Source organism: Chiloscyllium plagiosum, unplaced genomic scaffold (genome assembly GCF_037043375.1).
Source record: "Chiloscyllium plagiosum isolate Xiang-an unplaced genomic scaffold, Cpla_swu_hap1 HiC_scaffold_27, whole genome shotgun sequence".
NCBI lineage: Eukaryota > Metazoa > Chordata > Chondrichthyes > Orectolobiformes > Hemiscylliidae > Chiloscyllium > Chiloscyllium plagiosum.
The window spans coordinates 28,898,637-28,963,241 of record NW_028270165.1 but is presented as its reverse complement, the minus strand read 5'-3'; the positions used below and the strand labels follow the sequence as shown (position 1 = coordinate 28,963,241).

General features: G+C 48.5%; 3 protein-coding genes across 6 annotated transcripts; 1 reads left to right on the top strand and 2 right to left on the bottom strand.

Moving 5' to 3' along the window:
• The first annotated feature begins 4,823 nt into the window (after positions 1-4,823).
• LOC122543466 (uncharacterized) lies at positions 4,824-50,548 on the top strand. Its single transcript, XM_087974249.1, is given in 3 exon segments — positions 4,824-6,069; positions 16,311-17,211; positions 49,760-50,548. Coding segments are annotated over 2 exon segments (1,401 nt in total). The 5' UTR covers positions 4,824-6,069; positions 16,311-16,599.
• LOC148143497 (uncharacterized) lies at positions 37,575-48,829 on the bottom strand. Its single transcript, XM_043682178.2, has 2 exons — positions 48,385-48,829; positions 37,575-46,866 (listed from the first exon to the last, which is right to left on the bottom strand). The coding sequence occupies exon 2, from the start codon at positions 46,531-46,533 to the stop codon at positions 45,607-45,609; it is 927 nt and encodes a 308-aa protein (XP_043538113.1). The 5' UTR covers positions 46,534-46,866; positions 48,385-48,829; the 3' UTR covers positions 37,575-45,606.
• Positions 50,549-60,313: 9,765 nt separating the features above from the next.
• On the bottom strand, positions 60,314-64,502 carry LOC122543464 (uncharacterized). Of its 4 annotated transcripts, none has more exons than XM_087974228.1 (3): positions 64,376-64,502; positions 62,744-62,891; positions 60,314-61,376 (listed from the first exon to the last, which is right to left on the bottom strand). In XM_087974228.1, exon 3 carries the CDS (start codon positions 61,273-61,275, stop codon positions 60,490-60,492), a length of 786 nt encoding a protein of 261 aa, XP_087830354.1. In that variant the 5' UTR covers positions 61,276-61,376; positions 62,744-62,891; positions 64,376-64,502; the 3' UTR covers positions 60,314-60,489. The 4 variants fall into 4 exon arrangements, with proteins under 4 accessions (XP_087830354.1, XP_087830353.1, XP_087830355.1 ...); XM_087974227.1 differs by lacking the exon at positions 64,376-64,502 and adding an exon at positions 64,030-64,228; XM_087974229.1 differs by lacking the exons at positions 62,744-62,891; positions 64,376-64,502 and adding an exon at positions 64,030-64,229.
• Between the last annotated feature and the right edge of the window lie 103 nt (positions 64,503-64,605).

Below are 64,605 nucleotides of genomic sequence, written 5' to 3'. Positions count from 1 at the left end.
AGACCTGATGGTCTGGTCGTCAGCAGATCCCTAACTGCATGATCTCGCTCTGCGAGAATCGACTTGCACATCTCCTGAAGATGTCTACAATTCGCAAAGTTCCTTACCGGCAGCGTTAATACAGCCCGAGATGGCTACTGTATAAATACAAATTTATTTTGCGATCGACCGATGTTTCAGCTGGAGCACATGCCGGCTGACGGTGGGACCAGACCTCCCAGGATGAACCAAGGGCACCTCCCTTTAGAGGCCACTCAATGAATTGTGGCAAGTGACCATTTATAGGACTCAAGGAATCAGCCCTTCTCCCTCCTCCTGAGTCATGCAGGCTGAGAACAGACCGTGGAGCTAGCCAATGGACTGAAAGTTACTTCTCCCACCAACCGGGAAGGGTAACATTTTCAACCCCAATCGTTCTGTCTTTTGTCAAACTCTCTCACGAGATTGCAACAGTGCGTTTATTTCAGAAGCCCAGCATTGCTTCAAAGTTTGAATTTGTTCTGAGGGGGCTGAAAGGTTCTACTTAAGTATCTTTCCTCCGGCCTGTCAATCTAGGTTAACAATCATGTCGAGTGGTCCAAGTAGATTGTTCCTTTCAGTGTCCACCCAACTCTGTCACTCTCAAGGACGTTTAATTGGAAGCACTAGCTTTCGGAGCGCTGCTCCTTCATCAGGTGGTTGTGATGCTCCGAAAGCTAGTGCTTCCAGTTAAACCTGTCAGACTATAACCTGGTGTTGTGTGATTTTTAACTTTATACGCCCCAGTCCAACACCAGCATCTCCAAATCTTGACTCTCCAAGACTGTTTCCTTGTTTCTCTCAAACTGAACAAGTTCCTCAATGTTGGGAAAACAGGCCCTTCAGCCTAACTCATCCATGCTGATCACGTTCCTAAACTGAACTAATTTCATTTGCCTGTGTTTGGCCCATATCCCTCTAAACCTTTCCTGTTCATGTACCTATCCGAATGTCTTTTGATGTTGTAATTGTACCCATCGCTACTACTTCCTCTGGCAACTTGTTCAAATTCCACGTCACCCTCTGTCTGGAAAACGTTGTCCCTCCCCGGTCTGTTTTACCCTCTTACCTTCAACCTACACCCTCCCAGTCACCCCCTCGCCCTCCTATGTTCCAGGCATAAAGTGCCAGCCTTCATAAGCCTCTCCTAAAGTCTTCCAGTCTCAGTAGCATCCTGTAAATATTTTCTTGCACACTTGCCAGTTTAATAACGTCCTTCCTGTCGCAGGGTGACCAGAATTGTACGCAGGACTCCAGTATCTCATACAGGTGTAACATGATGTCCTAACCGCTGCTCTGATCAATGAAGGAAAGCATGCCAAATATGTTCTTTGCCACCCTGTGATGCCACTTTCAAGGAACGATGTGCCCGCACCCCAAGGTCTGACTGTTCGACACTCCCCATTCCCCTGCTGTTCCCATCTCTAACCAATGACTATTTTTATTTTTATTGAGTGTCGTCGATTATCCTGCACAGTTAAACACCGCCGAATCCCCACATGAACCCCCCAAACTGCCACTTATTCCTCCAGAGGTGTTTTCTGACATGTTATGAAGGCGAACTAACTGGAAATGCAGCTGCTGTGGGATTTAAAAACTCACTGCAGCTAGTCGAGTCTTTAGGAAGCATCTGCTAGCACGGTGACAGATTCTGCAATTTCCAACTCCCAATACTGAGATGCACAAACGTAAAACACCAGATTCATATTTTATGCGACTGATACATCCTCAACCACATATTTGAAGTCACGAACAAAGACTGAAAAATAAGAATTCCCACGGGGTGAATATTACATCCATTTCCTGAACCACATGACCATATTCATGTTGCCGTTGGTCATGTGAAATCACAGTATCGGGGAACAGGAGACCATGAGGGTGTTGTACTTAAATGTACACAGTATGCAAAACAATGTAACTGAGCTTGTAGTGCACATTGAAGTTGGTGGGTCCAATGTTCTGGGCGTTATAGAGCTGTGGCTGCAAAGACATCAGGACTGTTAACTAAAGACACAAGGATGTACGTCCTATACTCCCATGTACATAGATCCCTGAAAGTTGCCACCCAGGTTGATAGGGTTGTTAAGAAGGCATACGGTATGTTAGCTTTTATTGGGAGAGGGATTGAGTTTCGGAGCCACAAGGTCATGCTGTAGCTGTACAAAACTCTGGTGTGGCTTCACTTGGAGTATTGCGTACAGTTCTGGTCACTGCATTATAGGAAGGATGTGAAAGCTTTGGGAAGGGTGCAAGGAGATTTACCAGGATGTTGCCTGGTATATAGGACTGTTTTTGTTAGAGAGAAGAGGGTTGAGAGATGACTTAATTGAGACATACAAGATAATCATAGGGTTAGATTGGATAGCGAGAGCCTTTTTCCTTGGATTGTGAAGGCTAGCACGAGTAACATAGCTTTAAATTGAGGGGTGCTAGATATAGGACAGATGTCAGAGGTAGTTTCTTTACTCAGAGAGAAGTAGGGGTGCGGAATGTACTACCTGCAACAGTAGGAGACTCGCCAACGTTAAGGGCATTTAAATGGGCATTGGATAAACATATGGATGTAAATGGAATACTATAGGTTAGATGGGCTTCAGATTGGTTTCACAGGTCGGTGCAACATCGAGGGCCGAAGGGCGCTGGAATGTTCTGTGTTCTAAAAGACAGGCAGAAGGGTTGGAGTGGCCTTGCTCTTAAAAAAAAAATTGAATCTACAGCGAAAGTATAGGTATATATAGGTAGAGTTTTTTTAGAGAATGCAAAAGAGAAAAGATGCTCCTGCGAGTTATGCACAGGCCCCCTAGCAGTAATAAGGGTGTGTGACAGGAAACAAACCCGCTATTACAGAACACATGTAAGAAGCTTGGGAGGACTTCAACAGGTGGCCTCGGAAAGTTGGGTTGGTAACCGATCTCAAGAAAAGAAATTCATGGAATGTCTACGAGATTTTAATTGTTGTTTCGGAACAGGGTGGCACGGTGACTCAGTGGTTAGCACTGCTGCCTCACAGCACCAGGGGCTCAGGTTCGATTCCAGCCTCAGGGCAACTCTCTGTGTGGAGTTTGCACATTCTCCCTGTGTCTGTGTGGGTTTGCTCCGGTTGGCTCCCACAGTCCAACGATGTGCAGGGGTTAGGGTGATTTGGCCATGCTAAATTGCCCCATCGTGTTAGGTGCATTAGTCAGAGGGAAATGGGTCCCGGTGGGTTACTCTTCGGAGGGTGGGTGTGGACTGGTTGGGCTGAAGGGTCTGTTTCCACACTGGAGGGAATCTAATCTAATCTAACAGCTTGTGGTAGAGCCCATGAGCGAATGGCGAGTTCTGGGATTTGGTGATGTGAAATGAAGCAGACTTGATGAGGGAGCTCATGGGGGAACAGAGCCCTCAGGGATAGTGACCAAAATTATGAGAGGGAGAAGCTGGACTCGGGTGTGATGGTACGGGTGCACAATCCTTTATCCGAAATGCTCGGGAGCAGCTGGCTTTCGGAATTCAGGATTTTCCGAATTTCAGAGTCAGTGAAGGTTTGATGGTGAAGGTTTTCAAAACAGCTTCCCTAACAGCAGACTCACTGAGAGTAAAACAGGCCTGGCAGTGCTGGGCCACACCCCTCCCCCCCCCCCCCCCCCATCCCACCACCCCCTCCCACGTCGCATCTGAGTGACACCTTTCGAGCGGGTGTGGGTGTGTTCGCACGTCCAACAATTTTGTTAATGAGGGAAAAGAAAGTCACGAGAAACCTTTGGATTTTGGAGGTTTACAGATTTCGGATAAAGGGTTGTCTACCTGTATTATGAATGAGTGAAGCTCACTAAACGACCCGTGAGGGAGGAGCTGCCCAGAATTGATTGGAAGGGGAGCCGAGTAGAGAAGGTGGAGGGACAACAACGGCTGGAGCGTCTGGTGGGGGGTCGTTCAAGAGACAGAGCAGAAATTGATCCCAACGAGGAATAAGGGGAGGATGAAGCAACCGTGGCTGATGAGTGAAGTCAGGAACTGCAGAAGAGCAAAATAAAATGCGTGTAATGTGGTGAAGATGAATGGGGAGCCTTTGAAAGACAGCGTAAGACCCGGTAAAAAGCAGGAAGGGTGGGGGAACGATGAAATAGGATAAGCTAGCTAGTACAGCAAACTTTATTTGAACCAGGACCCTAATGAACGGGCACTCAATAAACCAGCAAAAGTTATGTCAGTTAAGTACTGGATGTTGACTGTATTATCGCGATCTCTGTAACGCCCAAGTAGTCAGTTGAGGACGCGAGTGATAAAGTTGTCTGTGGGTAAGTTTTGGTTAAGGCGAAGTTGCATTATTATGTAAGTGATTTATGCTGTAAATAAAGTATAACAGGGAGATGTGTACACTGTGTTACGTTTCCATTATTTGGACCAATAGGCACACTTATGGTCCTGTATAAAAGAAGATTCTGAGAGTTTTCTTTTAGGTTTGTAAAAAGCAAGAGTGGACGTTAGACCGCTGGAAATGAGATGAGGGAAGAAGTAATGGGGAGGAAAGAAATCCCAAAAGAACTCCTCAGTGGTTAGCACTGCTGCCTCACTGCGCCAGGGACCCGGGTTCGATTCCAGCCTCGGGGTGACTGAGTGTGGGGAGTTTGCACATTCTCCCCGTGTCTGCGTGGGTTTCCTCCGGGTGCTCCGGTTTCCTCCCACAGTCCAAAGATGTGCAGGTTTAGGTGAATCGGCCAATGTAAAGTGTCCCATGGTGTTCAGGGATGTGTAGGTTAGGGTGGATTGGCCATGCTAAAGTGCACCAGAGTGTTCAGGGATGTGTAGGTTAGGTGCTTTAGGGGTAAATGTAGGGGAATGGGTCGAGGTGGATTACTCTTCAGAGGGTCAGTGTGGACTTGTTGGCCTGTTTCAACACTAGGGAATCTTGAAAACAAAACGGACTAACTACTTTGCATCGGTTTCCACAATGGAAGCCACCAGCTACAGACCAGAACCTGAAAGAGAGTCAGGGGCAGAGGTGATTGACATGTTTATCATTAAGGAGAAGCTGCTGGGGAAGGGTCTGAAGGTGGATCAATCACTCAGCCTGATGGACAACACCCCAGCTTTCTACGGACGATAGCTGAGGCGAACGTGGAAGCGTTTTTTGGCAATCTGTCGGGATCGGTGGAGGACTGGAAAATGGCTTATGTAACACCCTGTTTCAGGAGGGAGGGGGCAGAAGATAGGAAATTATTGGCAGGTTCACTAAACTCCAATAGCTCCTGACCTCGTTACAGTCTCGATACAAACATGGACCCCAAAAAAATTCTAAATTCCAGAGACAATCTGAGAGTGACTGAACTTGACCATCAAGACCACGTTTGACCAAGTGTGGTATCCAGAACCTCCAGTAAAACTTGGGTATCGTGGTTTTTATTGTTGGATTGTTAATCCAGACACCCAGGTAATGTTCTCGGATCAAAGCCTGTCAGATGGTGGAATTTGAATTCAGTGAAGATCTGGAATTAAGAACCCAGCAATAACCATGAATCATTGTTGATTGTCTAAAAGAAAATCCCATCTGGTTCACTAATGCACCTTGGAGTCAAATTGCCATCCTTACCTGGTGTGGCCTACATGTGACTTCAGACCCACGGCAATGTGGTTGACGTTTGGCAATGTGGTTGATGTTTGACTCTCTGGGTCACTTGGGATGGGTAATAAATACTGGCCCAAACCAGTGTTGCTCACGTCCTATTAATGACTGTTTTAAAAATGCTCCAACATCACACAAGAAGCTTGACGTCATCCAAACCAAAGTTGCCCACTTGATTGGCACCACATTCCCTCCCTCCGTCACCGACACTCAGTAGCAGCAACGTGTACTGTCTAGAAGATGCACTGCAGACATTCTCCAGAGATCCTGAGACAGCGTCTTCCAAACCACGACCACTTCCACCTAGAAGGACGAGGGCACCAGGTACATGGGAACACGACCCCCTGCAAGTTCATCCTCAAATCACCCACCATCCTGTTCTGTTTTGGGGCCACTGCTGTTAGTCATTTTTTATAAACGATCTGGACGTGGGCGTAGAAAGATGGGTGAGTAAATTTGCCAATTACTCTAAGGTAGGCAGAGTTGTAGATAGTGCCAAAGGATGCTGTGCGTGACAGAGGGACATAGCTAAGATGCAGAGCTGGGCTGAGAACTGGCAAATGGAGTTTAATGTGGAAAAAGTGTGAGGTAGTTCACTTTGGAAGAAGTAACAGGAATGCAGAGTACTGGGTAAAATACTTGGCAGTGCAGATGAACAGAAAGATCTCTCACCAGATGCATAAATCCTTGAAAGTTGCCACCCAGGTTGATAGGCAAAAGTGAGGATTGCAGATGCTGGAAATCAAAGTTTAGATCAGAGTGGTGCTGGAAAAGCACAGCAGGTCAGGCAGCATCCGAGGAGCAGGAAAATCGACATTTCAGACAAAAGCCCTTCTGGAATAGAGGCAGGAGAGCGAAATGGGGGGGGGGGGGGGGGGAGGTAGGGGCAGGGGAGAAGGTAGCAAAGAGTACAGTAGGTGAATGGGGATGGGGATGGAGGTGATAGGTCAGAGGGGAGGGTGGAGCGCATAGGTGGGAAGGGAGATTGGCAGGTAGGCCAGGTCATGAGGGCGGTGCTGAGCTGGAAGATTGGAACTGGGGTGAGGTGGGGGGAGGGGAAATGAGGAAACTGTTGAAATCCACATTGATGCCCTGGAGTTGAAGTGTTCCGAGGCGGAAGATGAGGCGTTCTTCCTCCAGGCGTCTGGTGGTGAGGGAGCGGCGGTGGAGGAGGCCCAGGACCTGCATGTCCTCGGCAGAGTGGGAGGGGGAGTTGAAATGTTGGGCCAAGGGGCGGTGGGGTTGATTGGTGTGGGTGTCTCTGAGATGTTCCCTAAAGCGCTCTGCTAGGAGGCGCCCAGTCTCCCCAATGTAGAGGAGACCGCATCGGGAGCAACAGATACAATAAATGATATTAGTGGATGTGCAGGTAAAACTTTGATGGATGTGGAAGGCTCCTTTGGGGCCTTGGATGGTGGTGAGGGAGGAGGTTGATAGGGTTGTTAAGAAGGCACGTTTCAGACAAAAGCCCTTCTTCTGGAATAGAGGCAGGAGAGAGAAATGGGGGGTGGGGGGGGGGGGGGGGGAGAGGTAGGGGCTGGGGAGAAGGTAGCAAAGAATATAATAGGTGATGGGGGTGGGGATGGAGGTGATAGGTCAGAAGGGCTTTTGTGAGTTTGTTGCCGTTTATTGGTAGGGGAATTGAGTTTCAGAGCCACGAGGTCATGCTTCAGCTGTACAAGACACTGGTGCAGCCGCACTTGGGAGTATTGCGTACAGTTCTGGTCACCACATTATAGGAAGGATGTGGAATCTTTGGAAAGGGTTCAGAGGAGATTTACCAGGATGTTGCCTGGTCTGGAGGGAAGGTCTTATGAGGAAAGGCTGAGGGACTTAAGACTATTTTCGTTGGACAGAAGAAGGTTGAGAGGTGACTTTATCGAGACGCATACGATAATCAGAGGGTTAGATAGGGAAGACAGTTGGAGCCTTTTTCCTTTAAATTGAGGGGTGATAGGTTTAGGACAGATAGCAGGGGTAGTTTCTTTACTCAGAGAGTAGTCAGGGCGTGGAACGGCCTGCCTGCAACAGTAGTAGACTTGCCAACGTTAAGGGTATTTAAATGGGCATTGGACGGATGTATGGATAATAATGGAACAGTGTAGGTTAGCTGGGCATCAGATTAATTTCACAGGTCGGCGCAACATTGAGGGCTGAAGGGTCTGTACTGCGCTGGAATGTTCTATATTCGATGAAGGTGTGGTGTGTACTGAACCTTTACGGGAGACAGGAAGCTGATTAGATTAGATTAGATTCCCTACAGTGTGGAAACAGGCCCTATGGCCCAACCAGTCCACACCAACCCTCCGAAGAGTAATCCACCCAGACCCAGTCCCCTCTGACTAATGTACCTAACACTCTGGGCAATTTAGCGTGGCCAATTCACCTAACCTACACATCTTTGGACTGTGGGAGGAAACTGGAGCACCCGGAGGAAGCCCACACAGACATGTGTGCAAACTCCGCACAGACAGTCGCCCCGAGGCTGGTCAGGGGGAAGCTATTTCCACTGGTAGGACAGACTCAGAGCCAGAGACACGACCCTTTGGAACGGAGATGAGGAGGAATTTCTTCAGACAGAGGGTGGTTGAACTGTGGATGTCATTGCCGCAGAAGGCAGTGGAAACTGCGTCCTTGCACGTCCTCAAGGCAGAGTAGGTAGGCTCCTGATTAGTCAGGGGATCAAGGGTTATGGGGAGAAGGCAAGAGAATGGGGTGGAGAAACATATCAGCCATGATCGAAGGCTAGAACAGACTCCTTGGGCCGAACAGGCTAACTCTATTCGTGTATCGTTACGCATCCCAAAGATGGAGGACAATTGGAAGGTGCCCCTGCCAACTCTCTGGTGAGTTATTCACCTGGGCCCACTATTCAGTTGACACAAGAAGGTATTACCCTACCACAATCCAGAGGGAACCCAGTGAGGGGCTCGATGGAGGGTATTACCCACCCACAACCCAGTGAGGGGCCAAACTGAGAGTATTACCCACCCACAACCCAGTGAGAGGCCCGATGGAGGGTATTACCCACCCACAACCCAGTGAGAGGCCAAACTGAGAGGATTACCCACCCACAACCCAATGAGATGCCCGACGGAGAGTATTACCCACTCACAACCCAGTGAGAGGCCCGATGGAGGGTATTATCCACCCACAACCCAGTGAGAGGCCCGATGGAGGGTATTACCCACCCACAACCCAGTGAGAGGCCCGACGGAGGGTATTACCCACCCACAACCCAGTGAGAGGCCCGATGGAGAGTATTACCCACCCACAAACCAGAGAGAGGCCCGATGGAGAGTATTACCCACCCACAACCCAGAGAGAGGCCCTACGGTGAGTATTACCCACCCACAACCCAGAGAGAGGCCCGACGGAGAGTATTACCCACCCACAACCCAGTGAGAGGCCCGAGTAAGAGTTTTACTCATCCACAACCCAGTGAGAGGCCCGACAGAGAGTATTACCCACCCACAACCCAGAGAGAGGCCCGACGGAGGGTATTACCCTCCCACAACCCAGTGAGAGGCCCGACAGAGAGTATTACCCACCCACAACCCAGAGAGAGGCCTGACGGAGAGTATTACCCACCCACAACCCAGTGAGAGGCCCTACGGTGAGTATTACCCACCCACAACCCAGAGAGAGGCCCGACGGAGAGTATTACCCACCCACAACCCAGAGAGAGGCCCGACGGGGAGTATTACCCATCCACAACCCAGTGAGAGGCCCGACAGAGAGTATTACCCACCCACAACCCAGAGAGAGGCCCGACGGAGGGTATTACCCTCCCACAACCCAGTGAGAGGCCAGACAGAGTATTACCCACCCACAACCCAGTGAGAGGCCAGACAGAGAGTATTACCCACCCACAACCCAGTGAGAGGCCAGACAGAGAGTATTACCCACCCACAACCCAGTGAGAGGCCAGACAGAGTATTACCCACCCACAACCCTGTGAGAGGCCCGAGGGTGAGTATTACCCACCCACAACCCAGTGAGAGGCCCCAGGGTGAGTATTACCCACCCACAACCCAGTGAGAGGTCCGACAGAGAGTATTACCCAGCCACAACCCAGTGAGAGGCCCCAGGGTGAGTATTACCCACCCACAACCCAGTGAGAGACCCGACGGAGAGTATTACCCACCCACAACCCAGTGAGAGGCCCGACGGAGGGTATTACCCACCCACAACCCAGTGAGGGGCCCGACGGAGGGTATTACCCACCCACAACCCAGTGAGAGGCCCGACGGAGAGTATTACCCACCCACAACCCAGTGAGAGGCCCGAGGGTGAGTATTACCCACCCACAACCCAGTGAGAGGCCCGACGGAGAGTATTACCCACCCACAACCCAGTGAGAGGCCCGACGGAGGGTATTACCCACCCACAACCCAGTGAGATGCCTGACGGAGGGTATTACCCACCCACAACCCAGTGAGAGGCCCTGCGGTGAGTATTACCCACCCACAACCCAGTGAGAGGCCCGAGGGTGAGTATTACCCACCCACAACCCAGTGAGGAGCCTGACGGAGAGTATTACCCACCCACAACCCAGTGAGAGGCCTGACGGAGGGTATTACCCACCCACAACCCAGTGAGAGGCCCGACGGAGGGTATTACCCACCCACAAACCAGAGAGAGGCCCGAGGGTGAGTATTACCCACCCACAACCCAGTGAGAGGCCCGACGGAGAGTATTACCCACCCAAAACCAAGTGAGAGGCCCGACGGAGGGTATTACCCACCCACAACCCAGTGAGAGGCCCGACGGAGAGTATTACCCACCCACAACCCAGTGAGAGGCCCGACGGAGAGTATTACCCACCCACAACCCAGTGAGAGGCCCGAGGGTGAGTATTACCCACTCACAACCCAGTGAGAGGCCCGATGGAGGGTATTACCCACCCACAACCCAGTGAGAGGCCCGACGGGGAGTATTACCCACCCACAACCCAGTGAGAGGCCCGACGGGGAGTATTACCCACCCACAACCCAGTGAGAGGCCCGACGGAGAGTATTACCCACCCACAACCCAGTGAGAGGCCCGACGGGGAGTATTACCCACCCACAACCCAGTGAGAGGCCCGACGGGGAGTATTACCCACCCACAACCCAGTGAGAGGCCCGACGGAGAGTATTACCCACCCACAACCCAGTGAGAGGCCCGAGGGTGAGTATTACCCACCCACAACCCAGTGAGAGGCCCGACGGTAAGTATTACCCACCCACAACCCAGTGAGGGGCCCGACGGAGAGTATTACAACGTCAATCAGTAAGTTTAAATTTGTAAGGGGCTCCACCAATTCACAAATTGAAAACAAAACAAAGAACTACGGATGCTGGAAATCTGAAACGAAACCAGAAATCGCTGGGAGAAACTCCACGGCAGGTCTGGCTGCACGTGCAGGTAGACGGCCCATTCTGAAGATGTGTCACGGGGACTCTGCTTTCTCTCCCCTCAGCTGCTGCCGGAGCTGCTGAATTTGTAGAGTCATGGACTCTCCTGCAGCATGGAGAATGGCCTTTTGGCCCAAACTGGTCCATGTTCATCCTTGCTAACCCCATTTCCCTGCACTTGGCCCATATCCTTCTAAACCTTTCCTCTCTGTGTATTTGTCCAAATGCCTTTTAAATGTTGTTATTGTACCCGCCTCCACCGCATCCGCTGGCAGCTCATTCCATATGCGTACCACCCTCTGTGTAAAAAAAGTTGCCCCTCAGGTTCCCTTTTATTCTTTCCCCTCTAACGATGCCCTCTCGTCCTCAATTCCCTCACCCTGAGAAAAGAGACTGAGAGCCCTCACCCGAGCCACACCTCTCATGACCACGTACTTTTCTATAAGATTCCCCCCCTCAGTCTCCTACACTTGAAAGAAAATAGTCCTAGCTGTCTAACGTCTTCCTATCAAGTTAAAAATCACACAATACTGTATCAGGTTGTAGCCCAACAGGTTTAGAACAAAGAAGAAGGAAAATTACAGCACAGGAACAGACCCAAGCCTGTGTCGATCCAGATCCTCTATCTAAACCTGTCCCCTATTTTCTAAGGATCTGTATCCCTCTGCTCCCTGCCCATTCATATCTGTCTAGATTCATCTTAAATGATGCTATCGCTCCCTCCCCTACCACCCCCTACCCCTGCATTGCAGGCCCCCACCACTCTCAGCATAAAGAACTTTCCACGTATATCTCCCTTAAACTTTTCCCCTCTCACTTTGGACCCTTGACCCCTCGTAATTGAGTCACCCAGTCTGGGAAAAAGTTTCTTGCTATCCACCCTCTCTACAGCTCTCATAGTTTTGCAGGCCTCAATCGAGTCTCCCCTCGACCTCCTCCTTTCCAATGAAAATAATCCTAATCTGCTCAACCCCTCCTCATAGCTAGCACCCTCCACACCAGGCAACATCCTGGTGAACCTCCTTTGCACCTTCTCCAAAGCATCCACTATCCTTTTGGTGACCAGAACTGTTAGCAGTATTCCAAATATGGCCAAACCAAAGTCTTATGCAACCGTAACATGACCTGCCAACTCTTGTACTCAATTTTAATTTGGAAGTAGGAGCTTTTGGAGTTTTGCTTCTTTATCAGGCAACTAGTGGGGCAGGACCATAGGACACAGAGTTTATAGTAAAAGATGAAACTGTTATACAAATGATGCGAACAAATCTGGATTGTGATGGATTTAATCGCTTAGAATGGGTTGCAGATTTCGATTCATTAACACGCAAATCTGAAAACGTCTTTCATTAAACCTTCCTGACATAACTTCAGGTTTTATTTAAAAAGGGTGACACCTCAGCTCAGACAATGCATTAAAGGTGTGAGGTTAGAGTCTGCCTGTGTGCCAACTTGAAGTTATGATTATATTCGTGGGCAGCATGATGGCTCAGTGGTTAGCACTGCTGCCTCACAGCGTCAAGGTCCCAGGTTTGATTCCAGCCTCGGGTAACTGCCTGTGTGGAGTTTGCACATTCTCCCCCCTGCCCCGTGTCTGTGTGGGTTTCCTCTGGATGCTCCGGTTTCCTCCCACAGGCTAAAGATGTGCAGGTTAGGAGAAACGTCTTCACCCAGCGAGTGGTGGGTGTGTGGAATGCTCTGCCCCAGAAGGCTGTGGAGGCCAAGTCTCTGGATACTTTCAAGAAAGAGTGGGATAGAGCTCTTAAGGGTGGTGGAATCAAGGGTTATGGGGATAAGGCAGGGACAGGATACTGATCGAGGATGATCATAATGAATGGTGGTGCTGACTCGAAGGGCAGAATGGCCTACTCCTGCACCTATTGTCTATTGAATTGGCCACCCTAAGTTGCCCATAGTGTTACGCTGATTAGTCAGGGGTAAATATAGGGTAGGGGAAGTGGGTCTGGGTTAGTCTTCGGAGGGTTGGTGTGGACCTGTTAGGGCCAAATGGCCTGGTTCCATATTGTAAGGATTCTAAACTATTTCCAAAGTAGGAATTGATAAAATCTCACTTGGACTGCCTGCAGATTTTATGCTTGTTGCACGAAATAGAATACAGCTGCAAATGCAAATTCACCCCATAGGCTTATGTGTGTGGGAGGGAGGGAGGGAGATACTGTGTGCAGGTTTGACCTCTCAGAGGATATGCCTGTGGGAAGGCGTGCGCGTGAGTGTTTTGAGAGGCTGGTGGAGGTCTGAGAGCGCGCACGCCTCAGGTCACAATGGGGGGGGGGGGGGGTGGGACCCCTGATTGACAGCCGTTGCAGACCAATAGACAGAGCGGTGGCGGCCGGCCCTCCGACCAATCAGAGCCAGACCCGGGCGGGTCGCACGCGACGGCCCCCCCCCCCACCCCCGGCGCCCGACTCGCCGCGCAGGCGCAGTTGCCGGTGGTGACCGTTGCTGGGGCCGCCCGTGGGAAGCCGTCGGAGATTGTGGACGGTGAAAGGTGAGGAATGTCACGACCTGCGGTGGACGAGGCAGTTTCCTGGAGGCTGGGAGGTGCTTCCGATCGGAATGGCAGGATCGCGGTCCCGGTCCCGGTCCGCGGCCGACCAGGACAAGGCCGCGGATCCGAAGCCGGGCAGTGCCCGGTGGTGGTGGTGATGACCGCCATCTTAATTGGGGGCAAAGTCTGGCAGGGCGCATGCGTAGCATTGTCCCCCTGGCCTGGAGAGGATGGGGTGATGGCCGCCATTTTAATTGGGGGCAAGGTCGAGCAGGGCGCATGAGCAGTGCATTCTCTCTCTCTCCCCCCCCAATGAATATCAGCTTCTTTCCAATTTATATCCTAGATTTGCAGCCTTGCATTTCATAATTTGCTGTTTGGAGGATATTAAATGGGAATGATTTTGCAAGCAGCAAACAAAATGGTCACCAGCCTGGGGCAGCGAAACGAAGATGGTTCACAGTTTGGGATTTGGGAGGAGAGAGAGAGAGAATCATTGTAATTCCAATCTGATTCATTAATTTGATTTCTTTTTAGGTATACAGCACGTAAAACTGGACTTGTCCCCTTTTGCCTACGCTTTGGCCCATACCCCTGGAAACCTTTCGTATCCATGTACCTGTTCAAATGTCTTTTGAGTGTTGCAGTTATAGCCATCCCTCCAACTTCCTCTGGCAGCTCACTTCATATATACACACCAGCCTCTTCGTGAAAATGTTGCCCCTCGGGTCCGTTTTACATCTTACTGCTCTCTTTTGCCCTCCAGTTTTGGACACCCCCAACCCTGGGGAAAATACTTCGGCTGTTCATCTTACCTGTGCCCCTTGTGGTTTTAAAAACGTCTGCAAGGTCATCTCAACTATGCAAAAGTGAGGACTGTAGATGCTGGAAACCAGAGTTTAGATCAGTGTAGTGCTGGAAAAGCACACCATGTCAGGCAGCATCCGAGGAGCAGAAAAATTGATGTTTTGGGCAAAAGCCCTTCATCAAGAATAGAGGCAGGGAACCTGCAAAGTGGAGAGATAAATGGGGGGATTGGGGCTTGAGAGAAGGTAACATAGAGTACAGTAGGTGAATGCGGGTAGGGATGGAGGTGATAGGTCAGAGGGGAGGGTGGGGGAAGGTAGCATAGAGTGCAATAGGTGAATGGGGGTGGGAATGGAGGAGATAGGTCAGAGAGGTGGTGGAGGAAGGTAGCAAAGAGTACAATGGGGGGGGGGGGATGGAGGTGATAGGTCAGAGAGGAGGGTGGGGGAAGGTAGCAAAGAGTACAATAGGTGAATGGGGGTAGGGATGAAGGTGATGGGTCAGAGAGGAGGGTGGGGGAAGGTAGCAAAGAGTACAATAGGTGAATGGGGTGGGGATAGAGGTGATAGGTCAGAGGGGAGGGTGGGGGAAGGTAGCAAAGAGTACAATAGGTGAATGGGGGTGGGGATATAGGTCAGAGGGGAGGGTGGAGTGGATAGGTGGGAAGGGAGATTGACAGGTAGGACAGGTCATGAGGCTGGTGCTGAGCTGGAAGGTTGGAACTGGGGTGAGGTGGGGGGAGGGGAAATGAGGAAACTGGTGAAGTCCACATTGATGTCCTGGGGTTTAAATGTTCCGAGGCGGAAAATGAGGCGTTCTTCAACTATCTATCCTCCAGGGAAAGAAGCACCAGCCTGTCCAGACTTTCCTTATGCCTCAGTCCTTTGGTAACATCCTAGTAAATTGTTTTTGCATAGTTTTCAGTTTAATAACATCCTTGCTATAGCAGGGCATGCAGAATTGTGTGTATTAGTCCAAATGTGACCTCACCAATACCTTACACAACAGTAACATCCCAATTACTGTACTCAGTGCTTTGACTGATGAAGGCAAGTGAGCCAAGTGCAGCCTTTACCATCCTGTCTACTTTGTGATGCCACTTTTAAATAACTGTCCCTGTACTCCTAGGTCTTTCTGTTCGACAAGACTCTATTATTAACTGTGTAAGTCCTGCCTTCGTTTGTCTTCCAAAATGCAACACGTTGCATTTATCTGAATTAACCTCCCATCTGTCGTGCCTTGGCCCTCGAGCTGAGTTAATTAAAATTCCTTGTAATCTTAAATAATCTTCTTCATAGTCCACTATATGATTTTGGTATCATCGGCAAACTTACGAACCGTGACTCCTATACTCTCACCCAAATCATTTAGATAAATGACGATGTGGATCCAGCATGGATTCTTGCGACATGCCATTGGCCACAGGCTTCCAGTCTGAAAAACAAGCCTCTATCCACCACCCTCTGTGTTTTACCATCCAGCCAATTTGTATCTAATTGCCAGCTTTCCCTGGATGCCGTGTGATTTAACCGAACTAACCAGACTCCCATGTGGTACCCTGGCAAAGGCCTTGCTGAAGTCCTTGTAGACAGCGTTTGCCCTCATCTATCTTCTTGGTCACGTCTTCAAATCCAAATTCAGTCCAATTTATGAGACACGATTTCCCACTCACAAAGAATGCTGACTGTCCTTACTCAGTCGTTTAGAGATTCTCAATCTGCAGAGAGGAGCTCAAGAACCGAAGCCATTGCAGAGGAAAGGCAGGGAGGTGAAACCCAGGAAAGAAGGAATGTGGTGGTAATGGATTTGGGTTTCAGTCCAAGGAGGAAGGAGAGCGTGTGGGTTCTGGGATTTATAACTTTGCGCAAGAAGTGAAGGGGCAGTCTTCCATAAAAACTCGAAGTGTGTGCTCTGAATTTCTATCCTGTCCTGACAATGATGACATTTGTAAACATAGTTTATCCTTTTACAGGCTTTGAGAAGGGAAGGATTGCGAGATGCACGGCTGGGACCAAACAGCACCTCGGGATCTGAATATCATTGGCCTTTGAGTTTGGAGGGAGGAACGCTTGGCCGAAAGGGAAGATTTAAAACCTCAGTGTGAGTGGAAAAGCACGAAAACGTATACACACCCCCCTGAGTGACACTGTTCCAACAAACAGACTGTGGAAAGGAGTTTAAAACTACTACACCCTGAAAATCATATTGCACTCTTGATAGTGGGGAGAGATCATATATGTGTTGCGTGTGAACAAAGCATCATGGTCAAACCGTTGACATGTGGGGACTGTGGCAAACGATTCGATTACCCATCCCAGCTGGAAATTCATCGCCGCAGTCACACTGGGGAGAAACCATTTATCTGTTCAGTGTGTGGGAAGGAGTTCACCAAGACAACCTGCCTCATGTTACACCAGCGCATTCACACCGAGGAGAGGCCGTTCAGCTGCACTCGCTGTGAAAAGAGGTTCATTTCTTCGTCTGACCTCAATCAGCACCAGCGGGTTCACACCGGTGAGAGACCATTCATTTGCTCCCAGTGTGGGAAGGGATTCACAAAGTCATCCAACCTGGTGACTCACCAACGGATTCACTCTGAGGAGAAGCCATTCCACTGCACTTACTGCGGGAAGCGTTTCAAATATTTACACAGCCTCGAGGAACACCAAAGGGTTCACACCGGGGAGAGGCCGTTCACGTGCTCTGTGTGTGGGAAGGGATTCACTCAGCCATCCAGTCTGGTGAGGCACCAGCGGGTTCACACCGGGGAGAGGCCGTTCAGCTGCTCCGTGTGCGGGAAAAGCTTCAGGCAGACGTCTGCCCTCATCACGCACCAGCGGGTTCACACTGGGGAGAAACCGTTCCCCTGCTCCGTTTGCGGGAAGGCCTTCACTGTCTCATCCACCCTCAAGGCACACCAGCAAACTCACTCTGCGGAGAAGCTCTTCGACTGCTGTCACTGTGCTAAGTCCTTCAGGTGTTCATCTGCTCTGCTCGCGCACCAGCGGGTTCACACTGGAGAGAGACCATTCATCTGCTCCGTGTGCGGGAAGGGATTCACTCGCTCCTGCAGTCTGGTTACGCATGAGCGACTCCATAAATAACTAGGGGGATTGGACTCTGCTGTCATTTATGTTGGCAAGCACATCCGGGCTTATTTGTCTGACACCTTTTGTATGTGCTGTGAGAGCAATCGGTACAACCCATTGGCGTTTAATATTCTGGATACGTCACTGATATTTAAAGCAATGCTTTCTCACCTTCAAGAGTATTTGGGCTCCTTCATGTTAACTGAAGAATTCTTAATAGGAACTAATTTACAATAATATTGTTAACTTTTAGTTCAATCCTGAACGGATCTTCGGTGCAAAATCTATGATTCAGTGTCTGAAAGATGCCACTCATTAACATCTCCAATGAGAAAGTGCTGATTAATCCTTGCTGACAATTCTCACTGACCTGTGCACTCTTCAATGTGATACCTCAGTTTCACAGTTATCGAAAAGCAATTCTGTGAAATGGACACCTCGCAGTCCTGATGAAGGGCTTATGCCCGAAACGTCGACTCTCCTGCTCCTCGGATGCCGCGGTGCTTTTCTAACGCCGCGCTCTCGTCCTCAGAGTCTCCGTTCTGCAGCTTCCCATCAGTTTGAGTTGGGAAATCCCACCATTTGAGATTGAAAAGGCTGCTTCCCAAGCAGAAAGGCCCAAGCGAGGTGGGGTTGCAGCCGGATTGCTGATGCAGAAAATGTCCCATCTACTGTAACGCCCTCCTCCACCTCTGTCACGAGGTAGGATCCCTTTCAGAGAGTGTGCATGTCACAAAAATCATCCCGATATATCAAAAAAAAGCGATAGAGGAGTTGCAGCAAGGCATTTGTTCTTCAAAATTCCATTCCTCAGATTCATCTGCTCTTTTTGTGACCACGTGTGCTGTACAGTACGGCTGAACGAAGATTGGAATAAAACAGAGGTGTTTCTCAGCTCCCACACTGTTTGGTTTTTTTTTTCCCCTTCTCCATTCTCCATCCCCTGAAGATATGAAAGGAGTTTATCCAAGACAGCAAAGTTGACCGTCAGCCCAAACTGAAAACCAAGTTAACAACATAGCACGTCTTTGTACAGAGAATTCCTCGACACGGAAGACACTACAGTTTGTAGATGGGATTGATTCCGATGCACGGTGCATGGTGAGTTGTCAGAACGGTTGTTAAAGGCTCTCATGTCTGGTTGGCTTGGTTGCTGACTGAGTTGTGTCAGATTGGATGGAAAATCAAGAGTGGGGTAAAGTGCTTCAGCAGCAGTGATGGGTCCAATATGGTCCGAGCTACACCAGGTCATGGTGACCACCATGAAACCATCACAGGCAATCACAGTACCATGTTAGAGAACTTTGGAGAATAATGGTGGCACGGTGGCTCAGTGGTTGGCACTGCTGCCTCACAGCACCAGGGACCCGGGTTCGATTCCAGCCTCGGGCGACTGTCTGTGTGGAGTTTGCACGTTCTTCTCGTCCATGCCAACCAGATATCCTAACCTAATGGAGTTCCATTTGCCAGCACTTGGCCCATATCCCTCCTAACCCTTTCTATTCATGTGCCCATCCAGATGCCTTTTAAATGTTGTTATTCCGCCAGCCTCCACCAATTCCTCTGGTCGCTCATTTCATACACGCAGCACTGTCTGGCCATTTTACGTCCCTTTTACATTTTTCCCCTCTCACCTAAACAAATACCTTCTAGGACATTCCAGCTCAGTCCAGGCCCTTCGGCCCTCGATGTTGTGCTGACCTCTGGAACCAATCCGAAGCCCATTTATCCTACACTATTCCATTTTCATCCATATGTTTATCCAATGACCATTTAAATGCCCTTAGAGTTGGCGAGTCTACTACTGTTGCAGGTAGGGTGTTCCACACCTCTACTACTCTCTGAGTAAAGAGCCTACCTCTGGCCTATATCTATCACCCTTCAATTTAAAAGAGGAAAAAGGCTCTCACTGTCCACCCTGTCTAACCCTCTGGTTATCTTATATGTCTCAATGAAGTCACCTCTCAACCTTCCCTCGAACAAAAACAGCCTCAATCCCTCAGCCATTCCTCACAAGACATTTCCCTCCATACCAAGCCTTTCTCTCTAGTTCTGGACCACCCCTCCCCCCCCCACCCCCTCAGGGAAACGACCGTGTCTATGTAGAACATAGAACAATAAAGCACAAAACAGGCCCTTCGGCCCTCAATGTTGCACCGACCTGTGAACTAATCTAAGCCCATCCCCCTACACGATCTCACCATCATCCGTATGCTTATCCAAGGACTGTTTAAATGCTCTTAATATGACTGAGTTAACTATATTGGCAGGCAGTGCATTCCACATCCTTATCACTCTCTGAGTAAAGAACCTGCCTCTGCCATCAGTCTTAAATCTATCACCCCTCAATTTGCAGCTATCCCCCCTCGTACAAGCTGACGTCATCATTCTAGGAAAAAGACGCTTACTGTCCACCCTATCTAATCCTGTGATCATCTTGTATGTCTCTATTAAATCTCCTCTTAGCCTTCTTCTCTCCCATGAGAACAGATCCAAGTCCCTCAGCCTTTCCTCATAAGACCTTCCCTCCAGACCAGGCAACATCCTGGTAAATCTGCTCTGCACCTTTTCCAATGCTTCCACATCCTTCCTGTAATGGGGTGACCAGAACTGTACACAATATTCCAAGTGTGGCCGCACCAGCGTTTTGTATAGTTGCAGCATGACATACTGCTCCGGAACTCAATCCCTCTGCCAATAAAACTTAAGAACCATAAGCCTTCTTAACAGCACTATCAATCTGGTGGCAACTTCCAGGGATCTATGTACATGGACACCAAGATCCCTTTGCACATCCACCCTACCAAGAATCTTTCCATTGATCCAGTAATCTTCCTTCCTGTTATTCTTCCCAAAGTGCATCACCTCACATTTATCTGCATTGAACTCTATTTGCCACCTCTCCACCCAATTCTGCAGTTTATCCAAGTCCCCCTGCAACCTGTAATATTCTTCCACACTGTCCACTACTCCACCGACTTTAGTGTCGTCTGCAAACTTACTAACCCATCCACGGATGCCTGCGTCTAAGTCATTTATAAAAATGACAAACAGCAGTGGTCCCAAAACAGATCCTTGTGGCACATCACTAGTAACCGGACTCCAGGCTGAATATTTTCCATCAACCAACATTCGCTGCCTTCTTACAGAAAGCCAGTTTCTAATCCAAACTGCTAAATCCCCCTCAGTCCCATGCCTCCGCATTTTCTCCAAAAGCCTACCACGAGGAACCTTACCAAAGCCTTTACTGAAGTCTATGTATACCACGTCAACTGGCCGTACTCTCTCCATGCCCCTCATGATTTTATAAACCTCTATAAGATCACCCCTTAGCCTCCGACGTGCCAGGGAAAACAGCCTGAGCCTATTCAGCTTCTCCCTACAGCTCTCCCTATAGCTCCATCCCTAGCAACACCCTTGTAAATTGTCGTGAGAGAGGGAAATGCAGTGGATGAGTTGTCAGTAGGTATTTGATAAGGTGCTGGACAGCAAGCTCATTGATAAAATCAACCTCGTGATATTAAAAAGAGTGGGGCAGTGTGGATAGAAAGTTGTGGCAACCATGAAAAATGGAGAGTGGTGGTTTTTGAATGTTCTTCAAACCAGAAGGATGGAAACAGTGCTGTCAACAGGGTCAATGATGGGTTCACTGCTCTTCCCAACATTTGAGAAATAATCTGGACCAGATGGGCTGAGAAGTGGCAGATGGAGTTTAATTCAGATAAATGCGAGGTGCTCCATTTTTGGAAAGCAAATCTTAGCAGGACTTATACACTTAATGGTAAGGTCCTAGGGAGTGTTGCTGAACAAAGAGACCTTGGAGTGCAGGTTCATAGCTCCTTGAAAGTGGAGTCACAGGTAGATAGGATAGTGAAGAAGGCATTTGGTATGCTTTCCTTTATTGGTCAGAGTATTGAGTACAGGAGTTTGGAGGTCATGTTGCGGCTGTACAGGACATTGGTTAGGCCACTGTTGGAATATTGCATGCAGTTCTGGTCTCCTTCTTTTCGGAAAGATGTTGTGAAACTTGAAAGGGTTCAGAAAAGATTTACAAGGATGTTGCCAGGGTTGGAGGATTTGTGCTATAGGGAGAGGCTGAACAGGCTGGGGCTGTTTTCCCTGGAGCGTCGGAGGCTGAGGGGTGACCTTATAGAGGTTTACAAAATTATGAGGGACATGGATAGGATAAATAGAGAAAGTATTTTCCCTGGGGTTGGGAAGTCCAGAACTAGAGGGCATAGGTTTAGGGTGAGAGGAGAAAGATATAAAAGAGACCTAAGGGGCAACTCTTTCATGCAGAGGGTGGTATGTGTATGGAATGAGCTGCCAGAGGAAGTGGTGGAGACTGGTACAATTGCAACATTTAAGAGGCATTTGGATGGTTTTATGAATAGGAAGGGTTTGGAGGGATATGGGCCGGGTGCTGGCAGATGGGACTAGATTGGATTGGGATGTCTGGTCGGCATGGATGGGTTGGACCGAAGGGTCTGTTTCCGTGCTGTACATCTCTATGACTCTGTGGGTGATAGATTCCAAATCACCAGGGAACGCCACCACAGGGCAAGTCAGGATCGCTGACAAAATGGTGTTTTGTTGACAAATAAGTCAAAAGCATTGCATTCCAGAGGTGAGGTGAGAGTGATTGCCCTTACTGGCTACATCTAACCAAGTGTGGTACCAAGGAGCTCAAGTAAAACTGGAATTGGCGGGAACTGAGGAGGACTATCTGCTGGTCATACTGGCACACAGGGATGGTTGTGGTTATTGAATTGAATTTATTGTCATGAGTACCGAGGCACAGTGAAAAGCTTTGTCTTGCGAGCAATACAGGCAGGTCACAGAGTTAAGTAGCGTAGATAGTAAATAATAGGGAAACAGCAGCAAAAACAAAAACACAGATACAGGTGAGTGTTAAAAGTTTGTGAGTCCATTCAGTATTCTAACAACAGTGGGGTAGAAACTATTGCGAAACCGGCTGGTGCGTGTGGTCAGGCTTCTGTACCTTCTCCCCGATGGTAGAGGTTGTAGAAAAACATTGCCGGGGTGGGATGGATCTTTGAGAATGCTGGCGGCCTTTCCTTGACAGCGGGCCTGGTAGATGGATTCTATAGATGGGAGGTTGGCCTTTGTGATTGTCCGGGCCGAGTTCACCACTCTCTGTAACCGTCTCTGATCTTGAATGGTACATTTGCCATACCAGGTAGTGATACATCCAGACAATGCTCTCAATGGCGCACCTATAAAAATTATTGGAGATCAGACTCCTCAGCTGCAGGACATCTCCGCAGGAATTCCTCAGGGGAGTGTCCTCGGCCGGACCATTTTCAGCGGCTTCATCAATGACCTTCCCTCTATCATAAAGTCAGAAAGTAGGGATGTTCGCTAATGATTGGTGCTGAACATTGTGCATTCGCCTCTTCTCAGATACTGAAGCAGTCCGTGTTCAACTGCAACAACATCTGGACAATACCAGGCTTAGGCTGACAAGTGGCAAGTAACACTTGTACCATTGTCAGGCAATGACTGTCTCCAATAAGAGACATTTTATTCGCTACTCCTTAACATTCAAAGGTGTTACTGTCACGATCAACATCCTGGGGATACCTGTGACCAGAGAGTCACCTGGACTCGCCATATAAATAGTGGCTGCAAGAGCAGGTCAGAGGCTAGGAGTGCTACAGTAACTAACTCGCCTCCTGATTCTCCAAAGCCATTCCGCATCTACGAGGCCCAAGTCAGGAATGTGTCAGAATACGCCTCGCTTGCCTGGATGGGTGCAGCTCCAACAGCACTCGTGAAGTTGGCATCATCCAGGATAAAGTAGCCTGCTTGGCACCGCACCCACAAGTGTCCACTCCCACCACCCTCGGTGCTGAGTCACAGCAATGCTTGCCATCTACAAAGTGCACTCCATCAAAGTTCCTCGGAACAGCACCTCCAAACCCGTGATCCCTTCCGTCAAAAAGGACAAAGGCAGCAGCTACATGGGAGCACACCAACTACAGGTCCCCCTCCCCCCCCCCACCGTCCTGATGTGGATACTGATCGCAGTTCCTTCAGCATCACTGGGGCAAAATCCTGGACTTCCCTCTCTCAGGACATTATGGGTCAACTTCCGACACGTGAGCTGCAGTGGTTCACAAAGGCAGCTCACCACCACCCCCCTTCTCATGGGCAAGGGGGGGGGGAGGGATCAGGCAATAAATTCTGGCCAGCCAGCGATGCCTACATCCTGGGAGTTCAGAAAAGATTTCATGGGCTGTGACCATCGAGTGAAGAGGGTGTGAGTGAATAGTCATTCCAACACCAAGCAAAACTGACCCAGTAAATAGAGTCATAGCGATGTACAGCAGGGAAACAGACCCTTCGGTCCAACCTGTCCATGCTGACCAGATATCCCAACCCAATCTAGTCCCACCTGCCAGCACCCGGCCCATATCCCTCCAAACCCTTCTTATTCATATACCCATCCAAATGCCTCTTTAAATGTAATTGTACCAGCCTCCACCACTTCCTCTGGCAGCTCATTCCATACCCATGCCATCCTCTGTGTGAAGAATTTGGCCCTTAGGTCTCTTTTATCTCTTTCCCCTCTCACCCTAAACCTATGCCCCTCTAGTTCAGGGCTCCCCGGTCTCAGGGCGAAGACTTTGCCTATTTACCCTATCCAGGCCCCTCATAATTTTGTAAACCCTTTGAACCGATCATCAACTCCTTTTGTGATCAATTTTGACCGCTGCCATTCCTCCAACATGTCAATCATTCCACTGGGCTCCGGATGATTGGAGGGGCTGCGGAAATTTAGTTCCACCACAAGATGACAGTGCTATTGTGTTTCATCTGTCTTAAGCTGACCATTATGCGCCCTTATTTCACGGGGCTTGGACTATCACAGCAAGGAAGTTGCATTCCAACTGCACAAGGTACTGGTGAGACTATACCTGGAGTACCGAGAGAGGTTTTGATGGCCTTGTTTAGGAAGATATTTTATTTCGTTGGAGAAAGTTCAGAGACGGTTCACCAGGATGGTCCCTGGTCTGCAAGAATTGTCTAATGAGCAACGGTTCAACAGGTTGGGACTCCACTCAATGGGGTTTGGAAAAATGCAAGATGATTTCGTAGAAGAATATAGGATTCTTAAGGGGCTTGACAGGGTATATGCTAAGGGGATGTTTACCCTCTGGGGAGAGTCATCACCAGGGGGCATAGACACAGAATTAACTCTGAGGAAAATCACCAGCCTCAGAGTCAGAGTCGGGGTTCAACGACAGAGTTTATTGTACAAGGAAATACCGGAGCTCTGGGGAGAGAGAGAAACACACCAACAGCACAGTGGTCCGCTGCGAGTCTTCTCTCAACCCAGAGCACATGTCAAGACACTTTTATACATTTTGTAATAAAAGGTCAGTGATGAGGTTATTGTCTTTGCAACATGGTTTGTTTATGGTAAACATTGCAGAATCGATAATCATTTCGGTGCAGTCATTGTCAGTTCCAGCGCAGTCTTTGTTAATTTCAGCGCGGTCGTTGTCAGTTTCAGCACAGACATTGTCAGTTTCAGTGTCTGCATGGAAGTCCATTGCTGTCGTAATCGCTCTTCCTCTGAAGGAGGGTCACTGCAGCCCTGGCTGTTATCACTCTGTATTGAGTCTGTATCAAGCTGTTAGCATTTCTATCAAAGGTGTTGGCTGGACCCTGACACTTCGGCAGGCAGTGTACGCTACTCATGAGTATTCTCTCCCTCATCCACCTTAAACTAATCAACTAGGTTGTGAGTGCATTGTGCTGGCCCCAGGCAGTGTCTGTATTTGCTCTGCTGTCTCTCTCTCCATATCGTGGTCCGGTGGCCATCTTGTGTGTCAAGTGGCCAACTGATGGCTCAGCGGCCATCTTGTGTGTCTGTGTGCCGAGCGTCACCCTGCCCCGTGCCATCTGTCACTTCAAAGGGGCACCGATTTAAGACTGAGATGAAGAGGAGTTCCTTATCTCAGAGGGTTATGTGTCTTTGAAATTCCTTGCTGTGGTAGATGCTTGATCAGCAGAGGAATGGAGGATTATGAGTAAAAGGGGGGCAGGAAGGTGGTCGTGAGGAGTGGGATCCTCTTGAAGGGCGGAGCGGTCTCGAGGGGCCAAATGTCCCACCCCTCCTCCTCTTTTGTGGTCATGTGATGTCCTCACAGCAAGTGAATTTCACTCTCCAGACACACTGTGAGCTGAACGAACCGGTGAACTCTTTCTGATTAGTATGCTGGGCATTGGATCTTCCCACAGGCGTGTGGACTGTCTGAAGAAGTAACTGACCGGAAAACCCTTTCCCTTCTCTTCCCGCAGCAGCGTTTGATTGTTCCGATTCTGCTGGCAGGGTCGTGGAGCTCATTGGATCAATGTTTCTAGGGTAGATGTTTCTACCCAGTTTCTCCCCTACTGTTAGAATGCTGAATGGACTCTCAAACTCTTAACACTCACCTGTACCTGTGTTTTTGTTTTTGCTGCTGTTTCCCTATTATTTACTATCTATGCTACTTAACTCTGTGATCTGCCTGTGTTGCTCACAAGACAAAGCTTTTCACTGTGCCTCGGTACACGTGACAAGAAATCCAATGTGCTGGATTGGTCGATTTCCAGCTGTGCTGTATAATTTCTTCAAAATGTTCTCTTTCAGTGATAGAGAAGGGAAACAGCAAAGGTGGAATCAGTAGCTTCGGGGAGGAAAGTGCAAGGAGACAGTGGGAAAAGCTTTACAGTTCTTGGGAGTCGCACAGGAGAACAGTGGTTCAAATCATTTTCAAAATTGGTACACGGCACAGTAGAATCATAGAGATGTACAGCGCGGAAACAGACCCTTCGGTCCAACCCGTCCATGCCGACCAGGTATCCCAATCTAGTCCCACTTTCCAGCACCCGGCCCATATCCCTCCAAACCCTTCCTATTCATAAACCCATCCAAATGCCTCTTAAATGTTGCAATTGTACCAGCCTCCACCACTTCCTCTGGCAGCTCATTCCATACAGGTACCACCCTCTGTGTGAAAAAGTTGCTCCGTAGGTCTCTTTTAAACTGTTCCCTCTCACCCTAAACCTATGCCCTCTAGTTCTGCACTCCCCCACCCAAGGAAAAGACTTTGTCTGTTTACCTTATCCATGGTGGCACAATGGTTGGCACTGCTGCCTCACAGCTCCACGGTCCCAGGTTCGATTCCAGCCTCGGGGGCGACTGTCTGGGTGGAGTTTGCACATTCTCCTCATGTCTGCGTGGGTTTCCTCCAGGTGCTCCGGTTTCCTCCCATAGTCCAAAGATGTGCAGGTTAGGGAGAATTGGCCATGCTAAATTGCCCGATAGTGTTAAGTGGATTAGTCGGGGTGGGGGGGGGGGGGTGGTTTGCTGTTCGGAGGGTCAGTGTGGACTTGCTGGGCTGAAGGACCTGTTTCCACACTGCAGGGAATCTAATCTAATCGTACTCCTCCCGATTTTTATCAAGTCGTACATAAGGGTTTAACTTTTTTTTTAAACTTATGCCAGTTTAAAAAGTTATTTTTTTTTCTGTTGGGATGATTTGAAAGCAGTGGTAAGCGAGTGGCATTTATAGGGAGAACTGATAACACTCTCTCCAGTCTTGCCGATGTTTCACTGAGTGGATGCTTTGCTCATCCAGCACTCTATATCAGACACGTCAGGATGGTGTTCACTTTTATCTGTTGCCCTGCATCTTGTACGTGGTGGAGTTTGAGGATTTGCTAATTGTTTCAAGGTTTAGGTTGAGTTCCAGATGTTTAGGTCCCTCTGCGTCACCCACATCTCTCTCGCTTTCCTTCCACGGTCATCAGAATCTTGTGTGGGCCCAAACTGGATGGCAGGTTCCCTTCTTTGAAGGACAACGGGAAGAAATTGGGTTTTTTTTTTTGCCAGTCTGGCAGCTTCCGTGGTCACTTTATCCTGATGGGGACCCCACCAATGACCAGATTTTTTCAGCTCAATTTCACAACTTGACGTTTGCGTTTTTCTGTGGCTCCTCTCTCACTCCCCTTTTCTCATGTTTTAAATTTCAACTTCACAGGCTATCAGAAGTGGAGGCTTTACAAAGAGGAAACCGAAACCAGTCATTGGAGAGTTGCTCGATTTCTTATAAGCCGAGTATCATGGAGTGAAGGAACACCGTTTACAGTGTGGAGGAACGATACATGGTTTTCTGTCAACGGTGAGGTTTCAGCCAGTTATCTGACCTGCTGTCACACTGGAGAGAAATCATGGAAGTGTGCAGATTGTGAGGAGTAGTTCCGATCCCTAGTGGACCTGGAAATACATTGACACGTTCAGAGTGGGGAGAGGCTGTCCACTTGCATTTGTGTGGAAAGGGATTCACTCAGTTCTCCCAACTGCTGGCTTAACAGCGAGTTCACACTGAGGAGCGATCATGGTTAAATTCAGCGCGAGTTAACACTGGGAGAGGCTGTATGTCTAACCGGAGGGTGGCAAGGGATTCACTATGTTATTGTCTCACCTGTTGAGGCATCAGCGAGTTCCCAAGTGACTCCAGCACGCATCTATGTTCATTTTGTTTTTTTTTACTGATGTGAAAGAAATTCCAGTCCACTTTTAGGTGCTATTATTTTGAATAAAAGTCAAATAGATCAATTTGGTGTTAAAGGAAGTGTGAAATCATATATTGAGTTTATCAAAAGTTAGTTCCTTTTGAAGTGCTCTTCCTCTCTGCTTCCTCTGTCATCACCTCAGAGAACACGTGTGAGGTGCCCATAGACGTTCTGCCTGTCGGCAGGGATGGCTGTGGCTGACGAGGGACGTTAAGAAACATATAAAGTTAAAAGAGAAAAAGTATAACATAGCAAAGATAAGTGGGAAAATGGAGGGCTGGGAAGCTTTTAAAGAACAACAGAGGATTACTAAGAACGAAATACGCAGAGAAAAAATGAGGTACGAAGGTAAACTGCCAAAAAATGTAAAGGAGTATAGTAAAAGCTTTTTTAGGTATGTGAAAGGCAAAAAAATGGTTAACACTAAAATTGGGCCCTTGACGACAGAAACAGGGGAATGTATTACGGGGAACAAAGAAATGGCAGAAGAATTGAATTGATACTTCAGATCTGTGTTCACTGGGGAAGACACAAGCAATCTCCCTGAGGTAACAGTGGCTGAAGGACCTGCACTGTAGGGTATTTATATTTGCCAGGAATTGGTGTTGGAGAGACTGTTAGGTCTGAAGGGTGATAAGTCCCCGGGGCCTGATGGTCTACATCCCAGGATACTGAAGGAGGTGGCTCGAGAAATCGTGGATGCGTTGGTGATTATTTTCCAGAGTTCGATAGATTCGGGATCGGTTCCTGCGAATTGGAGGGTGGCTAATGTTGTACCACTTTTTAAGAAAGGTGGGAGAGAGAAAGCAGGAAATTATAGACCAGTTCGTCTGACCTCAGTGGTGGGAAAGATGCTGGAGTCAATTATAAAGGATGAAATTATGACACATCTGGATATCAGTAACAGGATAGGTCAGAGTCAGCATGGATTTATGAAGGGGAAATCATGCTTGACTAATCTTCTGGAATTTTTTGAGGATGTAACTCTAAAAATGGACAAGGGAGATCCAGTGGATGTAGTGTACCTGGACTTTCAGAAAACCTTTGATAAAGTCCCACATAGGAGGTTAGTGAGCAAATCTAGGGCACATGGTATTGGGGGCAAAGTACTAACTTGGATTGAAAGTTGGTTGGCTGATAGGAAATGAAGAATAGTGATAAACGTCTCCCTTTCGGAATGGCAGGCAGTGACCAGTGGGTACCGCAGGGATCAGTGCTGGGACCGCAGCTTTTTACAATATATATTAATGATATAGAAGATGGTATTAATAATAACATCAGCAAATTTGTTAGGAGATTACAGGGTGACCTGGACAGGTTAGGTGAGTGGACAGATGCATGGCAGATTCAGGTATCCACTTTGGTGGCAAGAAAAGGAAGGTAGATTACTACCTAAATTGAGTCAAGTTAGGTAAAGGGCAGTACAAAGAGATCTGGGTGTTCTTGTACACCAGTCAATGAAGGCAAGCATGCAGGTACAGCAGGTAGTGAAGAAAGCTAATAGCATGCTGGCCTTCATAACAAGAGGGATTGAGTATAGAATATTATGTGCAGTTCTGGTCTCCAAATTTGAGGAAAGACATTCTGGCTATTGAGGGAGTGCAGCGTAGGTTCACGAGGTCAATTCCTGGAATGGCGGGACTATCTTATGTTGAAAGATTGGAGCGACTGGGCTTGTATACCCTTGAGTTTAGAAGACTAAGAGGGGATCTGATTGAGACGTATAAAATTATTAAAGGATTGGACACTCTGGAGGCAGGAAGCATGTTTCCGCTGATGGGTGAGTCCCAAACCAGAGGACACAGCTTAAAAATAAGAGGTAGGCCATTTAGGACAGAGATGAGGAGAAACTTCTTCACCCAGAGAGTGGTGGGTGTGTGGAATGCTCTGCCCTAGAAGGCAGTGAAGGCCCAGTCTCTGGATTCGTTGAAGAAAGAGTTGGATAGAGCTCTCAAGGATAGTGGAATCAAGGGTTATGGTGATAAGGCAGGAACAGGATACTGATTGAGGATGATCAGCCATGATAGTAATGAATGGTGGTGCAGGCTCGAAGGGCAGAATGGCCTACTCCTGCACCTATTGTCTATTGTCACTAATACGGAGGCAATCTGATCAATTGCCCCTGCTGCTTCCCTCCCTTCCTGTTAGACTTGTTCCACAACAAAGTTGCGTTCATCTGTCACCCCCCCCAGTGCTTGCACATTACTCGTACCATCCGCTGGCATTATTTCAAAGTGGGGACTCCTACTGGAACCAGACTGTATTAAATTTAAGAGGGATGTAAGTCTGTATGAATACGTGATAGGAGTGCGAGGAGGTTCTGAACATAAATCAGAAATTTTGTAGTAAAGTTTATTCAAGAAATTTGACTTGCAATGTTTGAATGTTGTAAAGGCTTCTGGGAGTAGAAACCAGAACTGCATTATTTGAAATCTTTGAGGCTAAACTGAAAGACCCGGTAAATGAGAGTAAAAGCAAGATTTTGTAAAAGTTATATGCTGTATGCAATTACTCTGCATATCGAATTGAAATGAGGGAATCCTGAACTTAATGTACTAGTGCTAGAATTATCTAAAATTCAGCTAAAAATGAAAAAAAAGATAAAAAGAAATGGACAAGGATCAGGAAAGGAACAAAGAATTGGAAATACAGCTGGAAATTGAGAGAGACTAATAAAAACTGGGAAATTGAACTTTAAAAACACAAACTCCAAAGAGCTAAGAAATTAGACAACATGACTTTGTCAGAGTAAAACTCAAAAGTAAAGAATGAAAGAAAAGGCAGAGGGTCAGTCTAATTCCGAAGACAGATTTGATTGAACTAGAAATTTACGCTTAGTACCAAAATTAAGAGTTCAAAGATATTTAATTTTTAAAAAGTAGCAGGGTTGACAAATTGGTTAAAAAATGAATAACTTCATGCTTCATCTGTCATGAATTTGTCTTAACGTAACTTGTTTAAACTGCACCAAAGACATATTATGTCCTCCTTGTCACTAGTTTTGAGCCATTCACTAATTTGAAAATATTACATTGGTTTCCTTCACCCAAACTGTTGGCATATTGTGAACAGCTGGGGCCCAAGCAGCATTGCGGTACTTGAAACTGCCTTCCATTCTGAAGAAGATCCATTTATTCCTATTTAAAAAAAACACCCGAAAGAACTGCGGGTGCTGTAAATCAGAAACATAAACAGAAATGTCTGGAAAAGCTCAGCAGGTCTGGCAGCATCTATGGAGAGAAATGAGACTTAACGTTTCAGGTCGGGAGACCCTTCCTCAGAACTCCAGTTCTCAATGAACAAGTTGAATGTAGGTAAAGGGCCAGCGGGAGCGGTCCTGGTGGAGGGAGAGTGTTGGAGGTGGACGAAGAAGTCCATAAAACCTTTGCTTAGTATAGAATGTTCACCGTCAGAGAGTGGGAGGTCAGGAGGGATGGTGAATAATACAGGAGATGGAGTTGGGGAGGGGGTGGAGTCAAAAGCAAGGGGGAGGGTATGAATGATCTGGAAGGCCGCGGATATCTCTTAGTTGTTGTATCCCGTGTGCCTTGAGGCTTGAAAGCTCTGAGGAAGGGTCACTCGACCTGAAACGCTAACTCTTGATTTGTCTCCACAAGTGGTGGCACTGTGGCTCAGTGGTTAGCACTGCTGCCTCACAGCGCCAGGGATCCAGGTTCGATTCCAGCCTCGGGGCGACTGTCTGTGTGGAGTTTGCACATTCTCCCCCATGTCTGTGTGGGTTTCCTCTGGGTGCTCTGGTTTCCTCTCACAGTCCAATTTGGATGTGCCGGTGTTGGACTGGGGTGTGCAAAGTTAGAAATCACTCAACTCGGGTTCGATTCCAGCCTCGGGTGACTGCGTGGAGTTTGCACATTCCACACTGTAAGTAATCTGATCTAATCTAATCTAATTCTCCCCGTGGCTGCGCGGGTTTCCTCCGGGTGCTCCGGTTTCCTCCCACAGTCCAAAGATGTGCAGGTCAGGGTGAATGCTAAATTGCCTGTAGTGTTAGGTGCATTAGTCACGAGGGAAATGGGTCTGGGTGGGTTACGCTTCGGAGGTTCAACACCGGGTTATAGTCCAGCAGTGTATTTGGAAGCACTAGCTATCATAGCGCTGCTCCTTCATCAGGTAGTTGCCTGATGAAGGAGCAGCGCCCCGAAAGCTAGTGCTTCCAAATAAACCTGTTGGACGAGAACCTGGTGTGTAATTTTTAACTTTGTACCAGGCTTTGATTTTGCACACCAACAGTATAAGATTCTGGATCAGAATGGTGCTGGAAAAGCCCTTCTGGACAGACTGGGCGCAGGGGTTGACATGATGTTTGCTTTGAAATTTGTGACTGTAAACCTTCCCCTTCCGATATCCTGCAAAAGAAGTGGAGAAGGACCAGACAGAAATTGAACTGCACGGCTTGGAGGAAAATCGAGACGTTGCAAGAAAGCTCCAAAGCCACAGTCTCTCAGCTGCAGTGCAGCCCAGGAGTGGGCAGGTGCCCCGGCGCAGGCGCAGTGCGGCTGGCGCTGTTTCGCGGCAGCGGCCGACGTCATGGGGCGGGGCGGCTCCCCGAGCCGGTTGCCCTGGAAACCGTTGTCTCGGCGAAGCGAGGTGGGGGAAAAAAACAATGGCTAGGGGCGGGGCTCCTGCCTGCAAGCTGGAACCCCAGGACGTCACCGCCGGGCTCTGCGACTCCGACTTGGCTGCCTCAGGCAAGCCCCGCCCGCCATTGTTGGACGTCACAATGCGGACGGACAGTCGGGTTCAAAGTGAAACTCCGGGGATAAAGATCCTGGCTGACCCTTGCTGGAGGACTAGGGATGGTGTCAATCTGAAGTAGACTGCACCTTGGTAACTGCAGTCTATACTGTGGAGGGCCACCCAGTCAGTAATATACCCCCCTCTGTATCCCTATACCTTATTTCTTCCATCTGCCTGTGCAATATAATGTTCTCAGGTAAAAACAATGACTGCAGATGCTGGAAATCAGAGTTCAGGTCAGAGTGGTGCTGGAAAAGCACAGCAGGTCAGGCAGCATCCCAGGAGCAGGAAAATCGACGTTTTGGGCAAAAGCACTTCATCAGGAATAAAGGCAGGGAGCCTGCAGAGAGGGGAGATAAATGCGAGGGGGAGTGGGGCTGGGGAGAGGGTAGCATAGAGTACAGTAGGTGGATGGGGGTGGGGATGGAGGTGATAGGTCAGAGGGGAGGGTGGGGGAGGATAGCAAAGAGTACAATGGGGTGGGGATGGAGGTGATAGGTCAGAGGGGAGGGTGGGGGAGGATAGCAAAGAGTACAATGGGGTGGGGATGGAGGTGATAGGTCAGAGGGGAGGGTGGGGGAGGATAGCAAAGAGTACAATGGGGTGGGGATGGAGGTGATAGGTCAGAGGGGAGGGTGGGGGAGGATAGCAAAGAGTACAATGGGGTGGGGATGGAGGTGATAGGTCAGAGGGGAGGGTGGGGGAGGATAGCAAAGGGTACAGTAGGTGAATGGGGGTGGGGATAGAGGTGATAGGTCAGAGGGGAGGGTGGGGGAGGATAGCAAAGGGTACAGTAGGTGGATGGGGGTGGGGATAGAGGTGATAGGTCAGAGGGGAGGGTGGGGGAAGGTAGCAAAGGGTACAGGAGTTGGATGGGGGTGGGGATGGAGGTGATAGGTCAGAGGGGAGGGTGGGGGAAGGTAGCAAAGGGTACAGGAGGTGGATGGGGGTGGGGATGGAGGCGATAGGTCAGAGGGGAGGGTGGGGGAGGATAGCAAAGAGTACAATGGGGTGGGGATGGAGGTGATAGGTCAGAGGGGAGGGTGGGGGAAGGTAGCAAAGGGTACAATAGGTGAATGGGGTGGGGATGGAGGTGATAGGTCAAAGGGGAGGGTGGAGTGGATAGGTGGGAAGGGAGATTGACAGGTAGGACAGGTCATGAGGCTGGTGCTGAGCTGAAAGTTTGGAACTGGGGTAAGGTGGAGAGAGGGGAAATGAGGAAACTGGTGAAGTCCACATTGATGCCCTGGGGTTGAAGTGTTCTGAGGCGGAAGATGAGACGTTCTTCCTGCAGGTGTCGGGTGGTGAGGGAGCGACGGTGAAGGAGGCCCAGGACCTGCGCCTCAGGACACTTCAACCCCAGGGCATCAATGTGGACTTCAACAGTTTCATTTTCCCTTCCCCCACCTCACCCTAGTTCCAAACCTCCAGCTCAGCACTGTCCCCATGACCTGTCCTATCTGCTTATCTTCCTTTCCACCAATCCACTCCACCCTCCTCCTTGACCTGTCACCTTCATCCCCATCTCCACTCACCTATTGTACTCTTTGCTACTTTCTCCCCACCCCCACCCTCCTCTCATTTATCTCTCCACCTTGCAGGCTCTCTGCCTTTATTCCTGATGAAGGGCTTTTGCCCGAAATGTCGATTTTCCTGCTCCTCGATGCTGCCTGAACTGCTGTCCTTTCCCAGCACCACTCTAATCTAGAATATAATTTTCTAATGATATGCATTCTCCACTTCTGCCAATCTTTTAGGCTCCAGGTCCATAATAACGAAGACTCACTGCGGGAAACGCTTTAAAATTTCCAGGGAGCTGAGGCGCCATCAATGCATTTACAAGACCCTGTTCAGGCGCTCTTACTTGGTGGGTGGATGGGTTCAGAATGCCAACGAATTAACGCTGACAAAAGTGCACGTGGTATTCACTGAATGCTCGGCCCTGCTCAGATACCAATGAGTTTGTAAGTATTGAAAGAGACTGGGTTCTGCTGGTAACCACACCCAGGACTGAAACCGATTCATTCTGACCGTGGGGAAAGTTGGAGGGTTTCTTTCTATTGGACTGGCTGCTCTGCTTCCTGTCGCCCTAATGTTCTTTGAACCTGGGAGTGCACATTTCCAGCATAGGGCAGCATGGTGACTCAGCGGTTAGCACTGCTGTCTCATGGTGCCAGGGACTGGGTTCAATCCCAGCTTCGGGGACCTGTCTGTGTGGAGTCTGCACATACTCCCCCTTGTCTGCGTGGGTTTGATTAGATTCCCTACAGCGTGGAAACAGGCCTTTCGGCCCAACCTGTCCACACCGACCCTCCGAAGAGTAACCCACCCAGACCCCATTCCCCTACCGTATATTTTACCCCTGACTAATGCACCTAACACTACGGGCAATTCAGCACAGCCAATTCACCTGATCTGCACATCTTTGGACTGTGGGAGGAAACCGGAGCACCTGGAGGAAACCTACGCAGACACAGGGAGAATGCGGAAACTCCACACAGACAGTTGCCCGAGGCTGGAATTGAACCCACGTCCCTGGTGCTGTGAGGCAGTGGTGCTAACCACTGAGCCACCATGCTCATGTTTCCTCCCACAATCCAAAGGTGTGCAGTTGAGGGTGAATTGGCCATGCTAAATTGCCCATGGTGTACAGGGATGTGTGGGCTAGGGGTAAATGTAGGACAATGGGTTTTGGGTTGGTTGCTTTTCGGAGAGTCAGTGTGGACTTGCTGGGCCGAAGGGCCTGTTTCCACACTGTAGGGATTCTATGATTTCCACTGAAATGAACCATAGAAGCTGATGAAGTACATTTATTTCAATCTGGATTAAAAAAATGTTTTCCCTGCCACTTCAATTTATCTAAAATAAATATGCGTGTCTGTTCCATTGAGTCTACAGCACAGGACGTGACCAATTGGCTCAATTGGTCTCTGTCAGTATTTATGCTCTACATAAGTGTGCACCTAACTGTTATAGATAAGTCACCACAAGTTACCTTTATTTCATCTACTGATTAAGAAATCTCATAGGCCATCAAGAACTGAAACAAGCTTTTAAACTTTATTGCAAGCAGCAACCAAAATAAGAGCTCTCAGGTCAGCAAGTTAAGCCTCACAACTCAACTTGGCTATGACCTGATTAATGGTGGAATTTAGCTCCGATTCTAACCAACAGTCCCTGTCTCTGGAAGTGTCCAGGGTTCAGTCCTTGTGCAGTGATGTTCTTTGAAGTTCTGAGAGTGAAGGGCTCTGCTGTCGGATTATTACACAGATTTTTGTCCTGTGGGTCTATGATGTAACATTATCGATGAATCTTCAGATCCTTTCATCATGTTCTTTCATCCACATTTGCATCCATGTAACAAGGAACAAAGGAGCTACTTCTGATAAGTAGGCAATTCTGCAGCTTGCCTTCTTATCAGAAGTAGTTTCTTTGTCCCTTTTTACATTTGGCCTTAACTTTCTGTTTGAAGACACAGCTTTCCTGGGAGTGACTCCTAAAATTCTTCAGCCGGACAGTCATTTATCCTTAGGGCATGAGGCATCTGGTTATCAAGCAGGGAGGTTTATAAAACCATGAGGGGCAATAATAGGATAAATACACAAAGTCTTTTCTCAGGGTTGGGGGAGTCCAGAACTAGACAGCAGAGGTTTAGGGTGAGAGGGGAAAGATATAAAAGGGACCTAAGGGGCAAGTTTTTCATGTAGAGGGTGGTATGTGTATGGAATGAGCTGCCAGAGGAAGTGGTGGAGGCTGGTACAATTACAATATTTAAAAGGCATCTGGATGGGTCTATGAATAGGAAGGGTTTGGAGGGATATGGGCCGGGTGCTGGCAGGTGGGACTAGATTGGGTTGGGATATCTGGTCGGCCTGGACGGGTTGGGCCGAAGGGTTTGCTTCAGTGCTGTACATCTCTGATTCTATGTGGTGTCAAAACAGTTTTGTTCATTCCTGCTCCCATGTAAGGCTAATTGCTTTCAATTCCTGTATAAATTTGCCCTTGTCTTTTATTCCAGACAGAGTTATCACTGCTTCTTTCAGTCTTTCAACAGTTACTAAAGTTCACACTGTCACATATCTCTCTTCATCTTCCATCCATCAACATATCCTACTATTCCTTTCACCCTCGTGTAAGTATCCAGCGTTCCCTTAAATGTATTCCCGCACCACTTGCTGAGGGAGTGAATTCCTCATTCTCAACACTCGCTGGGTAAAGAGATTGCTCTTGAAATCATTACTTGATTATTGAAGCATCTTCAAGATTTCGATCAGGTCACACGAGTCTCCTTTTTTCTAGACTCCACACACACCTCTCAATCAAACTCTTCTCCCTCCTGCCATCTAGCAGAAGATACCAGAGCATTCGGTCTCTCACGGCCAGACTGTGCAACAGTTTCTCCCCCCTGAGGCATCAGGCTCCTTAACACGATACGATCGGACACTTTCCCATCTGAAATTCTTTGCACGACTTCTAACCGCTGTGAATAAAGTATCTATGATTTATTATTCTTCTGTTACACTGTAACATGCGTGTTTTGCACTTAGAGTCATAGAGATGTACAGCATGGAAACTTCAGTTCAACCCGTCCATGCTGACCAGATATGCCAAACCAATCTGGTCCCACCTGCCAGCACCCGGCCCGTATCCCTCCAAACCCCTCCTATTCATATACCCATCCAAATGCCTCTTAAATGTTGCAATTGTACCAGCCTCCACCACATCCTCTGGCAGCTCATTTCATACCCTCTGTGTGAGAAAGTTGCCCCTTAGGTCTCTTTTATATCTTTCCCCTCTCATTCTAAACCTATGCCCTCTGGTTCTGGACTCCCCCACCCCAGAGAAAAGACTTAGTCTATTTGCCCTATCCATGCCCCTCACGACTTTGTAAATCTCTATAAAGTCACCACTCAGCCTCCGACGCTCCCTAAGCACTGCACGATGGTGTAGTTTGTGCTGTCCACATAGCACCCTCAGTCCTGGAGGAACACTGTCTCATTTTTACCGTATCGGTTGTATCTGGTAGGAATGACAAATAAAAAGCTACTCTACTTGACACTCTACTAAAAGGCCCTTTGGCCCATCCAGTCTGCACCAACAGTGCACTGCTCCCAGTTTCCTGCACTTGTTCCCTATCCTTGAATATTTGAAGTACTCATCCCAATTTGTTTTAAAAGGTTGCGAGGTTTCGATCCTCCACTACACTCCCAGGCTGTGCCTTCCAGATTCCCACCACCTGCTGAGTAAAAACGTTTCTTTCTAAAGTTGTTTTTGCCCCTCGATTTGTTGCCCCTTGTCTCCAAAACTATACCTTCTCGCGATGGAGCCCTCATTCCAAGTGGGGCACAGCTGCTCTCTCTTCACCCTGTCCATGCCCCTCATAATAGAACACAGAACAATACAGCACAAAACAGGCCCTTCGGCCCTCGAAGTTGCGCCGACCTGTGAACTATTCTCAGCTCGTCCCCCTACACTATCCCAAAATCATCCATGTGCTTATCTAAGGATTGTTTAAATCTCCCTAATGTGGCTGAGTTGACCACATTAGCAGGTAAGGCATTCCACGCCATTACCACTCTCTGCGTAAAGAACCTGCCTCTGACATCTGTCTTAAATCTATCCCCTCAATTTGTAGTTATGCCCCCTTGTACAAGCTCACATCATCATCCTAGGAAAAAGACTGTCACTGTCTACCCTCTCAAATCCTCTGATCATCTTGTAAGTCTCTATCAAATCCCCTCTTAGCCCTCTTCTTGCCAATGAGAACAGGTTGAAGTCCCTCAGCCTTTCCTCATAAGACCTTCCCTCCAGACCAGGCAACATCCTGGTAAATCTCCTTGGCACCTTTTCCAATGCTTCCACATCCTTCCCGAAATATGGGGACCGGAACTGTACACAATATTCCAAGTGTGGCCGCACCAGCGTTTTGTATAGTTGCAGCATGATATTGCGGGTCTGGAACTCAATCCGTCTACAAATGAAGCCTAACACACCATATGCCTTCTTAACAGCACTATCAACGTGGTGGCAACTTTCAGGGATCTATGTACATGGACTCCAAGATCCCTCTGCACATCCACACTACCAAGAATCTTTCCATCGACCCAGTACTCTGCCTTCCTGTTATTCTTCCCAAAGTGCATCACCTCACATTAATGTTATATCCCTCAATCATGCCCCGTCCCCTAAGCTCCAGAGAAAACAATCCAAGATGATCAAGTCTTTCCTTATAGGCCAGTTTCTCCATCACAGGCAATATCCTGGTGAACTTCCTCTGTCCGCATTTGAGTGCTATCACATCCTTCACACAATGTGGTGACCATAACTGCAACACAGTGCTCCCGTTGTGGTCTGACCTACACTATGTACAACTCCAACATTAGCTGGGGCGCATGGTGGCTCCTGCACCAGGGGACCCAGGTCCGATCCTCAGCCTTGGGTAACTTTCTGTGTGGAGTTTGCACATTCTCCCTGTCTTTGCATGGGTTTCCTCCCACAGTCCAAAGATGTGCAGGCTAGGTGGGTTAGCTGTGGGAAATGCAACGTTGTAGGAGATAGTGGGTCTGGGTGGGATGCTCTTCAGAGGGTTGGTGTGGACTTGCTGGGCTGAACGGCCTGATCTTACACTGCAGGGATTCTATCATCGACCTCCTTGCCCTTATACTCTGTGCCACAACTAATGAAAGCAAGTACGCTTGGCTTTATTGGTAAATGCACTGAGTATAGGAGTTGGGATGTCATGTTGTGGCTGTCCAGGATACTGGTTAAGCCACTTTTAGTATACGATGTTCAATTCTGGTCTCACTGCTGTAGGAAGGATGTTGTGAAACTCGAAAGGGTGCAGAAAGATTTACGAGAGTGTTGAAGGGTTTGAGCTGTAGGGAGAGGCTGAATAGGCTGGGGCTGTTTTCCCTGCAGCATCGGAGGCGGAGGGGTGACCTTATAGAGGTTTCTAAAATCATGGATAGGCTAAACAGACAAGGCCCTTTTTCCCTCGGTAAGGGAAATACAGGGCAGAGATTTAAGGTGAGAAAGGGAAGGTTTAAAAGGGACCCAAGGGGCAACTTTTCCATGCAGGTGATGCGTGTGTGTGGAATGAGCTGCTAGAGGAGATGGTGGAGGCTGGTACAATTACAGCATTTCAAAGGATGAATACATGAAAAGGAAGAGTTTAGAGGGATATTGACCATATACTAGCCAATGGGACGAGGTTAATTTTGGATATCTGGTTGGCACAGCTGAGTTGGAAAGGTCTGTTTCTGTGCTGTACATCACTAAGACTCAAAGTGCCCCCTTTGATTCTTAACTATCCTATTCACATGCTCTGCCAACTTCAAGGATCTGTGAATACATACCCCAAGCTCCCTCTGTTCCGCTAAGCTGCCTAGTGTCCTGCCATTCATTAAATACTCCCTCACTGTGTTTCATTTTTCAAAGCGCATCACCTTGTGCTTAAATACCGTCAGTGACGAGAGTGACCCATCTATATCTTCCTGTAACTTATAAACAACTTCTTCAACTATTAACCACTCTGTCAAACTTGGGGTCACCTGCAAGCTGGCTTAACATTCCCCGCACATTTTGATCCACATCATTTACAATCATTATAATAAACAATAAGGCACTAAGTTCTGATCCTTGTGGTATACCTCTGGACACCGGCTTCCTGTCACTCAAACAGCCTTCGATCACTATCCTCTGTCTCTTGTTACAAAGCCAGTTTTTCTGATCCATCTCACCATGTCTCACTGGATTCCATGTACTTTAAGCTTCCCAAACAGTGTTCCATGTGGGACCTTTTCAAAAGCTTTGCAACAGCCCACACAAACGCAGGTGGCACGGTGGCTCAGTGGTTAGCACTGCTGCCTCACAGCACCAGGATTCCAGGTTCGATTCCGGCTTCGGGGGCGACTGTCTGTGTGGAGTTTGCACATTCTACCCCCGTGTCTGTGTGGGTTTCCTCTGGGTGCTCCGGTTTCCTCCCACAGTCCAAAAAGATGTGCAGGTTAGGGTGAATTGGCCATGGTGTGAGGTACATTACTCAGAGGGAAATGGGTCTGGATGGGTTGCTCTTCGGAGGGTCGGTGTGGATTTGTTGGGCCGAAGGGAATCTAATCTAATCTAAACCGAACTTCTCTCATCCAGACACTCGATTGACATGACCTCCCTCTGGCAAAGCCATGATGACGATCCCTAATTAACCCACGCTCTTCCAGGCAGGCATAGTCTTGCTCCTTCAGAAATTTCTCCAATAGTTTCCTTACCACTGACACGAGACTCGTCGGTCTCAAATTTGCTGGTTCATCTCTACCACCCCTCTTAAGAAGTGAACCAGATTAGCCATCCTCTGGCTCTTCCCCTGTGGCCTGACAGGAGTTAAAAATGTGTGCCAGAGAATATAACGTGAGAAAATGTGAAATTGCCCGTTTTAGATTAGATTACATTACATTACAGTGTGGAAACAGGCCCTTCGGCCCAACAAGTCCACACGATTGAAGTCGTTTGGTACAGAAAAGATTTACAAGGATGTTGCCAGGGTTGGAGGATTTGAGCTACAGGGAGAGGCTGAACAGGCTGGGGCTGTTTTCCCTGGAGCGCCGGAGGCTGAGGGGTGACCTTATAGAGGTTTACAACATTATGAGGGGCATGGGGATAGGATAAATAGACAAGGTCTTTTCCCTGGGGTCGGGGAGTCCAGAACTAGAGGGCATAGGTTTAGGGTGAGAGGGGAAAGATATAGAAGAGACCTAAAGGGCAGCTTTTTCACACAGAGGGTGATACGTGTGTGGAATGAGCTGCCAGAGGAAGTGGTGGAGGCTGGTACAATTACAACATTTAAAAGGCATCTGGATGGGTATATGAATAGGAAGGGTTTGGAGGGATATGGGCCGGGTGCTCGCAGGTGGGACTAGTTTGGGTTGGGATATCTGGTCGGCATGGACGGGTTGGACCGAAGGGTCTGTTCCCATGCTGTACATCTCTATGACTCTGTTGGACTATAACCTGATATTGTGTGATTTTTAACTCAATCTATTAATATTGTGTGAATATAAGTGTTTTAATAACTAATGTTGAATTGATAGATATAGGTCAGATGTCAGAGGTATTTTCTTTACTCAGAGAGTAGTCAGGGTGTGGAACGCACTGCCTGGAACAGTAGTAGACTCGCCAACTTTGAGGGCATTTAAATGGTCAGTAGACAGGAGAATGGAATAGTGTAGGTTAGATGGGCTTCAGATTGGTTCCACAGGTCGGTGCAACATCGAGGGCTGAAGGGCCTGTACTGCACTGGAATGTTCTATGTTGGTTTACAGCCTGGAGTTTGGAGTAACCATTCGGGCCTCCTGCACATTTCTGTCTCTGTTGTTTTTGACAGAGTCAGGTGACAGAGCGGAAGCTGAGAATAATGGGGCCTGAAACCCTTAGGGGGGGGTCATTGACGAAGAGAGAGACAGGAAGGTGCTGGGACAGACTGGGAAGTGGGCTTTCACAAGGACCTCCGTGGGTTCAGTGACAGTGTCCAAAGCAGACAGTCACAGGAACAGGGGGACAGAGGAGTCCAAGAGGAACATTTTGTTCCAGAGCCGTTTACGCGTTCCTTTAACTCTGACTCCCTTTGATTCTCAAGTAATTTTTATTCTATTTCATTTATAAGCTCTTACCAGTAAAAATATCGGATGCTGCTGGACTTTTCCTGATTAAATTTGTGTCTCTTTTTTAAAGATTCGATTCCCTACAGTATGGTAACAGGCCCTCCGGCCCAACAAGTCTACGCGAACCCTCCGAAGAGTAACCACTCAGACCCATTCCCCTACATTTCCCTCTGACTGATGTACCTAACACTATGGCCAATTTCCCATGGCCAATTCACCCTCAACTGCACATCTTTGGATCGTGGGAGGAGACCCAGGGAGAATGTCTGTGAGGAGTTTGCACAGTCGCCCGAGGCTGGAATCGAACCCGAGTCCTGGGGTGGTGAGGCAGCAGGGCTAACCACTGAGCCACCATGCCAACCTGTTCAGGGGAGGGTGGTAGGCAGTGCCGTAACAGAATAGATATCCCTCTCAGTTCATTGGTAAGGAGCCAGAGTGGAAGATGAGATTTCCTTTTTGGTTTGACACAGTGATATTAGGAAATGGATTAGACGTGATCATCTTGGCGGCACGGTGGCACAGTGGTTAGCACTGCTGCCTCACAGCGCCAGGGACCCGGGTTCAATTCCCGCCTCAGGCGACTGACTGCGTGGAGTTTGCACGTTCTCCCCGTGTCTGCGTGGGTTTCCTCCGGGTGCTCCGATTTCCTCCCACAGTCCAAAGATGTGCAGGTTAGGTGAATTGGCCATGCTAAATTGCCCGTAGTGTTAGGTAAGGGGTACATGTAGGGGTATGGGTGGGTTGCGCTTTGGCGGGTCGGTGTGGACTTGTTGGGCCGAAGGGCCTGTTTCCACACTGTAAGTAATCTAATCTAATCTAATCTTTCTGTTAATGTTTCACTGCTGACAGATGTTGACGTTTGACCGGTCATATCGAGGCAGAGTAGCAACACCATTACACTGGGGAAAAGCACCATCTGCCCTCGAGGCCATGGCACCAGTCTGTCAAATCTGTAAAAATTCAACAAATCTCTGAGCTCAGGACATTCCTCCTCATACTGTTTTCCAGACGGAGACTGATTGAACCCAGTCATTGGTGAGGGTCAGTTGCACAAAGCAATTACACGATCTGCCCTTGAACCGTCTGAACCTGCCCAAGTCTGGTCACACTCTCCGACAATCGGTCCCCCTCACCCACCCCCGGTGCAGGGAGTCAGCGTTCCCATCACAACCAGTGAAAACACAGTGGCCTTGACACTGTCTCGGATTCCGGGCCCCTCTTGCTTCCTCCGAACTCTAGGAGCTGTGGATCTCCCCGTTCCTACAGAGCAAACCATTTGTTCTCAGTTCTGATGGATTTCTGAAATTTGGCCCCTGTCAGATCAATAAGATATTGTAAGAACGAAGGATCAAGCCATAATTTCCATCCTGTCACCTGTCCACCATCTTGACCCGGAGTGTAGTTAAAACAAGATAAAGTATTTAATCAGTGACTAGCAAGAAAATCCAAAGTAGACGGTACCTCAATATTTTCACAGTTCACACCTTGAGGGGGGGAGGCGTTCTCTCTGATGTTCATTTAATTCTACATTTTACTTTCTTTTTGTGTTCTGGCCCTGCCCTGTTGGGGGGGGGGTCACATCTTCTTCGGAAGGAGTGCTGTGAAGTTTAAGTTAATCGCGCACAGATACGTGAGCTTCCAGCAATGGGTCATGGATGGAAGTGAAAGATTCTCCAACTGTCCCTTCACAGTTCCTATTTAGCTTCCTCTCTCCCAATGTCTTGTCGCAACGGAGAAAGGGAGGGCTGCAGACGCTGGAGATCAGAGTCGAAGAGCGTGGCGCTGGAAAAGCACAGGCGGTCAGGGCAGCATCCGAGGAGCAGGAGAGTCGATGGTACGGGCATAAGCCCTTCATCCGGAATGAGGCTTGTGGCCCAAGGGGGTGGAGAGATACATGGGAGGGGGCTGGGGACTGGGGAGAAGGTAGCTGAGGGGTAGATAGAGGTGGGGGTAATGGTGATAGGTCAGAGAGGAGGGCGGAGCGGATAGGTGGGAAGGAAGATGGACAGGTAGGACAGATCATGAGGGCGGTGCCGAGTTGGAAGGTTGGATCTGGAATAAGGTGGAGGGAGGGGAGATGAGGAAATTGGTGAAATCCGCATTGATTCCATGTGGTTGGAGGGTCCCAAGGCGTTCTTCCGCCAAGCGTCGGGTAGTTAGAGTTTAGCGATGGAGTAGGCCCAAGTCTGTGGCAGAGTGGGAAGGAGGGTTGAAGTGTTCAGCCACGGGGCGGTGGGATTGGTTGGTGCGGGTGTCCCGGAGATGTTCTCCAAAACGACCTGCAAGTTGGCGTCTGTCTCCCCAGTGTAGAGGAGACCATATCGGGTGCAACGGACACAGTAGTTTGACGTGTGTGGAAGTGCAGGTAAATCTCTGTCGGATGAGGAAGGATCCTCTGGGGCCTTGGATGGAGGTGAGGAGGGGGAGGTGTGGGCGCAGGATTTACTTGTCTCAGTGCAAATATCGTCATCCCTTGCACATTCATCTCCCTCATTCTCTGACCATTCCTTGTGAGTTGAATTCTCTCCCGATCATTCCAAGTCACGTTCCTGTCTGGACGACGTGTCACTGTCTTGATGATGTCACAATGTTGTCTCGGTCCCCAGGCCACATTCACCATTTGACGTCTGGCTGTTTTCTCAAGGGGTTGCACGTGTTTGGGACCTGCTCTTCAGTTCATCATGAAATTTCCCCAAGTTCACAGCTTCAAAGGGAGCACATGATGTCTACCCACTCACACCGGTATCCCAACCTCACATTCTGAATTTGAAGGCCATCTTGACCAAAACAGCACAGTGACGGGTCTGTCTGTCCGGCCTGAAAGTTTGCTCACCCTCCCCTCGGTTGCGCTGAGATTTCAGGTAGATGTCAGACTGTCAGATGTGGTTTTTTTGACAGGACGAGTCTTCTTTATTTCAGACCGTCAGACTAGGGTTGTTCCCTCTGCAGCTGGGGGAGAGATTGAGTCAAGCTATGAAATTAGGACAAATTTTCCCTGAACCAAAGAGAGACAGCTTTACAGATCTCCCCAGCTCAGTCCGCCAACATGAACCCGTCAACTGCTACTTCAATACGCTATTGCGTTTTCCTGCACAGATTTCTGTCTGAGGCCCGTTGCACTGTCCCAACGAAAGCTTCAAGGACATCAACACTATCCACCGGATCTGACCCCTTGTCATCACTTGTGAACTCTCTGGTGTGCCCGTAGGTTCGATGACTGAGTGAAGCCCTTTCCACACTCAGTGCAGATGAATGGCCTTTCCCCAGAGTGAACTCGCTGGTGTGTCAACAGGCTAGATGACTGAGTGAAGCCCTTCCCACATGTGGAGCAGACGAAGGGCCTCGCCCCGGTGTGGACTCGCTGGTGGATTAATAGGCTGGACGAATCCTTAAAACCTTTTCCGCAGTCACAGCAGATGAATGGCCTCTCATTGGTGTGGACCCGCTGGTGAGTCAGCAGGGTGGAGGACAGAGTGAATCCCTTCCCACATTCAGAACAGATGAACGGCCTCTCCCCAGAATGAACTCTCTGATGTATCTGGAGTTTGGACAGCTCCGTGAACCCCTTCCCACACTCGGCACAGGTGAACGGCTTCTCCCCGGTGTGAACATGCTGATGTGTTTGCAGGTGGGACAGCTGAGCGAATCCCTTTCCGCAGGCAGAGCAGGTGAAAGGCTTTTCCCCAGTGTGAACCCGATGGTGTTTCTGCAGATTGGACAGAATAGTGAACGCCTTCCCACACACAGAGCAGGTGAACGGCCTCTCCCCCGTGTGAACACGCTGGTGCATCTGGAGGTGGGATAACAAAGTAAATCCCTTCCCACACGTCGAGCAGGTGAACGGCCTCTCCCCCGTGTGAACACGCTGGTGTGCTTGCAGGTTGGATGATCGAGTGAATCCTTTCCCGCACTCGGAGCAGGCGAACGGCCTCTCCCCCGTGTGAACACGCTGGTGCATCAGCAGGTTGGACGAATCGCTGAATCCCTTCCCGCACACGGAGCAGGTGAATGGTCTTTCCCCGGTGTGACTGCGGCGATGAATCTCAAGCTCAGATGGGGCTTTGAAGCCTTTCCCACAGTCCTCACACTTCCACGGTTTCTCCATGCTGACCTTCTATCTGTCCGGGTTTGACGATCAGGTAAAATATCATCCACAACCCCTCTAATGGTTTTTCTGCTGTGAACAGGGCAATACTATTCTAGCCCTGTAACCAGTTAACGTTCACAGCACTGAAACAATGTTGACTTCAGTGGTGAGCCTCCGTGCTAGTTGAATCAGGATGATGGTTGACAGCTTCTGAAGCAGTGAGGACAAGAATGATCATTCTCCTTCAGCAGATACAGAGGCCAATAAGTCTTGATGAAGACAGTGACTGTCAGATCTTGACAGGCTGGTTGGCTTGAGAGTTCTGTCTTCAAACCCTCTCCATCTAATATCCTGTAACATATTACAAGAGTAAATACTGTCAGTACAGCCCACAACCTCAGAGGGCAATTCAAGTTTTCGTGAAACGGCCTCCCATCTTTTGTTCGCAAACATGGAAAATTTACATCTCACACACTCTCCCTCTGCAAGGATGTGCAGGTTAGGGGAATTGGCCATGCTTAATTGCCCATAGTGGTCAGGGATGTATACGTTAGATGCATTAGTCCGGCGTAATTATTGAGTAATAGGGGAATGACTCTGAGTGGGTTACTCTTTGGTGGAGGAGTTGTTGCGCTTAAGGGCCTATTTCCACACTTCTAATTCCAAAAATTCTAATTCTACCTCAAGTTCATGCTCTCTACTCTCACAAAGGGACTGATCCATGCTGTTTAATGGATGCTCACTCATCCTTTCTCCGTCTGGGACGCAGAGACCACACACACACAGAAAACCAAGAGGAGGGCAGTTCTGTGAATATCAAAGAAAGAAAGTTCCCCCTTACCTCGGTCCAAGGCCCCAAAGGATCCTTCCACATCCAACAAAAATTTACCTGTACCTCCACCAATGTCATCTCCTGTGTCCATTGCACCCGATGCGGTCTCCTCCACATCAGGGAGACAGGATGCCAACTTGCGGATTATTTCAGAAAACATCTCTAGGACACCCGCACCAACCAACCCAACTGCCCCGTGGCCGAACACTTCACCTCCCCCTCCCACTCTGCCGAGGACATGCAGGTCCTGGGCCTCCTCCATCGGCAAACCCTAACCACCTGGAAGAAGGACACCTCATCTTCCGCCTCGGAACCCTGCAACCACAGGGGGTCAACGTGGATTTCACCCGTTTCCCCTCCCCCCACCTTATCCCACTCCGAAGCCTCCAGCTCTGCACCACCCTCTTCACCTGTCCCTCGCCTTTCCCACCCGTCTGCTTCACCCGCCTCTCCGACCTATCACCGTTACCCCCACCTCCATCTATCTATTGCATTCCCTGTTACCTGCCCACCCCCCCCTCCCATTTATCTCTCTACCCTCTTGGGCCACAAGCCTCATTCCTGGTGAAGGGCTTATGCCCGAAACCTCGATGCTCCCGGGACGCTGCCTGACCTGCCGTGCTTTTCCAGCGCTGCACTCTTCCACCCCGATCTCCAGCATCTGCAGTGCTCACTTTTCCCCAAGTTCCCCCAACATTCCCCTGCACCCCAGAGCCCAGGATTTTCCAAGGAAGTTGTTGGGCAGTGAAGATTATCTCAAGAGGACGAGGAGATTGCTGATGTAGGGCTTTATGCCCCAAGTGTCCACTCTGCTGCCCCTGGGATGCTGCCTGACCTGCTGTGCTTTTCCAGCCCCACACTCTCGACCCTGATCTGCAATCCCCTCTTTTCTCCAAGTTTCCCCCCACGTGTCCCCCTGCACCCGGGGGGGTCCAGGATTTTGCAAAGGGTGTGGGAGAAGGAATTGCTTTGGCTGACCGATGCTCCGTGCAGTGTGCACCCTGCGCTGCGCGAAAGCGACCCTGCCCGGCCCTCACCTGCAACACAAAAGCAGCAGCGGCTGGAGAAGTGGGGGGGGGGAAGCAGAGCTGTACGGAGCAGGCGCAGTTGCGGCAGACGGGGAAGGGAGGAGCTGCCTCTCGCGCCGGTCCGGCAGCCGGTCGCCCTGGAAACCTTTGTCTCCGCGATGAAGTAGCGAGGGGGGGGGAAACAATGGGAAGGGGTGGAGCCACCGTGTCCCGAGCGCGCAGCCTGGAACCCCGAGGAGCACCACCCAACCCGGCTGTTCCTATTGGCTGCTCCACACAGACTTCACAAACCTTGCAGACTCCACCCCCCCTGGTGTTCAACGTCACAATGAGGAAGTTGCCCCATTCGAGCGATTACTTCCTCCTCTGTGCAACCAAGAGTCCTCTTTGCATTTCTCTCCTCACTTGCAGTACATGAAGGCACAGGAAGTGATTCCAGGGAAGGAGCGTGCTCTGCAAAGGTTGGTTCAGGTATGCCTATCTCTCTTTAAGGCATTAACACTTTTCCTGTCAGCTTGATACATCGGTTTCTCCGGCTAAGGCGATGACCGCTTGCCAGATGTTCACAGTTGGAGGATTTCTGCAAAGGATGGCTCAGGGTTTAAGGGACAGTAAATTGGAGCGTCCAATTCGTCCCAGCCTCCCTCTGTGTCCCCGCAGCCTTGCATGTTGACATCCTTCAAATGCCATCTAATTTCGTTTTGAAATGATTTCGATTCTCCTTCACTTCGAGCACAAGAGTTTTGTAAATTTGTTTGACAGGATACTTGAAAGGCAGGATTTGCAGGATCAAACCTCAAGGCCGGACAGTCACTCGACCTGTGTGATGCGATATCATCAAATAGGTCGAATGTGGACCTGTCGATCAACATGAATCAGTACCTTTTATAAGAACGGGGACAGTGTATATTAGGCCAGCAGTGTAATAATAGAGGGAGAGTGTGCAGGATATAAATTTACATATTTTGGGGAATGAGCGTGGAAAAAATATTGTTCAATTGAAATCTGAATTTCAACCTGAACTGGTAGTAACGTCTTTGTGATCTTTTACAGGACGATTTAAAGACTGAGTACTCAAACCACACGTCATGCAAATGTGTGACATATCTGGGATCCGAATATAGTTGGCCTTGGAATCTTAAAGGAGAAATGCTTGTCTGTTCTTCCTGTTTCAAAATGTTTTAAACGTCACTGTGCCTGGGACAGCGAGAGTGCTCCAGTGAGGTGACTGTGGGAAGGAGCTTTAACTATTTATGCAGTTGCACTGACTGAAAGCACATTTTGTTGAAGCAATGTTTCTATGTAAGGATGGGGCTTTAGCTCATTATTGACCCTGGACATACACAAGGACATCTGCACCATGGAGAAACCATGGAAATGTGAGGACTGTGGGATCGGCTTCAAAGTTCCATCTGAACTGGAGATTCATCGACGCAGTCACACTGGGGAACGGCCATTCACCTGCTGCCAGTGTGAGAAGAGATTTGTTAATTCATCCACCCTGCTGAGACACCAGAGGGTTCACACTGGGGAGAGGCCATTCACCTGCTCTGTGTGTGAGAAGAGCTTTAGTCAGTTTTCCAGCCTTTTGAAACACCAGCGAGTTCACTCTGGGGAGTGGCCTTTCACCTGCTCTGTGTGTGGAAGAGGATTCAGTGCCTCATCCAGCCTGTTGACACACCAGCGGGTTCACACCGGCGAGAGGCCATTCAACTGCTCTGAATGTGGGAAGGACTTCAGTGATTCGTACAGCCTGCGGAGACACCAGCGAATTCACACCGGGGAGAGGCCGTTCACCTGCTCTGTGTGCGGTAAGGGATTCGTTCAGTCATCCGAGCTGCAGAGGCACCACGTCTCTCACACCAGCGAAAGGCCTTTTCGGTGCTCGGACTGCGGTCGCAGCTACAAAACCTCTCGGAACCTGATGCTGCACCAGCGAATTCACACTGAGGAGAGACCGTTCAGCTGCTCTCACTGTGCAAAGAGATTTATAACCTCGTCCAACCTCCGCAGACACCAGCGTGTTCACACAGGGGAGAGGCCGTTCGTCTGCTCTGTGTGTGGGAAGGGATTTAGTCAGTCATCTGGGCTGCGGAAGCACCAGCGAGTCCACAAATGATGACAGTGCTTGGCTTCTGCTGTTATTGCGTCTGTTGATCACAACCGGGAGTGAACCATGCTCAACCTGAAAGGGCGGTCAGCACTGTTATCTCAGAGTCAGGAGATGGTGGATAGGAGAGCCACTCCAGAGACCCACATCATCCACCATTCCATGTTCAACGTTCCCGGTGGTGGTGGATCATTTCACGTGAGACTTTGCTCAGCTGATACTGAGTTGGAGGCAGGGGTAAGGGCGGGGTTGGATTGGTTAGGCCTGTATCCATTGGAGCTTAGAAGAATGACAGGTGACCTTTTGCAACATGTGAGATCCTGAGGGGTTGGAGTTAGAATCTCTTCAATCCCTTCGGCCCCACAAGTCCAAACTGACCCTCCGAAGAGCATCCCACCCAAACCTATTCCCCATTACTCTACATTTACAAATGCACCTAACCTACACATCCCTGAACACTATGGGCAATTTAGCACAGTCAGTTCACCTCACCTGCATGTCTTTAGAGTGTGGAAAGAGTACCCGGAGGAAACCCACGCAGACACAGAGAGAACGTACAAACTCCACGCAGACAGACGCCCCGAGGCAGGAATTGAACCCAGGTCCCTGGCGCTGTGAGGCAGCAGTGCTAACCACTGTGCCACCGGTTCTGATAGGGTCGATGCTGAAAGAGTGTTCCTGACTGTGGGAGAGGCTAGAGCTGGGGACACAGTTTAAAAATTCAGGCTCGCCCATTTGAGATGGAGAAGAGATCTTTCTACTCCCAAAGGGCTGAGAGTCTTTGGAACACTCTTACCCAGAGAGCTAGGAAGGTAGGATCAGGGAATGTTTATAAACTTCAGGTAGATAGATTTGTGACTACTAAGTCAGTGAAGGATTATCAGGAGGTAGTGGGGAACGTGGAGTTGTGGCCATGATCTGATTGAGTGGCATGCATAAGATCTGGTTGGACTGCTGATCGATCGATTGTTTGATTGATCTATTGTTGTCACGTGCTGCGATACAGTAAAAAAAAAGTGTTTTCTGTGATATACAGGCTGATCATATCGTACGAGTGCATCAGGATAGTAGAAGAGTGCGCAGAACATTAGTGTTAGAGCAGCAGAAAAGGTGCAGAGAGAGAGAGAGATTACGGTTGACATTTGAGAGATTGATTCGAAAGTCTGATAACAGCAGGGAAGAAGCTGTTCCTGAAATCTCTTTCTATGTGTATTTAAACTTTCATATCTTCTGCCTGACAGAAGTTGGTGGTAGAGAGTATAACTGGGGTGGGAGGGGGCCTTTGGTCACTTTCCCAAGACAGTGGGAAGCATAGGTGGAGTTAATAGATGGAAGACTGGTTTGCGTGATGGAGTGGGCAGCATTTGTGATTCTAGAGTTTCCTGCAGTCTTGGGGAAAAAGCAGTTGCCAGAACCATGCTGTGATACAGCCAGATCAAATGCTTTCTATGGTGCACCTACAAAAATTAGTAAGAGTCCTTGTGGACATACCGAGTTCCCTTAGCCTCCCGAGGAAGTACAAATGTCGTTGTGCTTCCTTGAAATGTGGGTAGATCAGGACAGATTGTTGGTGGTTATCACTCCCAGGAACTTCACGGTCTCGGCCATCTCCACCTCAGCACCAGATAGGGACCTCCGTACACTCCACTTCTTGAAGTCAGTTAGCAGCTCCTTCATTTGACGAGATTGTTGTCTTGCCGCTAGGCCTTCAACCTCTTTCCTGTATTCTGTTTCATCATTTGACATCCGACCTACGGTGGCACTACCCCTAGTGTTGTTTGTAAGTTTTAAAATGGAGTAGATGTAATTGTGAAGTAATTCTTTTCTCAGAGAGTAGTTGGGGCGTGGAACGCACTACCTGCAACAGTAGTAGACTTGCCAACTTTTAGTTTAGATCAGAGCGGTGCTGGAAAAGGACAGCAGGTCAGGCAGCATCCGAGGAGCAGGAAAATAGAGGTTTCGGTCAAAGGTCCTTCATCCCTCTATTCCTGATGATGGGCTTTTGCCCGAAACGTTGATTTTCCTGCTCCTCGGATGTTGCCTGACCTGCTGTGCTTTTCCAGCACCACTCTGATCTAAACTCTAGTTTCCAGCATCTGCAGTCCTCACTTTTGTCTCGCCAGTTTTAAGGGCATTTAGATGGTCATTGGATAGGTATATGGACGAGAATGGAATAATGTCGGTCAGATGGGCTTCAGATTGGTTCCACAGGTCGGCACAATATTGAGGGTCGAAGGGCCTGTACTGCGCTGGAACATTCTGTGTTCAAGATATAATTTAGATTAGTTCAGCCCACCTAATTGAAAGTTTCAAATTCACCCCTTCAAATGGCACTATTCCAGGTCGGACAGAGATATCCCATCAGGCAAGGCAGATACTCAAGAGTTAATTAATAAGATGAGATTTTATTCGATATAATTTAGTAAAGTACTTTCTGCCCCTTCTTTATTCGTCCGTTACTGAGATCAAACTTGTGTGGCTCAGTTTTTATAACTAGAAGTGAATGAGCTGAAAGAGTTGTGCTTTCAGATTCCCTACAGTGTGGAAACAGGCCCTTCGGTCCAACCAGTCCACACCGACCCTCCCAAGAGTAACCCACCCAGACCCATTTCCCTCTGACTAATGCACCTAACACTATGGGCAAGGTAACGTGGCCAGTTCACCCTGACCTGCACATCTTTGGACTGTGGGAGGAAACCGGAGCACCCGGAGGAAACCCACGCCGACATGGGGAGAACATGCAAACTCCACACAGACAGTCGCCCGAGGCAGGCATCAGACCGGGTCCCTGGTGCTGTGAGGCAGTGGTGCTAACCACTGAGCCATCAAGCCACCCTTAAATTCTTTAAAGATTCAATATAAGAAATTAATTGGGGTGAAAAAGTCATGGAATATAAAGAACCAGATTGAAATTGGGAAACTGTATTTCAAACAAAGTATAGCTTTTATTATTTGAGAATAAAAGTGTGAACATAGGAGAAAAAAAATAATTGAAATAAAAGGGAATTGTGTGCAATAAAAGGAAAGCACCTTTTCTAGTTTTCACGGCACTGAACAAATCAATAATATCACCGACATTGACATTTTTGCCAATTCATTCTGAAGGTTTCAAATTGTTAAACAGCTAATCAACTGCCAGCAAGCTGAATTGCATCTGTGCAGAAATCTGTCGATCTTTTTTTATACTGACTCTTCCTCAGAATAGGGAAAATCTGAGGAAAAATGTTTGTGTCATAGAGAAACAGACCCTTCGGTCTAACTCATCTATGCCAACCAGATAGCCTAACCCAATCTAGTCCCATTTGCCAGCATCCGGCTCATATCCCTCTAAATCCTTTCTATTCATATACCCATCCAAATGCCTCTTAAATGTTGTAATTGTACCAGCCTCCACCACTTCCTCTGGCAGCTCGTTCCATACACACACCACCCTCTGCATGAAAAGTTGCCCCTTGGGACTCTTTTATATCTTTACCCTCTCACCCTAAACCTATGCCCTCTAGTTCTGGACTCCCCGACCCCAGGGAAAATACTTTCTCTATTTATCCTATCCATGCCCCTTCATGATTTTATAAACCTCAATAAGATGCTCCAGGGAAAACAGCCCCAGCCTGTTCAGCCTCTCCCTATAGCTCAAATCCTCCAACCCTGGCAACATCCTTGTAAATCTTTTCTAAACCCTTTCAAGTTTCACAACATCTTTCCAATAGGAAGGAGACCAGAATTGCACGCAATATTCCAACAGTGGCCTAACCAATGTCCTGTACGGCCACAACATGACCTCCCAACTCCTGTACTCAATACTCTGACTGATAAAGGAAAGCATACCAAACGCCTTCTTCACTATCCTATCTACCTGTGACTCCACTTTCAAGGAGCTATGAACCTGCACTCCAAGGTCTCTTTGTTCAGCAGCGCTCCGTAGGACCTTACCATTAAGTGTATAAGTCCTGCTAAGATTTGCTTTCCCAAATGCAGCACCTTGCATTTATCTGAATTAAACTCCATCTGCCACTTCTCAGCCTATTGGCCCATCTGGTCCAGATCCTGTTGTAATCTGAAGTAACCCTCTTCGCTGTCCACTACACCTCCAATTTTGGTGTCATCTGCAAACTTACTAACTGTACCTCTTATGCTCGCATCCAATCATTTATGTAAATGACAAAATGTAGAGGGCCCAGCACCGATCCTTGTGGCACTCCACTGGTCACAGGCCTCCAGTCTGAAAAACAACCCCCACCATCACCCTCTGTCTTCTACCTTTGAGCCAGTTCTGTATCTAAATGGCTAGTTCTCCTTGTATTCAATGAAATCGAAATTTGCTAATCAGTCTCCCATGGGAAACCTTGTCGAACGACTTACTGAAGTCCATATAGATCACATCTACTGCTCTGCCTTCATCAATCCTCTTTGTTACTTCTTCAAAAAACTCAATCAAGTTTCTGAGACATGATTTCCCACCCACAAAGCCATATTGACTATCCCGAATCAGTCCTTGCCTTTCCAAATACATGTACATCCTGTCCCTCAGGATTCCCTCCAACAACTTGCCCACCACCGACATCAGGCTCACTGGTCTATAATTCCCTGGCTTGTCTTTACCGCCCTTCTTAAACAGTGGGCAACACGTTTGCCAACCTCCAGTCTTCTGGCATCTCACCTGCAAGCTTACTAACTGCACCTCCTATGTTCACATCCCCCAATCATTTATTTCAGTGATGAAAAGCAGAGGACCCAGCACCGATCCTTGTGGCACTCCACTGGTCACAGGCCTCCAGTCTGAAAAACAACCCACCACCACCACCCTCTGTCTTCTACCTTTGAGCCGATTCTGTATCCAAATGAAGTCCATATACATCACGTCCACTGCTCTGCCCTCATCAATCCTCTTTGTTATTTCTTCAAAAAACTCAAATCAAGTTTGTGAGACGTGATTCCCACACACAAAGCCATGTTGACTATCCCTAATCAGTCCTTGCTTTTACAAATACATGTACATCCTGTCCCTCAGGATTCCCTCTAACAACTTGCCCACCACTGACATCAGGCTCACTGGTCTGTAGTTCCCTGGCTTTTCCTTACCACCTTTCTTAGATAGTGGCACCATGTTAGCCAACCTCCAGTCTTCTGGCACCTCACGTGTGACTATCGAGGGTCCTCCAAAACCTTTCCTGCGTTTTGTTTCTGTCTCAAAGTTTGTTTTCGGTGAAGTAAATAAAAGGAGCAAAAGAGTTAGAATTGATCTAGTAAACATCAAATTAATTGAATTGACCATTAACAGGACACAGTAGAGTCATAGAGATCTACAGCACGGAAACAGACCCTTCGGTCCATGCCGACCAGATATCCCAACCCAATCTAGTCCCATCTGCCAGCACCAGGCCCATATCTCTCCAAACCCTTCCTATTCAAATGCCTCTTAAATGTTGCAATTTTACCAGCCTCCACCACTTCCTCTGGCAGCTTATTCCATACCCGTACCACCCTCTGCGTGAAAAAGTTGCCCCTGAGGTCTCTTTTATATCTTTCTCCTCTCACCCTAAGCCATCTAGTTCTGGACTCTCCCGACCCCGGAGAAAAGAGTTTGTCTATTTATCCTATCCATGCCTCTCAAAATTTTGTAAACCTTTATAAGGTCACCCCTCAACCTCCGACGCTCCAGGGAAAACAGCCCCAGCCTATTCAGCCTCTCCCTGTAGCTCAAATCCTCCAACCCTGGCAACGTCCTTGTAAATCTTTTCTAAACCCTTTCAAGTTTCACAACATTTTACTGTGGAGAAGACCAGAGGTTACACTCTGATGATAAGGAGGATGTTCTGGTGTAGTTGTAATGCCAATCCGGAACCCCAGATCAAAGTTCTCAGGGTTGAACCCTACCAAGGAGATGGCAAAATGTCAATTTAATGAAATCTGGCATTTGAATTCAATAAGGTCAACACTGTCAATTGTCATTTTAAAAAAAAAAACCTGGTGCACCTGACTGCAGGGCTGAGTTGAATATTTAAAACTGGGAGAACATGAAGAGAGCAATCCTGAATAATTGAAAATATGGAATAATTCAAATATGATTGTCAAAACCCATTTTTGTGACTGCATTTCTACTGTCAGAAAATATCTTCTTCCCATTTCCTGTTGAATTCTGTCAATAACAGTAAGCAGCTGATTGTTACCAGATCAGTGTGTCTTCGTCATTATTTCTCAATTCATTAATTTCGATTTTGACATAAATCCAAAAGAACTGAGGTTGCTGGAAATCTGAAACAAAAACAGGAACTCCTGTCAAGTATCAGCAAGTCTAGCAGCATCCATGGAGAGAAATCAGTGTTAACGTTTCCGGTTCAGTGACCGTTTCCCTTCAGAGCAGTTCTGCTGACTTTCGAAGTTATAATTCACACAACACCAGGTTACAGTCCAACAGCTTTAATTGGCAGCACGAGCTTTCGGAGCGCCGCTCCTTCATCAGGCGGTTGCCAGTCCATGGCTGATTTTCGAGTAATTTCTGCTTTTGGTATCAATTTTGAGTTTGGTTTGTCAACAGCTTTTACGTGACACTGAGCTTTTCACATCATCCACACCTTATCCTCAATGTATTCTCCTGCTTACTTTCCATACCTGTCTCCACAAACACCCTTTTGTCTTTGTTCAGAATGAATTCTCCCTCATTGAGATATGGCTTACTTTTTCAATGTTCCCTCTTTCTGTTGATAAGGGTGTCGCTGCCGAAGGGAATGTGTTTGACTTGTCCTTTCGACAACTTCCATCATATGCATTATTCAGCCCATCAAGTGAATATTGTTAGTCCAGATACCACTCCTCCCCGTTAACCGTGTGAAAACAATTCGGGAAAGCCCACTTGATACTCGCTGTGCTGAGGATCTAGCCTAATTGCTGGAACTTGAACTGTACATTTCTTCACGTAATATCCTGGAAGAGCAAGAATGGAATAAGCCTATCAGCCCCACGATTCAAGCCCCGAACGTGAGAATAGAGAGTGGCCTGACTTTAAAATAACTAAAAAGGGTTGATACGAGCTCTGGCTCAAGGTCAGTCAGGAATAAGGCCAGATATTAAGCGTTCAAGGTATCATTGGCAGTATTACCATCACTCTTGTGGTAACAACTCTCACATCAAATGAGGATCAGGACACAGACTTTCCCTGTGCTGTCAGCCACTGAGAGACAGCGGACCCTCAGCAGGGGATGAGATAAGAATATCCTCAGTGTTTTCACTGCCTTTTGTTCCAGAAATTTAGCAGTGTTGCTTCAGAAATTCCACCTCCATGATCTAACCCAGTTCCCTTGATCACTTAGTTGTAACTCACAGATCAGCTCAGCCAAGATCCAGGGAAATTGTGGTTGTCGAATGCTAAATTACGCATACTAGCAGCCTGGAATTTTAACCAGCTTATAATTCTTACATTGGTCGCTTGTCGGCTGTTTGTGCAAGCTGACTTTGCACAATCCCGGTAGCGATGGGAAATGAACAACTTATAATTGTAGAGCACATCCAGCACCATAAACATTCCAAAGTGCTTCACAGGAATTTTGATTGTAAAGTAATTTTGATTGGCCAAAATCTTGATTGAAGAGGTAGGTTTTACAAGCAGCTTTAAGTCAAGGAGTGACACAGAGATTTCAGGGAGAATTTTAGAGTTTGACAGCAGTGTTGAAGTAATTAAAATCAGAGACATGAATGAGGGGGGCTCGGATACCTGAGAGGATGTGAGATCAGAAATTGTAGTGTTGGGGCGATACAAATATCTGAAAGCCGGTATGCAAATTTTAAAATCAAAGCATTGCCTGATCAGGAGCCAATATAGGTCATCGAGTAAAGGCCATGATGATAAGCAAAATTTGGGCAAGAAAGCACGTGGGCTGCAGTTTTGGATGGACTGCTGTTCCTGTCTTGAGGTAAATGTGAGGGTCCTATCAGGATTGGATTGTCAAGTCTAAAAGTAAGATGGGCAAAAAAGTGAGGGCTTCAGCAGCAGATAAGCTGGGGTGAGGTGGAGATGGAAGGCATCACGGAGGGGAATGGCGATGGTGTTATAACTTGGAGATGGTGAAGCAGTTTGTTTAGCATCAGACAGTACCTAAGGAGAGGGGCAGACGGGGGGGAGGGAATGGAACTTGTAGTACTGACTGAAGACAGTGGCTTTGGTCTTCCCGATGTTTACTTGGAAGAAATTTCTGATGCAACCCCTACAAGACTTGGCACAAGCAGTCCAATATTTTAAAAACAGTGGAAAAATGGAGCGGGATGGTGGTGAGGAACGGCTGGTTTTTATCAGTGTACATGAAAATTAATCCAGTGCTTTAGGAATAATGTCAGTTGAAGGCAGTATGCACGGGGGGGGGGGGGGGGCAAAGATAGATCCTCGAGGGACACCAAGTTCAAGGCCTTTGCAGAGGAAAGGTAGGTTGGTGATGGGCTGGTATTTTGCAAAGCTGAAGAGTTTTTTTTTAAGATGGCTGAGGATAGTGGATTGAAAAAAGTGAGGGGGGGGCAGTACTAGAAGAGAGGATAACTCAAAAATATTAGACAACATGAAGTCAGGTGGTCAACTGTTCATTATAATAGATTGGGCATAAGCCCTTCTTCAGATTCCTGAAAAAGGGCTTATGCCCGAAACGTCGATTCTCCTGCTCCTTGGATGCTGCCTGACCTGCCATGCTTTTCCAGCAACACATTTTTCAGCTCCGATCTCCAGCATCTGCAGTCCTCACTTTCTCCCAGTTAATTATAATAGATCGCCCTATTATAGGAAAGATGTGGATGCTTTGGAGAGGTTTCAGAGGAGGTTTACCAGGATGCTGTCTGGAATGGAGGGCTTATCTTATGAAGAGAGGTTGACTGAGCTTGGACTTTTCTCATTGGAAAAAAGAAGGAAGAGAGGGGACTTAATTGAGGTGTACAAGATAATGAGAGGCATAGATAGAGTTGATAGCTAGAGACTTTTTCACAGGGCAGAAATTGTTAACACAAGGGGTCATAGTTTTAAGCTGTTTGGCGGAAAGTATAGAGGGGATGTCAGAGGTGGTTTCTTTACGCAGAGAGTTGTGAGAACATGGAATGCGTTGCCAGCAGCAGTTGTGGAAGCGAGGGCATTGGGGATATTTAAGAGACTGCTGGACACGCATATGGTCACAGATATTTGAGAGTTCGTACACTAGGTTTACCTTACATGAGGATCAATGGTCGGCACAACATTGTGGGCTGAAGGGCCTGTTCCGTGCTGTACTGTTCTATGTTCTATTAAAGAATAGGATCATGGACTAAGCTCAAGCTTAGCATGACATACAGTAGGAGAATCATAGAATCCCGACAGTGCAGGGAGAGCCCATTCAGCCGACGCCAATTCTTCAAAGAGCACTCTGCCAGCCTATCCCCATAAACCCACATTTACCATCGCTAACCCACCTAACACAATATCAGGCAAAATAGCATGTCCGATTCACCTAACACACACATCTTTGGACTGTGGGAAGAAACGGTGGCTAAGTGGTTAGCACTGCTGCCTCACAGCACCAGGGTCCCAGATTCGATTCCAGCCTCGGGCCACTGTCTGTGTGGAGTTTGCACATTCGCCCCTCCCGCGTCTGTGTGGGTTTCTTCTGGGTGCTCCGGTTTCCTCCCACATTCCAAAGATGTGCAGGTTAGGGTGAATCGGCAGTGCTAAATTGTCTATAGTTGTTAGGTGCATTAGTCAGGGGGGTGGGTGGGTTACTCTTCGGAGAGTCGGTGTGGACTGGTTGGGCTGAAGGGCCTGTTTCCACACTGTAGGGAATCTAATCTAATCAAGCCAGTGCACCCCGAGAATGTGCAAAGATCCAAATCCATTAAAAAGATTTGACAGACTATTTAACACAGCCGATTTATTTAACATTTACCGAGGATGTTAACATTTATAACTGGGCTGGAGTTTATTAACCTGAACAGCAAGCAATCCCGATGTACACAGATATGTGCTGGATGTGATTCACAGCAAAATCCAACTGCTGTCATCACTTGTGAACATGCTGGTGTCTCAGCAGGTGAGATGTCCGATTGAATTTCTTCCCACACTCCGAGCAGGTGAACGGTTTCTCCCCGGTGTGAGCCTGCTGGTGTCTCAGCAGGGTGGAGGACTGAGTGAATCTCCTCCCACACACTGTGCAGATAAAGGGCTTTTCCCCAGTGTGAACTCGCTGATGTTCAGTGAGTTGGGATGTTCGCCTGAACCCAGTCCCACAGTTAGAGCACCTGAACGGTTTCTCCTCGGTGTGAACGCGTTGGTGGGTGACCAGTGCCCCAGAGCTTTTGAAGCACTTCCCACAGTCTGGGCATTTAAAGGGTCTCTCTTCGGTGTGAACACGTCCGTGGTGCATCCGCTCCCCAGAGCTTTTGAAGCACTTCCCACAGTCCGGACACTTAAAAGGCCTCTCCTCGGTGTGAACGCGTTGGTGGGACATCAGATCACTGGAACTCCTACAGCACTTCCCACAGTCTGCACACTTAAAAGGTCTCTCCTCAGTGTGAATCCGCTGGTGATTCAGCAGGCTGGATGACTGAGTAAAGCCCTTCCCACACGCACAGCAGGTGAATGGCCTCTCTCCGGTGTGATTCCGTCGATGGGATTCCAGTTCAGACGGGTAACTGAATCCCTTCCCACAGTCCCCACATTTCCATAGCTTCTGCCCAGTGGGGCTGCACTCATGTCCCGAAAGGCTAGGTGGTCGACTGAAGTCTCGTCCACACCCACAACACATGTACGGTTTCTCCGCCCTGTGAACGGTGGTCGTTCCTTTCATAATCAAAATCCAAACCCAGGTTACAGTAAATGGTGTCTTTCAGTTAGAGTTTTGATGTTTGGTTTCAGATTTCCGATTACAAATCCTCCCTTCCTTACATCCTGTGAAATTGATTCAAAATAGAGAAGGCAGTCAGAGAGAGAGTAACAAAAGTAGGTTTTCACGAATGTACTTCAGAGAAGGGAACCAATCACTAAGGTCAGACCTGGGAAGATTCTGGCTACTGGGAGGGGAGAGAGGTAAGGAAGAGGGAGTTTATACATCCACAGCTGTATGTAACTCAACAAGAAATTTGATAAAACTTCCTAAACCCTGAACCTCCCCCACACAGATGGACCAGGACAGCAGGTATTTGTGAACATCATCACTTCCAAGTTATCTCCAAATCATACGCTTGTCTGGATGAAGCAGAAATTTCCGATTGAAAATACAATTAAATATACTGATTTCCTCTTAAAGTTACAGAGATATCCAGCACAGAAACAGACCCCTTCGGACCAACCCGTCCATGCCGACCAGATCTCCAAACCTAATCTAGTCCCACCTACCAGCACCCGGCCCATATCCCTCCAAACCCTTCTCATTCACATACCCATCCAGATGCCTTTTAAATGCTGTAATTGTACCAGCCCCCCCACCACTTCCTCTGGCAGCTCATTCCACACAAGTACCACTCTCTGCGTGAAAACGTTCCCCTTAGGTCTCTTTCATATCTTTCCTCTCTCACCCTAAACTTATGCCCTCCAATTCTGGACTCCCCCAACCCGGGGAACAGACTTTCTCTATTTATCCTGTCCATACCCCTCATGACTTTATAAACCTCTATAAGGTCGCCCCTCAGCCTCTGACACTCCAGGGAATACAGCCATATCCTATTCAGCCTCTCCCTATAGCTCAAACCCTGGCAACATCCTTATAAATCTTTTCTGAACCTTATCAAGTTTCGCAACATCTTTCCAATAGGAAGACCAGAACTGCACGCAATATTCCAAAAGTGGCCTAACCAATGTCCTGTACAGCTGCAACATGACCTCCCAACTCCGGTACTCAATACTCTGAACAATAAAGGAAAGCATATCAAACGCCTTCTTCACTATCCTATCTACCTGCGACTCCACTTTCAAGGAGCTATGAACCTGCACTCCAAGGTCTCTTTGTTCAGCAACACTCCCTAGGACCTTACCATTAAGTGTATAAGTCCTGCAAAGATTTGCTTTCCCAAAATGCAGCACCTCATATTTATCTGAAATGAACTCTGTCTGCCACTCCTCAGCTCATTCAGTCTCTTCATCACCAAGATTGTCTTTTTCCACCTCAGTAGGTTTGTGCACTCCGTCCCAGTCTCTACTCATCTGCCTTTGAAGCTTCCAATCATTCGTTTGTTAGCTCCAGACCATCTCTCACATTCAACCTTCAGGTCACCCAAACTCTGCTGCATGGACCCTCACTCACACCGAGTGCTGCTTACCCATTGCCCTGTGTTCACGGCACACACAAACCCCAGCTAGGAAGCACCAAAAGATGACGATTCTCATTCCTTGCTTTCAAATCCCTCCATGGCTGCCACCACCATTATCTCTGCAATCACCTCTGTACAGTCAGCGCTCTGAGATTAACTGGTGGAAGTAAACACACAAATGAAAGCACAATACTGCAGATCAAACAATAACTGTAAGTAGCCAGAGAAACTCAGGAGGTCTGGCAACATTTGTAGGGAGGGGAACAGTTAACGTTTTGAGTCCAATAAGACTCTTTTTCAGCTCTTTTTGTTTTATTTCAAAAGGAATTAACTTGTGTTTAATATAATAAAACAGGTGAACACACTGCATTTAAAATAAGCTTAATACACATGACTTTTATCCACAATATTAACCAGTAGAAGTGGGGTGGCGTTTATTAGTGTCAGCAGAATCAGACCCCAGAGAACATGGTTCTGTCCTAGATGCGATGAACAACAGAATCCCATTAAAGCAGTCAGTTGTGAATTTGCTGATGTCTCAGCAGAGTGGATGTCTGTGTGTATGCCTTCCCACACACAGAACAGATGTACAGTCTTTCCTGAGTGTGTCAGCAGATCGGACAAAACAGTGAACTCGCTGCTGCTCAGTGAGGGGAAATGACTGCCTGAACCCAGTCCCACAGGGACTGAATGGTCTCTCCTCAGTGTGAACACATTGATCTTCCCAAGAACCCTTAAACCACTGCCCACGGTTTGAGCATTTAAAAGGTGTCTCCTCCTGCAGGTGTCTCAGCACCATGGATGACTTGAGTGAATTCCTTCCCACACTCGAGACAAGGGAATGGTCTCCCTGTACTGTGAATTCATTGATGCTATGGGAGACCTGACGACCAATGTGAATTCCTTCTCACACTTGGGGCAGGCAAACGGTCCCTCTCCCTTTCGCCCGGCAGGTGAGGTGAATGAATGAATGAATGAATGAATGAACCTCATCCCAAGCCTGGGGCAGGATAATGGTCTCTCCTGGTGTGAACTCGCTGGTGTTTGAGAAGGTTGAACAATTGAGCGAATCTCCTCCCACGATCTAGCAGGCCCCAATGAGTTTGCAGCCCATACAGCGATCTGTGTCTCTCTCTCTCCCCCCCCTCCAGTTCCCACACTCCCGCAGGCTTCTCCCTTTGTGTGACTCGTTCTGCTCCCTGACACGTTCAAAGCCCGAGGGGATTGAAGGATGCAAACTGGGCAGCTCCACTAGAAACCAGCTCGGTTCGAGCTTCCTGACTGCCAAGCCTTACCAGCCAGCGGTTGGCGTGCTCCCAGTGTCAGGGGAGAGGGGACAGGCGTGCAGAGAGAGCTGCAGTGGGAGGGGTCCAGGGACAAGACAACAGGCTCTGCATTGGCCGCGCATGCGCGCTGCCGCCGGTTGACGCTGCAAACATGGCGGCGGCCCCCCGCTCGAGCGAGTGGGCCCGGACGACCGGCCGGAGAAACCCCCCGCGGCCGCGAACCCCCGGGGTGGGGGGGGGGGACCTGCAGCTTCTCGTTCGGGAGTCTCAGCATCTCGCTAGCTGCTCACGAAGGCCCCTCGCAGCCCTGAAGCCGCGGTGGCCCCCGGCGACAGAGAGAAAACAAGCAACGAACCTCTCCGCGGCGTCGCCGGCACTGCGCATGCTCTCCCGGTCACCACGGCAACCCCGGGGGGGGGGTTTACTTGACGGCCGCCCTTCACCAATAGGAAGCGGGTTGGCGGGGCGGGCCTGGAGGACCGCGAGACCGGGGCTGATCTGCCAACCAATCGGAGTGAATGGGGTGGGAAGGCGGGGCTGGAGGACCGCCCGGCCGCGGCTGGTCTTCCAACCAATAGGAGTGAG

Bases quoted from the DNA above. Each gene is read 5' to 3' on its own strand.
- LOC148143497 (XM_043682178.2), bottom strand. From the start codon at position 46,533: ATGGAGAAACCGTGGAAGTGTGAGGACTGTGGGAAAGGCTTCAAAGCC.
- LOC122543464 (XM_087974228.1), bottom strand. From the start codon at position 61,275: ATGAAAGGAACGACCACCGTTCACAGGGCGGAGAAACCGTACATGTGT.